We start from the raw sequence: 60,535 nt of genomic DNA on the forward strand, positions 1-60,535 counted from the left end.
ACCGCTTTGATATTATTTGGACTGTACGTATAAACTGTGCTGAACCCTTCTCTCTTCACCTCCGGGGAGAAGCTCGCTGGTCGAGGCTCCCTATTCTGTTAGTGTCAATACCTGAAATAAGAAAGAGGACGGATAAGTTACGAAGCCGGACGGCCTTTTGGTTCCCGGTAAGTTGCCCCTCCTCGACTCGAGTTGTCCGCTCGGGTACACAGTCTAGAACATCTACCCAGGTTATAAACCTAGTATAACGAAACCTCATGCCGGATCCCTAGTAGGAACGCTTATCTGCATCATGTCGCATTTGACATAGGGGACTCAACACAGGGGTTGGGTCCATCTAGAACAGGCAACCTGGAATGAAAAGACCATCCTGCTGCATCCCGTTTGTTTTGCGCATCTATTTGCTTCAGATCTGCATGTTGACCGGTCTCTGAAAATTTTTCAAAAAAAAAAGAAGAGAAAATAGTAGGGTAGGGAGATAATTACTTATTCTTTTGAAAAAAAAACCAATGTCCGAGTAATGTCAAAACCTCGCCGGAATTTTCTTAAAAAAAATATAATACATAAAAAAAATGAACACAAAGCTTGTCTTTTTGACTATTCCTTTTAATCATTTTCAAAATCCAAAATATATATAAATAAAAAAAAATTGTTTCATTTGTAGTACCTCTTAAAAGATTTTCGAAATTTCAAAAAAAAAAAGGGAAGTTTAAAATGTATAAGTATTTCCTTGGTCGCTTCTCAAAAAATAATTAAAAAAACAGTTATTCTTCTTTAAAGGATTTTATTTTCGTTTCCCCTATTTTGATCCGACCGAACTACGCCGGTTTGATTCTCACACGATGTGAGATACGTAGGTAACTCTCATCGGGTCCAACCTCCCGTTTTGAAAAAAAAAATCTTTTAAAAAAATCTAGATAATTTTAATTTTTGAGTCTAATAAAAGTTTTTAATCACCCTAAATAAATGTACAGGATGAGCACGATACAAAACGAACCTTTTTCAATGATAACCAAGATCCCTTTTGAGTTGCGATTATGGTGGAACGACTTAGGCAAGGAGGGGCAAGGCAAAGTGAGGAAATATCTAAAAAATCTCCCGGATTTACTAGACATTCAGCCTCGGGGCGATATTATCAGATCATTGGTCACTTACTGGGATTCGGCGCACAATGTATTTCATTTCTCAGACTTCGAACTCACCCCGACGTTGGAAGAAATAGCGGGATACATTGGGGGTGATGAAGCTCCGTTGAGGTTCAAATACTTGGTTGCACCTAGGGCCGTTACGGTACACCGGTTTCTGGATTTTCTGAAAATACCCCGAACATTTCACCATCCAGATCTTGCCAAAGGTTTCTGCGGTCTCCACCTCATGTATGCTAGATACGGTCACGAGGGCGGGTTCAATAAGCCGGATTACAAACTGTGTAGTAAAGGCAACCGACGGAAGTGGGACGAACACAGGCTGTTAGCTTTTATGACGGCCTTCTTGGGTCTTATAGTGTTCCCAAGGAAGGACGGCAACATCGATCTAAAAATAACTGGGTTCGTCAGTACTTTGCTTACCCAAGATAAAAGTACTCTAGCGCCTATGATTATGGCTGACATTTTCCGGGCTCTCACTGCTTGTCGAGCCAGGGGCGACTTTTTCGAAGGATGTAACCTACTGTTGCAAATATGGATGACCGATCATTTATGCCACCGCTCCCCGCTCTTGGGTTACGGTTCACCCAAAAAAACTTATATTGGAGAATTCTACACTAGAATCAAAGGTTTCAATCTACCTGAGGGCGTCACATCATGGACCTCATTTTTCTGAACTCTCACTGCTAGCCAAATCCAGTGGACGCTCGGATGGTCGCCTATTGGAGGAAATCATATACATGCCGGCAACCAGGCCCCACTTTCTGTTGATGGGACTTAAAAGCATCCAACCCTACGCACCATATCGGGTTTTGAGGCAACTTGGGAGATATCAAGTGGTGCCGAAAGATGAAGATCTGAGTACCCAAGTGATTGAAATCAGTCCAGACGGTCATTTCCCCGAAGAAGAAGTTTGCCAAATCTGGAGTGAGTGCCAACATCTGACAGCAAGCACTTGTGTGATGGATATAGCAAAAGGGGAAGTTGCCCCAGGGTATCACGCTTGGTTCAGAGGCGACATGTCTTGCGAAAGACCAGCTAAGAGACCGCATCTCAAAGATTTTGTGGAATCGTCCCAAGGGCAATGGAACTGGTTAGCAAAGGAAAAGGGCTATCGGGCAGAGATCGATGATTTAAAGCTACAAATTGACAGTCTGAAATTCAATAACAGCATACAAATCGCGGCGGATCGAAGCGAAAAGAATAAATTGGTCCAAGAGAATGAAGAGCTTAAGGCCCAAATCCAAAAATTGAGATTGTCTCTTGATGAACAGCCCAGAAGTCGATCAGACCAGCAGTTGATTAAGGGTTTAAAAAGAGAAGTCGCGGAATGGCGAGATGGTTTAGAAGAATCGGGAAAGATTATGGCAAAGCTCAAGGCACAGTGGGGAATAAGAGTAGAGAAGCATCGCCGATACTTGAACCAATCGAAACGCGACCATGAGAAAACTGTTGCCAAAATGAAGAGAGAGATGGCTATACTTGAGATCAAAGCAGCTAATCAGGCCAAGGATTTCCAAATTGAGAGCAGATACTGGTACGACTCATTAGCCCAAATAAAGTTAGAAGTACGGCGACTGAAGAAACAGCATATACAGGACTCTCAGGTATTCAAGATATGTAGCGATCAGATAAAATGCCTACTCATAGAGAAGAAGCAAACCAGAGATAGGATCAAGGCCATTGCCCATGCCATCACCAGACGATGTCTACGATGTGAGGACATGACCAGTGTTACCGTCCTCTCGGCAGTGATGGGTTATGTCAAACAGACCATGCATGAGCTGGAGCAGCTCGAGAGGGATCTCACACCTAGGACCGCGGCGAGGCCGAATGATGCCCCGCGGGCACCAATCTTCAAAACCATAATGTACTCATAAGTCGAGTCTGTATCTTAGCATCTTCTTCCTGTTTTTCCCATCAGTTTGTTTTAGTCTTGTTGAGTCTAGGTTTATTTTCAAAGTTTGCTCTTTCTTTTGCAAAATGTAGTTTGTAATAGACCATTTCAACAATAAAAGGTGTGTTTCTTTTTACACTCATTTGTATTTTTGAACTACATAATGATCTGATTCACGTGGCATCGTGATACGTAGGCAATCCTCATCGGATCCGGTCGCGGTTAACCAAAGAGAAAAATTGAAAAAAAAGGGGGGGAAAAATAATAAAAGCCTAAAAGAATGCCGGAATGACACATGTTTTCGTCGCAAACATGTAGGAATCCATTTAACTGTATAGGTGCATCATGCCCCAACGTGAGATTGCTTATCTGTTATTTGATTCGAATTAACCGTTCGTTTGTCATTGAGTTTCTTCCAGGTTTTGGAAAAGGTGGTTGGTTTGGTGAAAGTCTGGCCTCGCACCCATATTTCACGAGATCGAAAGGGAGTGTTCAATTACCTATTGTTAAGACAGGAGGCAGTGCTCACACTTACTTCACAAGGTCAAAAGGAAGTGTAGAAATGTCTTCAGAGATTCCATTGCCAACAATCCCTATTTCCGAGGAAAGTTCTATCTCGGCCGTCCCCACGCCCGTATCCGCAACTGCGGAGGAAAATAGAATCTTGCGGCTTCGCATGCTCGAAATGCTTGATGACTGGAATAATGGAAAAGAGCCACCAAGCATCGTCCCTGGATTCCTTGAGTTATTCTCCAGGACAAGCGGGACTTCTAATGTCCCCATAAGTTATCCTGCTACCCCATTCGGATACCCAGCCATTTCAGCCTTCTCTGCTGGATCGCCCTCTGAGTCTCATCCTCGAGTGTCAACGACGGATGTAAACACAAATATCTTTACTGCACCACCTTGCCCGTTCACGGCACAACCTGCTGCATACAAGCCGACTTTTGACTCATCCTCGTTTACATTCCAAGCCCCATCTTTCTCGATGGAACCAACTAGGTTCGCTACCAGCACTAATCCTCCACAACCTCAGTGCGAGCTTGCACCTGGGCAAGATCAGAACCCCAGAATTGCGGAACAAAATGAGATGGCCAAATGAATGAGAAGCCTTGAACAGAGTTTGAAGAATATGCAAGGTTTGAGCGAACAGAAAAGCGTCTCTTACGCCGACCTATGCATGTTCCCTCACGTACACCTACCAGTGGGTTTCAAGACCCCAAAGTTTGAGAAGTACGACGGGCACGGTGACCCCATTGCTCACCTAAAGAAATATTGCAACCAATTAAGGGGAGCCGGCGGAAAAGAGGAATTGCTAATGGCATATTTCGGGGAAAGTCTGGTAGGAATAGCCTCGGAATGGTACATGGACCAGGACATGTCCCGATGGCATGTCTGGGATGATCTCGCTAGAGATTTTGTGAGACAATTCCAGTATAACATCGACATCGCACCAGACCGAAATTCTCTGTCGAACTTGAAAAAGAAACCTTCAGAAAGCTTCAGAGAGTATGCTATTAAGTGGCGCGAGCAGGCGTCGAGGGTGAAGCCTCCCATGGATGAAGTGGAAATGGTCACTACCTTTCTCCAGGCTCAAGAGTCTGACTATTTCCAAAACATGATGTCAGCCATGGGAAAGCCGTTTGCAGAAGCGATTAAGATTGGAGAGATGGTGGAGAATGGTCTGAAAACGGGTAGGATTTTGAGTCAAGCAGCCATAAGGGCAACTTCCCAAGCCGTCCAAAGAGGGTCCGGAGGAATGGCAAGAGGGAAGAAAAAGGAAGAAGCGACCATGGCAGCCTCGGGAACAAGGGAATATCGTAATCTCCGACCCCGTTTTCCGGAAAGAACCCCACAACACTACTACCCCCACTCAAATCTGGCATATGCTCATCAACCCTATATGGTCATGAATGCCCAGCCTTATGTCCATCCACCGCAACAAGCCAACCGAGGCCAAGCTCCACTTCCCAGAAATCAGCCTCCTTACCGCAACCACTATAACCCACAACCTCCGCAGAATAACTTCCGCCCTTAGGAGCCACCTAGAAGGCGGACTTTCACGCCCATCGGTGAACCATACTCTACTTTGTTCTCGAAGCTAGTCCAGTTGGGTTTCCTGCAACCAGTCCCTCAAACAAGGCAAAGCCCGATGTCACCTTCTTACAAAGCTGGAGTCAGATGCGCCTATCATTCAGGGGCCAAGGGGCATGATACAAATGACTGCTGGTCGTTGAAAAGAGTGGTCGAGAATTTAATAGAGCAAGGGAAAATAGTGTTAAGGGATGAGGAGGTCCCAAATGTGACTAACAATCCATTACCTGCTCATAATAACGGGTCGGTGATCGGGATGATTTGCGATGGCAACGAATTTGACCCCGCTTTGAAAGCTATAATCGTCATTGTCGACGCAGGGAAAAAGCTTGAAACAGCCCAGAAACCAGAAAAAGGGGAAAAGGCCAATACTGCAAAGTGCGAGCCCGAAAAGAAGGTGGAAAAGAAAGCGGTACCGGTAAAGGATGGAGTTCTTTACATCCCACGAGGTCGAGCAGAGAAGCCGCAGAGATTCGAGGTCAAAAAGGCAAAACCTATGTACGTACAAAAAGGGACCTATGTGGTCCGGGGGACGATTCAACCACCTCGGCCGAATGAGCCAGTGGTTATCGGACGCGTGCCACAAAAGCCGATGACCAACCCGTCCACAGTGCCGTGGAATTATCAAAGGATGTTGGTAATGTACAAAGGTAAAGAAGTCACGGGAGAACTTCCAGAAAATACTTTCATTGGAAGGAATTCAAACACCCAAGAGCTGAACAACGCCACACGAAGGCGCTTCCCACCAAAGAAGCCGGTAAGCGTTGAAGAAGCGGAAGTGTTCTTCCAACAAATGAAAATGCCGGATTACGAAGTGATAGATTAACTGCGCAAGTGCCCCGAGCAAGTATCCATGCTATCATTGTTGATGAGGTCGGCCGAGCATCAAAAGATCTTACTGAAAACCCTGAATGAAGCATACGTGCCAGTTGAAACCTCGGTTGAACAACTGGAGCGGATGACAGAAAGATTCTTCGCCGTCAACCAAATCTCTTTCAGCAAGAACGATTTACCCCCAGAAGGGACGACACACAACAAGGCCTTGCATCTAACAGTTAAATGCGAGGACTACTATGTCAAGCGGGTAATGTTGGATGGGGGTTCAGGTGTTGACATTTGCCCGCTCTCCACGCTACAAAGAATGGAAATTGGGACCGGAAGAATCCGATCCAATAATGTATGCGTAAGAGCTTTCGACGGCATCAAGAGAGATACCATGGGGGAAATAGACCTGTTGTTGGTCATAGGGCCAGTCGAGTTTGAAGTAACCTTCCAGGTGCTCGACATGGATACATCCTACAATTTTCTCCTCGGCAGACCTTGGATCCATGCGGCAGGAGCTGTGCCTTCCACTCTTCACCAGATGGTGAAGTTTGAGTACGAAGACCGAGAGATCGTGGTCCATGGAGAAGACGAGCATGCTATTTATCGGGACCCATCCATCCCATATCTTGAACCAAGAGAAGGGAGCGAACACACGGTCTATCAAGCTTTCGAGATTGTACTAGCAGAGCAGCATGAAGAGGGAATACCTTGCCCCCAGCCTTTCTTGTCTAACGCCTCGGTTATGGTGGCCAAAGAGATGATCCGGCACGGATTTAGGCCAGGGAAATGGCTTGGACGAACCCTGCAGGGAATAACAGAACCCCATCACCTTGCCAACCACCAAGAAACCTTTTGGACTAGGTTTCAAACCCACTCCAGGAGATGAAGAGTGGGCAAAGAGAAGGAAAAATGAGGATTGGAAGTTACCTCGACCATTGCCGGATTTATATGAAACTTTCATCAGGCCAAGGTACACCGAAGAAGAAGACGATGAGGTCTTCACGGCTGAAGAAATCGAGGAGATATGTGGGGCAATGAGAGAAATGCTTTACGAGACTCACATGGTTCAGCCAGGTGAAGGCACAAGCACTGCTGAGATGTTGTACGTAGGGCCGAACGCCAAACTTCGAAACTGGGAGGCCACGCCATTCCCGACTAGACGGAAGTCCGGGTAGACCTGTCCTGCCACCTTTCCTGTGTCACAAGTTATCTCCAGGACATAACTTGAACGTTTTCTTCCTTTCAATTGTTGTTTTCCTACGTTGTAAACATTGTTGTCTTCCAACTTCCCAAAGAAAATAAAAAAAAATCGTCATTGCTTTCCCATTTTTTCTGTTGTTCTGATTTTTGTTATTTTCCTTTTATCTTTCCTTTCAGTTATAATAATGCGGCTTTAAATATGACATGCTTGCGGACTTCACGCCCAGATCACAACGAGCTATTTAATTGTGAATTAATGAACCCAGAACCAGAATATGATGAAGAAGAAGCTTTTAGGGAAATAAACCGAGAGTTGGAACATTTTGAGAATAAACCTAAGCCAAATCTGAATGACACCGAACCGGTTAATTTAGGAACTCCTGAAGAAATCCGGGAGACCAAAATAACCATTCACACGGACAAGAAAATGTGAGATGCGATAATTCAACTTCTTTTTGAATTTAAAGACGTGTTTGCTTGGTCATACGATGACATGCCGGGACTAGGTGTTGATCTAGTGGTTCATAAATTGCCAATTCATCCTGATTGTCCTCCAGTTCAACAAAAGCAACAAAAGTACAAAACTAAGGTCAGTGACAAGATTAAAGAGGAGATCACCAAACAACTGAAAACGGGAGTAATTCGGGTAGTCCAGTATACAACATGGTTGGCAAATGTGGTTCCAGTACCGAAAAAGGACGGGAAGACTCGGGTATGTGTAGATTACCGAGATTTGAATAGAGCAAGTCCCAAAGATAATTTCCCACTGCCCAACATCCACATCCTCGTTGATAATTGCGCCAAACACGAGATACAGTCTTTCGTAGATTGTTACGCTGGGTATCATCAGGTATTGATGGATGAAGAGGACGCCGAGAAAACTGCCTTCACCACGCCTTAGGGAACCTACTGTTATCGGGTCATGCCATTTGGTCTGAAGAATGCTGGGGCTACTTACATGAGGGCCATGACTGCCATTTTTCATGACATGATGCATCAGGAAATAGAGGTGTACGTGGACGACGTGATAGTCAAGTCCAGGACGCAGGATAATCACATCCAAGACTTGAGGAAGTTCTTCGAGAGACTAAAGAAGTATGACTTGAAGCTGAACCCAGCCAAATGTGCTTTCGGAGTTCCATCGGGCAAGCTTTTGGGCTTTATAGTGAGTAGGAGAGGTATCGAATTAGATCCAACAAAGATAAAATCTATCAGGGATCTACCTCCCTCAAGAACGAAGAAAGACGTTATGAGTCTGTTGGGCAGATTAAACTATATCAGTCGATTTATTGCCCAGTTGACAAGCACGTGTGAGCCCACATTCAAGCTGTTAAGGAAAGATGCGGCGATCAAATGGACAGCTGAGTGTCAAGAAGCCTTTGATAAAGTCAAAGAATACCTTTCGAATCCCCCAGTTTTTGTCCCGCCAGAGCCAGGAAGACCACTGTTCTTGTATCTAACAGTCTTAGAGAACTCTTTCGGTTGCGTCCTCGGGCAACATGACATAACCAGAAAGAAGGAGCAAGCAATCTACTACTTGAGCAAGAAATTCACCGGCTACAAGGCCAAGTATACTCTGTTGGAAAGAACGTGTTGTGCTTTAACGTGGGTGGCTCAAAAACTGAGACATTATCTCCAAACTCACACTACTTTCCTCATAAGCAGGTTGGATCCTTTGAAGTATATATTTCAGAAACCGATGCCTACTGGGAGACTGGCCAAGTGGCAAATCTTGCTTACTGGATTCGACATAGTCTATGTCACTCGCACGACAATGAAAGCCCAGGCGCTAGCAGATCATTTGGCCGAAAATCCGGTCGATGAAGAATACCAGCCATTGAGTACCTACTTTCCAGATGAAGAAGTAAACACCGTAGAAGTGGTCTCGGAGGACGCTCATGTTTGGAAGATGTTCTTTGATGGAGCCGTGAATGCCAAAGGTGTAGGGATCGGGGCAATTTTGATTTCACCTTCGGGTCAGCATTATCCTGCCACAGCTAGACTGCATTTCTTTTGCACAAACAATACAGCTGAGTATGAAGCCTGCATCATGGGCATGCATATGGCGATCGATCAGGATGTCAAAGACTTACTGATTATGGGAGATTCTGACTTGATTATCCGGCAAGCCCAAGGTGAATGGGAAACTTGGGATGTCAAACTTATCCCTTACCGACAGCACGTGGAGGACCTCGGCAAGCGTTTTAAATCAATAAAGTTCAGGTATATCCCGAGGTGTCACAATGAACTGGCGGATGCACTTGCTACTCTGGCTTCAATGCTACCTTACCCGGGTAACGCCCACGTCGATCCTTTGGAAATCCAAATCAGGGAAAGACACGGTTACTGCAATGTAATCGAGGCGGGATCAAATACGCAGCCTTGGTACCATGACATCAAGAGGTTCTTGAAGACGCAAGAATACCCCGAGCATGCTACTGGAGAACAAAAGAGAACCATTAGGCGGCATGCAAGTGGTTTCTTTCTGAGTGGTGAATTGTTGCACAAGAGGACCCCGGACCTCAACCTACTAAGATGTGTCGACGCCGAGGAGGCGAGAAAGATCATGCACGAAGTACACGCAGGTGTGTGCGGACCTCACATGAACGGGTATGTCTTAGCGAAGAAAATCCTTCGAGCAGGTTATTACTGGATGACCATGGAAAAGGACTGTTTTAGCTTCGTTCGGAAGTGTCATCAGTGTCAGGTGCATGGTGATTTGATTCATGCACCTCCCACGGAACTGCATCCCATGTTTGCGCCTTGGCCATTTGTCGCCTGGGGCATGGACGTCATTGGACCAATCGAGCCAAAGGCTTCAAATGGGCACAGATTTATACTGGTTGCCATCGACTACTTCACAAAATGGGTAGAGGCTGTCACTCTCAAGTCGGTCACCAAAAAAGCTGTAGTGGATTTTGTACACTCAAATCTTATCTGTCGTTTCGGTATTCCTGCGACTATCATTACAGATAACGCAACAAACTTGAATAGTCACTTGATGGGAGATGTATGCGAGCAATTCAAAATAACGCATAGGAATTCTACTCCTTATCGGCCAAAGGCCAATGGTGCTGTAGAAGCGGCGAACAAAAACATCAAGAAGATTTTGAGGAAAACGATCCAAAGTTCCCGACAGTGGCACGAGCAGTTACCATTTGCATTGTTGGGATATCGTACTATGGTACGCACGTCAGTAGGGCAACTCCTTATCTTTTGTTTTATGGGACCGAGGCTGTGATACCAGTAGAAGTAGAAATCCCTTCGCTTCGAACCATTGTTGAAGCAGAAATCGAAGACAGCGAGTGGGTCAAGACTCGATTAGAGCAATTGACTTTGATCGATGAAAAGCGAATGGCCGCGGTTTGTCACGGACAGTTGTACCAACGAAGAATGGCCCGTGCTTACAACAAGAAAGTCCGACCCAGGAATTTCGAAGTAGGTCAGCTGGTACTGAGGCGTATTCTGCCACATCACCAGGAAGCAAAAGGGAAATTTTCTCCAAATTGGAAAGGCCCATACATCATTAGGAAAATATTGCCGAGAGGAGCATTGTATCTAGGTGATATCGAAGGAAATGACCCCGAAACAGCAGTAAATGCAGATGCAGTCAAGAGATACTACGTCTGAGTGACGCCTCGGCGATCTTGACACATTTGAAATGCTGAAGGTTTTATTCCCACTATCAACTCTCTCTACAAGCCTTTGAGCCGCTTACAAAAAAAAAGACAAAAACAAAAAAAACAAAAAAAACAAAAAAACAAAACAAACAAACAAAACAAAACATTGATTGAGGCCTGAACTACGTTTGACTTGATTCTAAAAGGATACGTAGGCAGCCTCTCCCTGAGGTTCAGTACACCAACAATAAAATCCCATTTAACCTGAAATTGAAACCGGGGCATGTCAAGCTATTTAGAAGTTAGTATCATCTACCTCTCTTTACCAAGCACAAGCCTTCAGATCAATTACCAAAGATAGCGGGAAGCCAAGAAGCGTCACGAATGGAGGCCGGCACACTCTAAATTGAGAGAGATAAAATGAGAGAGTCTCGTCGGTGAAAACCTTCGGGCACCACGAGGCGACGGGAGTAGAGAAACCAAAATGAGAGAGCTTGTTTAGTAAAAACTCGCAAAGAGTGCTATCAAGCGATGACAGGAAGAGAAATGAGAGAGGTCAGCCAGCGAAAACCCGCAAAGGGCGCTGTTGGCGGAAAGAATGACTCCACCCAAGGAGGTCTCGGCAAAGTTCCACCGTTTTGGAATCACAGATCCGTTTTGGTTCAGGGAAATGCAAGTTCATTGAAGGTCAGGCATCCAGTCCAAAGAGCATGTCATGTCCATTTAAAGCCAGCATTGTCTTCCTCAGATAAGTCTTTCTCGTCCCGAAAGAGACACTCCTTTTCTGAAATTTGCTTTCTCCTTTCTTTGTTTTTCTTCAAATCCCTTTCATGTTTAACCCCAAGTTCCAGATATACTGGAAAGGAAAGGCGGCAGGTTTGGTTCCACGGAATTCCGTTTCATGAAGGAAAACACCTTGTTTCGTTGGTACGTTTGTCCAAACCTGATGAATCATGATGTGTGACTGCGTTCGAGGTAAAGAGAAAGAGAGAAATTTCCCCAGCAAGTCCGCTTCGTACGAATCCCCATAGGGCTTCCCTTTGTACAGATCCGCACAAAGAATCCATTGCGTAGATAGTCCCCAAAGAGTCTGCCCCAGCAAAATCCACATAGATTTTCTCTCTTGTACAGATCCCCACAAGGTCTTCCCTTTGTTAATAATAATAATAATAATAATAATAATAATAATAATAATAATAATAATAATAATAATAAAAGGAAAAAGAAGGATTTCCCCAGCAAGTCCCTTTGTAAAAAAATTCCCCAGCGAGCTTACCCCAACAAATCCTGGAAAGTCTGCTTTGAAACAAATCCCCAGCATGTCCCTGTTGTACAAAAATCCACACAAAGAATCCACTTTGTAAATATTCCCTCACAGAGCTTCCCTTTGTATAAATCCCCACAGAATACCCCCAATAAAATCCCTGTTGAGAATCTCCAAGCGAAACGGGACAGCCTTACGAGGCAAATCATCACAAAATCTGGAAATACAAACCTGAGCAGTCTAAAGGGTTTCGCCATTTGAATCCAATCAATGGCAGAACTTCGCAACAGAAATAAGGACGCAACAAAGCAACTGGAACGATCAAGGTCACCGAACCAACCGCCATTTCCGAACTAACAATTGATCTTTGTCTGAAAAGGTGAAACAGGTATGATCCAGGACAACCGTGCAAGAAGCAGGTGTCACCCAAAGAAGAAGGTACATGGGTACGAGAAATAGCTTGGCAATAAGGAATTCACTCGAAAGGTAAGTTTCCATGAGACTCCCTTTTATCTTCTACTAAAACAAGAAAATTCAAAAAAGAGGTCAGTTAGTATCCTCGAACTTTGTCCCCAGTCAGTTAGCATTAGGGTTTTAAACCCTAAACTGAACTCTTTCCATTCAGTCAGCATTAGGGTTTTAAACCCTAAACTGAACTTTTCCGTTCAGTCAGCATTAGGGTTTTAAACCCTAAACTGAACTCTTTCCATTTAGTCAGCATTAGGGTTTTAAACCCTAAACTAAACTTTTTTCCATTTTGTCAGCATTAAGGTTTTAAACCCTAAACTGAACTTTTTCCATTCAGTCAGCATTAGGGTTTTAAACCCTAAATTGAACTTCCTCAGTCAGTCAGCATTAGGGTTTTAAACCCTAAACTGAACTTTTCCGTTCAGTCAGCATTAGGGTTTTAAAACCCTAAACTGAACTCTTTCCATTTAGTCAGCATTAGGGTTTTAAACCCTAAACTGAACTTTTTCCATTCAGTCAGCATTAGGGTTTTAAACCCTAAACTGAACTTTTTCCATTCAGTCAGCATTAGGGTTTTAAACCCTAAACTGAACTTTTTCCTTTAATCAGCATTAGGGTTTTAAACCCTAAACTGAACTTTTTCCTTTAATCAGCATTAGGGTTTTAAACCCTAAACTGAACTTTTTCCATTTAGTCAGCATTAGGGTTTTAAACCCTAAACTGAACTTTTTCCATTCAGTCAGCATTAGGGTTTTAAACCCTAAACTGAACTTTTCCATTCAGTCAACATTAGGGTTTTAAACCCTAAACTGAACTTTTCCATTCAGTCAGCATTAGGGTTTTAAACCCTAAACTGAACTTTTCCATTCAGTCAGCATTAGGGTTTTAAACCCTAAACTGAACTTTTTCCTTTAATCAACATTAGGGTTTTAAACCCTAAACTAAACCTTTTCCTCTAGTCAGCATTAGGGTTTTAAACCCTAAACTGAACTTTTCCGTTCAGTCAGCATTAGGGTTTTAAACCCTAAACTGAACTCTTTCCATTTAGTCAGCATTAGGGTTTTAAACCCTAAACTAAACTTTTTTCCATTTTGTCAGCATTAGGGTTTTAAACCCTAAACTGAACTTTTCCATTCAGTCAGCATTAGGGTTTTAAACCCTAAACTGAACTCTTTCCTTCAGTCAGCATTAGGGTTTTAAACCCTAAACTGAACTTTTCCTTTCAATCAGCATTAGGGTTTTAAACCCTAAACTGAACTCTTTCCATTTAGTCAGCATTAGGGTTTTAAACCCTAAACTGAACTTTTTCCATTCAGTCAGCATTAGGGTTTTAAACCCTAAACTGAACTTTTTCCATTCAGTCAGCATTAGGGTTTTAAACCCTAAACTGAACTTTTTCCTTTAATCAGCATTAGGGTTTTAAACCCTAAACTGAACTTTTTCCTTTAATCAGCATTAGGGTTTTAAAACCCTAAACTGAACTTTTTCCATTTAGTCAGCATTAGGGTTTTAAACCCTAAACTGAACTTTTTCCATTCAGTCAGCATTAGGGTTTTAAACCCTAAACTGAACTTTTCCATTCAGTCAGCATTAGGGTTTTAAACCCTAAACTGAACTTTTCCATTCAGTCAGCATTAGGGTTTTAAACCCTACACTGAACTTTTCCATTCAGTCAGCATTAGGGTTTTAAACCCTAAACTGAACTTTTTCCTTTAATCAACATTAGGGTTTTAAACCCTAAACTAAACCTTTTCCTCTAGTCAGCATTAGGGTTTTAAACCCTAAACTGAACTTTTCCTTTAGTCAGCATTAGGGTTTTAAACCCTAAACTAAACTTTTTCATTCAGTCAGCATTAGGGTTTTAAACCCTAAACTGAACTTTTTCCTTTAATCAACATTAGGGTTTTAAACCCTAAACTGAACCTTTTCCTCTAGTCTGCATTAGGGTTTTAAACCCTAAACTGAACTTTTCCATTCAGTCAGCATTAGGGTTTTAAACCCTAAACTGAACTTTTCCTTTAGTCAGCATTAGGGTTTTAAACCCTAAACTGAACTTTTCCATTCAGTCAGCATTAGGGTTTTAAACCCTAAACTGAACTTTTTCCTTTAATCAGCATTAGGGTTTTAAACCCTAAACTGAACTTTTTCCTTTAATCAGCATTAGGGTTTTAAACCCTAAACTGAACTTTTCCATTCAGTCAGCATTAGGGTTTTAAACCCTAAACTGAACTTTTTCCATTCAGTCAGCATTATGGTTTTAAACCCTAAACTGAACTTTTCCATTCAGTCAGCATTAGGGTTTTAAACCCTAAACTGAACTTTTCCTTTAGTCAGCATTAGGGTTTTAAACCCTAAACTGAACTTTTCCATTCAGTCAGCATTAGGGTTTTAAACCCTAAACTGAACTTTTCCTTTAGTTAGCATTAGGGTTTTAAACCCTAAACTGAACTTTTCCTTTAGTCAGCATTAGGGTTTTAAACCCTAAACTGAACTTTTCCATTCAGTCAGCATTAGGGTTTTAAACCCTAAACTGAACTTTTCCTTTAGTCTGCATTAGGGTTTTAAACCCTAAACTGAACTTCTCCTTTAATCAGCATTAGGGTTTTAAACCCTAAACTGAACTTTTCCATTCAGTCAACGTTAGGGTTTTAAACCCTAAACTGAACTCTTTTCCTTCAGTCAGCATTAGGGCCCCGACCCTAAGCTGAACTTTTCCCCAGTTAGTCAGAATTAGAGTTTCAACTCTAAACTGAACTTCTCCCCAGCTAGTCGGCATTAGGGCTCCAACCCTAAACTGAACTATTTCCATCCCGCCAGCCTTAGGGCTCCAACCCTAAAGTGAGCACTCATATCTTGTGGCCGTACCGTGGATCCAATCCCGGAATTGGCATTTTGGAAACTGAAATTTTCCAAATTCCTTCATCAATTCTATGAACTTCCTGGCAAATAACTCACGAAATTTTTCCTTGTGAAACTGGGGTAGAAAATTTCGTTCGTTTGTTTTTTCCCTGCAGGTCTAACCTCGAGCCACACGGATCGAAACGACCCGCGAGATGAGTCTCAACTCAGAATTAAAGAAGAAAAAGACAAAAAGAAGATGTCCCGAGATACCGGAGAAAATGGAAGGCGGATCGCTCCAAGATTTGATTAATGTCCCGAACTCTGCCAGTCGCGTCTCACTCAGTATCCCAGAGATTAAACAAGCACCTACAACTCGCAAGCATCAAGATTCGGATCGAAGTCTCCAAGCAAAATCAGCTAAGACCCAAGATCAAGTCGCAAAAGAATCATAGATAGGAATCTTGTAACTAGCAGTTGACATGCATATAAGTATTTAGTTCAGTTTCAATTTTTCTTTGGTCGTAATAAGGCGGTCATTAAAGCAACGGTGACAACAGCAACAGCAGTAACAGCAAGCATTGCAATCCCATGGTAGTCCCAGCTGCCAAGAATTTCCCGAACTACATTGACCTGATTCCTGTTTAGCCCAGGATATGTAGGAAATCTTTGAAGCAAAGATTCGGTCAGATCTTTCAAAACATGCTTCACACGGAGTAGTCCAATAGGCAAAAATCGCTCATATCCGCTCACTTTATCTTTGCACGAAAACTCTTCGTGTTTCCGAACAAAGAGGGGCAGCTGTGAGCACGTGATTTTTGTTTTACGCGACAATCACTCCAAAAGAAACAAAATAATAGCAATTGGTCTTGCTGTACATTTTCTGGATTTTTACGTGGCATTTTTGCTAGTTATTTGTGATCTTGCCCGTGGTTATTTTATTCAAACAAAAATAAAAAAATATATATATGTCGTGTGAACCGTAATCCGTTTATTAAAAGAAAAATAAAATGTGTGCATCTTTCATTGTATTTTGTCATTAAGTGTTTAGTATAATTAAATGTTAATTGTGTGATAATTGTTGTTCAATGTTTTATATAGTATTATTTGGCAAATTAATTTAAGAAATTAAAGAAAAAAAAAGAGAAGGATTTTCGGACCAGGCCAGTCCAAGTTAAAACAAAACAGGCCCAAAACTGAACCAAATCAAGCCCAAAACATGTGCTTGCCCCGGTCCAGACCAGCTTACTTCAAGAGCTTCCAAACGACATCGTTTTGATCTGGTCTGATCTGGGCCGTTGATCTCAGAATGATCAACGGTCAAGATCGTATCCCCCATACCCACGAACAAACCCGACCCGTTCAACCCCCAAACCAACCCAAACCCTGGCATTTGAAACGACACCGTTTCCCCATCAGTTGAAAGATCCTAGCCTTTCATCTCGCCTCATCCAACGGCTGAGATCAATCCACTCATTCCATATATAAACTTTCCTACCATACCCTGCCCCCCTATCCAAGACCCCCGCCTTCGTCCTCATCCCCTTTCCCCACGAAACCCTAGCCGCCCCCTTTCCCTTCACCATTAATCCCGGTGGCCTGGACGCCGGTGACTCCCACCTTAACACCGTAGGACCACCTCACCACCCTGAACATGGATCTGTTAACCGCTTAGCTCGAATCCCATCCCACCTTCTCGAATCTTCATTTGAAGATTCGAGTCAAAACTCGATCTACACCGATCTGCCCTAGATTCATACCGGACAGTCCCCGGACCTCCCTCGTGACCAAACCATGCTTGGTTTGGTCCGAATCTAACCATGGAGACTCAAAACCCAAATCTGTCATCCAAGAACCATAAAAACCCCAGGGCCTGGTCTGTGTCCGTTTAAACCAAGTGATTAGGGTCTAATGGACTTTAATCGAAGTGTTCTCAGTTGAGAACACTTCGATTAAAGTCCGTTCAACCCCAAGAAGGGTATGTTCAAATCCGAGCAAAGGCTTCCTGATTTTTAAGGTTTTTAAGGTAAGTTTGTTTTTCTTATTATTATTCAGTTCATGTGTGTTAAAAGTTTGTTCGCATGGCTAATTGTTTCAGATGATTTGCTTTAAGTTCTGTTGACTGTGTCCTGCCCACCTTGCCCGGGCCTCTGTACATAGTCAAGTTCTTTTTTCATTCACTGATAATGTGTGTGTTTTGTAAACTGCATATTCGGTTCGAATTTGTAATTGGTCATTTAATTAGTTCCCAAGGTCATTTCTGTTTTGACATTGCAATCTGAACCCCTTGTTTGATACTATTGGATTTCTGATCTTTGGCTACGATTGTATGTGTTACAATTAGTATAGTCGAGTCGACATACGTCGTCGATTAGTTTCAGTTGTTAAATGGTAACAATTTTATTCATATTGTTGGCTTGTCTGCTGAAACTTTGTTTGAATGCAACTAGGAACTAAGTATAGCTTGTTTGTGGTGGTTCAAATTGATTCTGAAACATTACAAGGCTTAGTTTATAGTTGCAATTCAGATTTTGGTTTAAAATTGATGGCATGTGCATTCTTGGGCAGTATGTGCACTGTGTTTCTTTAATAATTAGAGCAAATGGGACAGCATGTGCTGTCAGGGCATAGTCAGGCTGCCCATATCCTGTTTTAATTTAGAAATAATAAGCCCATTCAAAGATATATCTGTCAGGAATCTCATGGGGGGGTTTCATATTTTAAACATTGAGTGGAAAAACAGCAAGAAATAATAAGCCCATTCAAAGATATATCTGTCAGGAATCTCATGGGGGGGTTTCATATTTTAAACATTGAGTGGAAAAACAGCAAGAAAGTGAGGGGGTTCTGATGTGTTTTAACAGGCTGTGAATAGATGATGTTAGGAAAAAAGGAAGAAGAACTTCCATTAGAAAGGACTGGATTAGGAAAAGGGGGGAACTCTTGAGCAATTCAGACAGATTTTAGGAACTGATTTTGGAGATCTAGGAACTGGATTTTTAGACTGAAAGATTATAGGTTGGAGGAGAAAAAATAGAGAGGCACATACAGATACACATTGAGAGATACAGACACAGATACAAGAGAGAAAAGATATAGAAAATCAGAAACTGTTTCTTCACATTGTCGTTTGGATTTCATTTGTTCTTCAACTTGTTCAAATCAATTCTGATTCTTCCCAGTTTAAACTGAGTTTACTGGTTGTGGGTTGCATTGGTTTATTCCCTGAAGTTTGGACTATTTTGGACTTCTATTTCTACTACACTGTTTGGTTGCTGTCATTTTGCCATTTTTCATCGGCTATAGTTGTATCTTGCACTGGGACTTGTTCTTGTTTGTTACCTACTGTCACTGCTGCGTTTGTTGCCATTGTTACTCTGCTGACTTCCCTTTTTCTTCAACTGTAAACACTTCCAGGTACACAACTTCTGAAACCATGTGTTGTTAAAAGTTTGAAGTCTTGAAGCAGAAATAAAGAAACGAATGTTGTTTACTTCACGATGCTTATGTTCAAAATGTAGTCATAGTTTAAATGATGAGTTGGCCTGCATTTGTTTAACTTCAAACTGCAATTGCTCTGTATGAATTAACATACATTCTGATTTTGAGATGAACTATTAGATAGCATTTGTTTGCTAGATCAGACGTGTTTTAATGCATATAACCATTGGGTTTTGTTTTAGTTATGACATTATAACATAGAATCATAGCAAGCATCTGTATGTATTTTGTCTAGACCTCTGAACTGTCAAATCTGTTATATTTGGTCCCATTTGATTTCAAGATAAATGTACCCCAAGCTAATTCTCATGTGGTGTTAACAGGGTGACCATGTATGCCAACCCTCTTGTTAGATTACTTGATCCTATATAGGTTCGATATGGGTTTCGATATAGATTCATCGTTTCGAAATAATGCGATGACTTTGAGGAAAACTAATAGGCATTTTCGAGTTCAATTAGTAGTAGTTTTCTTAATAAATAGCTGATTTCATTTATCAAGCCCAAATAAGCTAGTTTTAAAATTCAAACTTGAAGGTCGTTTAAATGTAAATTTAGCATATGTTATTAGTTTGCTTGCAATCTCCCTTATCAAATTAACAAAGCTTATTCACTCTTTGAAGACAAGGCATGAGGTAATTCTCACTTCACAAACAACCAATCAGGTAATCAAATAAAAATTCGGATTCGTCAAACATAGCAAAGATTTGGTATGTAGTTGTTTAACAAGTAAGGTTGGCATTTTTCTTTTTTTTTTTTTTTAGAGACAAATGTAATAGAGATGTAGTCGCTTTAGGATATCCTTGTAAAAGGTAATGAGACAAGCCTCGTCAAATAAATATACACATCGCGGGGCCCTCAACAATTGATCATAATAAACCCATAAGTTTGGGATGGATTATCTAGAAAAGCTCACTCCTTCCCCAAAGATAATAACGCGTTAGGCTCTTTAGGCGCGGCTTAATTAAATTACATTCTTAAACACGGGTGCACATTGATGTGACCCAAATCCAAATCTCAACGGAGTCAAAATGTGTCGACGACCACGGGTGCATTGATTGTGACGTGGTTCGAGATGCATTTTCACGACGTTGCAATTCTATAAAAATAAATGATAATAATAAAAGCGGTTTAAACTTAATAAAAGCACGTAAGTCATAACATGTATTTAAATCAGATATTTAGCCATTATAACAATTTAAGCGACCGTGCTAGAACCACGGGATTCGAGGGTGCCTAACACCTTCCCTCGGGTCAACAGAATTCCTTACTTAGAATTTCTGGTTCGCAGACTTCATTTGGAAAAGTCAAAAATTTCCTCGATTTGGGATTCAAGATAAACCGGTGACTTGGGACACCAAAAACCAAACCTTTCCCAAGTGGCGACTCTGAATTAAATAAATAATCTCATTTCGAATATTGTCACTTAAATTGGAAAAACTCCCTCGCGCATTTAACCCTTCGAGGCGGGCGCGCAAAAAGGAGGTGTGACAAAGGCATGCGGACCGCACTGAAATTGTGCGGCCGCATGAAATCAAGTGCGGCTATCCATTATTATGTCGTCCGCGGGATTGAAGATTCAGAGAGATGGAAAGTAAAGGAGTGTGGACCGCATAACTTCTGTGCGACTGCATAATCCTAAGTGCGACCGCACCTATTTTTATGCGGACATCAAAAGACTCCAAGTTCCAAACCCAAGTTCCCAAGAATGCGTACCGCACGATAATTGTGTGGCCGCAGTAGCTCATTGTGCGGACCGCACCAGAATTATGCGACCGCACAACCTTCGCAGGGGCATTTTTGTCAGATATTTTCAGCTTAGTATAAATAAAACTTTTTATCATTTTTAAGTTAAGTTTAGTTTGCAGAGGTGCACCTGAGCCATTTTCTTTACTTCTTTGAGTAATTTTGTACTAGATTAACTTCTAAACATTAGATTTTCTCTGTCTGCTCAATTATTATGCATTCTATCTTAATTTCTTCTTGTATTTCTTATTTTTCATGAGTAGCTAAATCTTTAACTAGGGTTGTGGCTCAACCCTAATGTAGGTAATTAATGGGTAAATTAATAGTTAGCCTTGTTTATGCTTGAATTCTAGAATTAATGGTTGCAAATATTGATTCATGCCTATTTGACCTAGTCTTTACTTGAGAAAGAGAGACTAAGTTTAGGAAAACTTGGCTAACAAAGAATTGGGGTGAACTCAAGAAATTGATTGCCCCAATTAAATGGTCAAATCTAAAGATAGTAAGACTCGACTTGAGCATATATCACTTGATTTGTGCAATACCCATTTGGGCTTGAGAAAGCTAAATTGGGCAAAATCACTCAAACTACCGAGAGGAATAGTGTGGGCAATTGCATGTGATTGCTATATTATGATCCCGATTAATAAAAGTTTCCCTATAGTTTACAACCCGTTAGGTATCCACCTAGGTAGAAGTCACAACCCTAGATCCTTTATCATTTGAAAAACACGCAAAACTAAAAAATATTATCTTCTAGTTTATTAATTGCAATCAGTAGTTTAAATTAGATATAGAAACAACCAACAAGAATGTGGAAATGCAAATTGAGGCACATTATCCAATTACTCTAAGTGTATACCTAATCCCATTTCTAACTCCCTGAGGTATCGACCCCGACTCGTGTTGGGTTTTATTAGTGCTTCGACCGCCTTACTACCTACAATTGTTGTGTGAGGTTGGGCAACATTAATAAGTTAACTCGTGAAACTGATTTTGTCCTCATCTCATTTTTGTGTATAATAAAATTGGTTAACTTCTTTTTTCGTTGAATTCCGGTCTTTCGCAAGCTTCCAATACTATCCTTGAGGAGGATGTTTTGGCCGATCCCGCGGAGGCTGTGAGGTTACTGAAGGAGGCTTTCGCCCGAACAGGTGCCATCGGATCCACTTCCGGTGCAAGCATTTCCTCTCAGAGTCCCTGACCGGAGAGCAAGAAACCCAAAAGGTGGTGTTCTTCCTCGGCTGAGGGCAAGAATAAAAAGGTGAAGAAAACCGCGCCTGAGCCAGCCCCAGTCACCGTGGTGATTGACGATGATAGGGAAGTCGGTGATAAAGGGGCTTCCCTACAAAGGAGACAACGACCTTCATCAGCTCGAAAAAATGCCCCATCTGAAGAGCAACTACAATAATGTACTAGTCATATTCTCTCGAATAACGCTAGCTCGCAGTTCTTCACCGGTCACTAGGATCACGTCAAAGCTTCGTTATCTCTAATATCGCTTTTAAACCCGCCGTATTGATCTCTCATATACCTTAGGAGTGACATTGTTCAACAACTACCTAAATATGTATCATTTCTCAAGCAACACATAATAAATAAGCACAATCAATCGATGGCCATTCAATCAACTAAAATAAGCACGTAATTGAACAAGTAGATAAATCCAAGGGTTAAATTGTATTAAAACATAACAGGAAATCATCCTCCAAGAGGTTGCACCAAAACTCTAGATAATAAATTAGCTAATCATAATAGTATGTAAAACTACAATACTAAAAGTCATAACCAACAATGAAAAGTAGGAAGAAGAAGGTAAAAACTCATGGTTGAATCTTCCTCCTTGCTTCTAATGTATTCTTGCCTCCTTGGGTGTTGTCTTACCCTAAAGTAGTGTCTCCCCTTCAAAAAATCATTTTATGATGTATTTATATCAATTACGGTTGATATGGGCATCTTTGATCTCTTTTAATTCGAAAAGGACACGTTGAGTCGTGTGTTAGAGTTGATGCAACACGCGACTTCTAGCACGCTCCCAATTATTTTCTTTTTCTTCATTTTTCTTTCAAGTTCCAGATCCAGTGCCAACCTCCATACTGCACTATTTTTTTGTTCATTCCCTAGGCCATTTCGTGCATACTTTCATGCAATGCACCAATTGTGGCACGCTCCCAGGTCGTATATCTTTACTTTTTTTTTTTGCATAAAATCATCTAATTCTTGCCAACTTCCATCCAAATTCATTCCTACACACAATAAACATGTAATGAGTATATTCTATGTTTATAAACTCCTGCAACTCACATAAGAAATAATATGCAAACATACTCAAAATATGCATTTTTCATCATTTATCACCTATCAACATTTCTCATCCTTGAAAGTTGCATCTGATTTTTCTTTCCTTTTTTTTTGGTGCTAAAAAATCATTTATTTTGGTCAAGGAAAGAAGTGAGAATTTGAATATCTCTATTCTTATAGGGCTAAAAGAAGCAACATTTTTCTATTATTTGCAACTTTTAAAATTATGGGTGTACATTATATTGGGTAGGTAAACAAAGTCCCATATTAATAGTTGAAAAGATTGGGAGCTTATGTATAAGGTTTTAGGATCTCTTAATGGTGTGAGGTCTTTTGGGAAAAATCGTCAGGCTTGGCCCAAAGCGGACAATATCACATCGTGCTAAGAGTATCTTTGGGCTGGTTCAGCCTAACAATTAGTATCAGACCCCAAGTCCAGCGGGCCAAGTATGGCGATGGTAGAGTAATAGTGCAAGACTCGGTCTGGAGAAGTGCACTAAAAAAAAAGCTAGTTGCGGGCTTAGGTTACCATAAATACTCTAATAATGTGGTTGCGGGCTTAGTTTACCATAAATGCTCTAATAATGTGAGCGACACAAAGTGAATCTCAGAAATTGACCAATAGAAGAATCGTGTTAGTGAGCCACGTGGAACTAGTTCGAGGGACAAATTATTGAGTGTGCGAACAAAGTCCCACATTAGTAGCTCAAAGGTTTGAGAGCCTACATATAAAGTATAAGGATCTCTTAATGGGAGCAGTCCCAATTTTCTGTTTGTAGAGTGTATATCGGTCGGATTATTAGCTATCCAAAGGACCAAACCTGACTGTTAGGACAAGCTGACGGATCTAGGATTTGAAGTTTATGAATTACTATAACGATATTTAGTTAATATATAATTTTGCTTACATACTTGTTGGAGTAAATTTCATAGGTATTCATGATTCAGCTTTGTTTATTTCTCAAAAGTTATTTTTCTTAATTTTTTGTTACATAAAAGTCATTCAACTTTGTGTTCATTACCCAAAAGTTATTTTTCGTTATTACACAAAAAATATTTTACTATGCTCTAGTTATTACAATATACTTTGACCAGATTCCTTTCACCTGAAAAGTCTATTACGCCCTTGACATTATAAATCCTTCCGTTTATATAATACCTTCTATATTATATATAATATATTTTTACCTAGGTATTTTACTTATAATTAAAATAACTTAATATTATTTTATGTATTTTTATAATATATTTGTATATTTATTTTTCGTTAATGTTAATTTTCAAGATATATAAGTAGCATTATTAATCTTGTGAGTAATATTATTACGAACAAATTTCAAGTTAACGTTCTTAGCATGCATAGTAAAATGTTTTTAATAAAAATTATAAAATTAAAGCTCATAGATTTATCGGTCAAGCCATATTCATTAATATGATAAACAAAATAGCCATATTTACTTCAATATTAGTACTTTTAAATAAATAATATTAATAGATAAAGCTTTAGAGCTTGTTTGGATGGTTGTTACGTATCGTATCGTATCGTATCGTATCGTATTGTATTGTATTATAGTGTATCATTTGATGAATATAATGTTTGGATGGATTGTGTCAATTTATCGTCGTTTCATGATATCACGCACCAGTAATATGATGAATAAACTTGCAATATTATAAAAAAAAATTATAATACGGTATATAAAAAGGTAGGGTAAACGATAAAATAAAATTATTTAATACAAATGAAGGGTGAAATTGAGAGAAAAACCCAAGGAAACGACGCGATCACACCAAATCGGTCGTTACATAAAGTGACACATTTCATCGTTACATAACGACGGATTTAACGATACGATACAATAAAATTTAAGTAACAATCAAAACAAACATTGTATTTAAAGTAACAATACGATACAATAGGTAACAACCATCCAAACAAGCTGTTAAAAAGCCGAATATTGAATTCAAATGTGTTTGAGTTTTCTTTTAAGTTTTACTGACCGTAAAAAAACTCATTTATTAGACAAATATTTTATTATTTTTCAAACAAATATCTTAACTTGATTATAGTTAAGTGATAAATATGAGTATAAAAGTCACGTACTTTACATTTATTAATTTAGTATAAACGCTGACGGGTGAATTTTTGTGAAAAATGGTTGGGGTGGCCATGCAAAATGGCCAATAAAATATAAATGGCAAGTCCAAGAAAATAGTCCATTTCCTGAAATGAAGGCCGACATGAATCATGAATGCCACTAATTAAACGACGATCATGCCTATGTCCAAATTAATTCCACAAACTTCTCTTTCAAAAAATAACAACTTCAAGGAAAAAAGATACCTCCAATTTCCATTCCAAATACAAAAACTAATTGGAAACCTTCGAATACACAAGGAATATAAGTATTGTGTGTGTTGTGTGATTTTTGTGTGTGAAAAATGTCGTGGCAAACGTACGTGGATGAACATTTGATGTGTGAAGTCGAAGGCGGCGGCCACCTTACAGCCGCCGCCATCGTCGGCCACGACGGCTCCGTCTGGGCACAAAGCTCCAACTTCCCTAAGGTACATTTTAGTTTTCCTATTAAAAGAGAAGAAATCTCGTTTATCTCATCACACTCTTTGATAATTTATTTTAGTTATTGTTATACATATATGTCTATATATAAATCTGAATCTTTCTAAAAAAGTTATTAATAGAATTTCTATTACATGGGGTCGGGAAAGGGGAAGGAAAAGGAGACTGTGAGAATCGAATCCACACCTAAAAAAATTCAATTCATGGACTGTTTTCTTCTTTGGTTTTTAATTAATTTAAAGTGGAATTGTCGTCGCCACGTTTAATTATAGCTTAAACTGAGAGGAGAGACAATTTTACTATTTATTTATTTTAGGTTGACATCAAAATAACCTTCAATTGTCACGAGGAAAAAAACCTTCAATTGATGCTTAATTCTATTTTTGAACTATGCATATAAAATATTTCTGGTTGGTAATGATCGATAAGATTCATTTGCTCCAATACAGTATTGTTAAACTTTTTGGTCGTTAAGATGTTAAAATTTTTTAATGAACGGTTAACATGCCTAAAGTGTGGTTAATATTTAATCAATTTTTTAATCTGAATTTTGCAGTCTAAAGCAGAGGAGATGAAAGCCATATTGACTGATTTTGATGAGCCAGGACATCTAGCCCCAACAGGATTATTCCTTGGAGGAACAAAATACATGGTTATCCAAGGAGAGGCTGGTGCTGTTATTCGTGGTAAAAAGGTATTGTATATTACTTTTCAACCTAACCCTTATAATATTCACAAAGGAAATTTAATTTCTGGAAAGCTACAATCTCAAACACAGAATATTGTACTTATACGCCTTTATCGGTGTTTTTAATTTGCATTCATTATCTTTCTATCTAGACTTGCATCTCTTTTGCATATTGGCTTGCTGGGGCACGAGTGCCTTAACTAGTTTTGGGTTTTGATTGGCAAAAGCGGTTTTCGCCTTCTAGCCAGCAGTTGCCGGATTAGCCTCCGTACTTTCCTTACGAGCCTTTATTAAGAAAGAAGAGATATAAAGGTTGGATATCCATCTTTGCAGTGATGACGCTGTTGAATGTTCATTCGATCCATCACCCGCCCGGTCAAACCTATCCTTGGGTTCGCTCCAGCAAGTGATTATGACTATTTCAAGTAACTGCTGCCATTTGGCTGGAGTTAGACAAGTAGAGAAGGATGTTATGCCACCGATGACCTGCCTTTCTATCTAGTATCTTGTTATACTAGGATCATGTCACGACCCGGAATTCCCACCTTCGGGACCGTGATGACGCCTAACATTTTACTTGCTAGGCAAGCCAACGTTAAAGAATTTTCAAACCAACTTCAGTACACTTTTAATAACAGAATTAATTAAGCTAAACAGAAGCTATAACAGAGTTTGCAGAATATTATAAAAACTTCAATATTTACTATCACCCGGATCTGAAGTCGCACTTCTAAGATTTACTACATATAAAAGTCTAAAAGGAATACAACTGTTTGAGTGAAAGAAACAGTAATAACAAAAAAGATAGACGGGGACTTCAAGGTCTGCGAACGCCGACAGATCTACCTTGAGTCTTAGATGAACCAGTCCGAGTTGCGACGGCTCTCGATCAGCTGGGACCAATACCAAAATCTGCACAGAAGTGCAGTGTAGTATCAGTACAACCGACCTCATGTACTGGTAAGTATCGAACCTAATCTCGACAAAGTAGTGAAGAGGCTATGACAAGACACCCACATAATAAACCTATGCAATTTAATAGTATATGTACATAATAACAAAGAACAGAAGCTAGACAAGTAATATAGGGAAGGGGGCATGCTAAGGGGGATACGAGATAAGAGAATCACAACAGAAATGATGTCCAGAATAATCAATATGCTTTGAACCAGTGAAAACGATTAAACACAATAAAGGAAAGTGCACGGCATCACCCTTCGTGCTTTTTACTCTCAACCTCACAGTGAAACAATGAAACTACATGGCATCACCCTTCGTGCTTTTACTCTCAACCTCACAATATAAATCAAGAGATATGGAACAGCATCACCCTTCGTGCATTAAATTTAACAACATGGCACGGCATCACCCTTCGTGCATTAACACTCACAATATGGCACGACATCACCCATCGTACATTAACACTTTTAATATGGCACGGCATCGCCCTTCATGCAATAACACTCTCAATATGGCACGACATCGCCCTTCATTATTTTACTCTCTCATAACATGGCACGACATCACCCTTCGTGTATTAACACTCTCCCTTACCATAACACAATGAACAAAAGACAACAGAGAGATAGAAATAACAAAAAAAACAAGTCTTACTTCAACATTTGGTTCTACAATACCAACCTTGACCTTGAAATCAATACTCAATTATCACCAAAAGATCTGTAAACATGATAAAAATGATCAACTTGATTATACTAGTCTAAACATGGATAACATGATCAAAGGAAAACAATAATTACAAGAAACCAAGTCTCACCCGCATGCTTTACCCGACAATAACGCATAGGTACTCGTCACCTCACCTATATGTTGCACCCAATAGCTAAACAACAATTAGCAAATAAGTCCTAATCCCTCAAGTCAAGGTTAACCACGACACTTACCTCGCTCCAAGGACCAAACTCAAAGCTCATACGCTTTGCCTTTCAAACAAGCATCCAAACCAATAGAATCTAGCAATTTACCAATCAAACGATTCAAATTAAGCCCTAGGAACTACCCACGATTGAAAAGAATTCAATTTAGGTCATTATTGAAAAAATCAACAAAAGTCAACACCCGGGCCCACTTGGTCCAAACCCGAAATTCGGACCAAAACCCGATTACTTATTCCCTAATTTATACCCAAAACCCCCAATTTCCACCATGAAAACTTTAGATTTTAAGTTGAAATATTAGGAAAAGTGGTGAAAGATTGAAAGAAACTAGTTTGGAGTCACTTACCAATGATTTGGGGAAGAAAGGTTCTTAGGAAAATCGCCTATAGGGTTTCTTATTTTGAAAATTTTGAAGAATGAAAAAAGTACCATCTAAGTCAAGTTTTTACCAGTTGCAGATGTCGCAAATGAGACATCAAGTTCGCATTTGCGAACATCGCAATTGCGAGAAATAGGTCGCAATTGCGACTCCCTCAAAAATCTCAGTGATCGCAAATGCGATAAAACAGCCGCAAATGTGAACCCTGCAACCCTCGCAAATGCGGCCTTTCCTTAGCAAATGCGAAGATTCTCAACATAGTACTGACCCGCAAATACGACTCTGCCTTCGCAAAAGCGGGCAGGACCAGTTCGCAAATGCGATCTCTAGCCTTGCAAATGCGAGTATATGATAGCCCAGCTACTCTTCGCATTTGCGATGAGTAGCTCGAAAATGCGAACCCCTCAGAGGTCGCAAATGCGATGCCTGATCTCGCAAATACGAGAGCAGAGGCCTACAACAGAACTGAAACACCAGCAACATTTTCTAAGTCAAATTTCACTCCGTAGCCTATCTGAAACTCACCCGATCCCTTGGGGCTCCAAACCAAGCATGCATATAAGTCCAAACAACTCATACAAACTTACTCGCGCGATAAAATAGCCAAAATAATACCTAAAACTATGAATTGAACACCAAATCAATTGAAAATTTCAAGAAAACTTTGAAACTTCTATTTTCACAACCAGACATTCGAATCACGTCAAACCAACTCCGTTTCTCACCAAATTTTACAGACAAGTCATAAATATGGTATTGGACCTATATCGAGTTTTGGAACTAAAATACGGACCCGATATCCAAAAAGTCAATCCTCGGTCAAACATTTCCATTTCATTAAGCCTTTAACTTTCAAAATTTTGACAAAGTTCGATATATCGGACTAGGGACTTCCGAATTCGATTTCGGCATACGCCAAAGTCCCAAATCATGATACAAACCTACCGAGACCGCCAAAATACAAATCCAGATCCATTTACCAAAAATATTGATCGAAGTTAACCCAAATGATGTTTTAGGTAAAAATTCTTATTTTTATCAACTTTTAACATAAAGCTTTTCAGAGACACGTCCGGATTGTGCACGCAAATAGATGAGGGATAAAATAAGGTTTTTAAAACTTAAAAGAGCATAATTATGTTCTAAATTTTAAGATGATCTTTCGGGTCATCAAAGATCAAATTAGTAAAGTAATGATTCAATGGGGTGAGGCTTCCTCAACCACAACTTCTTGCTTATCTAAAATCCAGCCATGACATATGAAAGTATTGCACTAATAAACTAGTAGCAAATCTAGGATTTAGAGTCAGTGAGTTCTTTATATATGTGTCAATTTTGTCATGCAAAAATATTACACTCGCTCTGACCTGAACTACATATATAGAGGAAACTTCGTATATGTCATCATTGAACTTAGATGTGGAGTTAAGTTTTCAACTTTATGAGTTCTGTATTTTAAAATAACTATTTTATCAAGTGGTATTAACTAAATTTTAAATTGAGTATGTGTATATATTTAATGAATTTCTTAATACAAACACATTGTTTGAGTAAAAGTTATTGGGTTTGATAGAACATGTATCTGGACTTCTGGCCTCTACCCTAAATTGGATTAACCTTTTTTCACACTTTTTGGCAGGGTTCAGGGGGAATAACTATCAAGAAGACAAACCAATCTCTATTGTTTGGTATATATGAGGAGCCAGTTACTCCTGGACAATGCAATTTGGTTGTTGAGAGGCTAGGAGATTATCTCATTGATCAAGGCCTCTAGGTTGATTAGCTTTCCACCTATCGTCTATGTATTGTTTTTCTTTATTACTTTTATCTTCCCCTCAATTATGACATTGATGGTGTTATTAGACATGCAATGTTTAGGATTTAGAATTTGTTCTAAGATAATTTTAGATGGCATGAATGCATGATGCTTCGTGTATCGAGTTATCACTTTTTACTTTGATATGTCTAGCTTGTGTATTATTTTGCAAAAACGATACACTCCTACATAAGATTTTGTGGTAATTTAACTCATTTTAAGGTTAGAATCTAACATATGAAGAAATGTACTTAAAACCATCTTAACGATAAACAGGCCTAATTGAGGTGAAACCCCCTCCCTAATTTTCTCTCCTTTACCTAATTAACTAATCTTTTTTTTGTATATGGCGTGCTACTTGGGTTGTTAACCAATGATTATCTACTTCAAAATCAGAGCTAATCAATGGTCATGATTATATGCTTCGTACTTCGATCATAATGTGATGACCCAAAAGGTCATCTTTTGTTTTAGAATCTGTTTCCATGTTTTGAGGCCTTGAAAACCTTATTTTACAACTCCTCAATTTGTGTGCGCAGTCCGAGAATGTATCTGAAAAGAAATTATGTGAAAAATTTAAGAAAATGATGATTTTTGGCATAAAAGGTAATTTTTGTTGAATTCGGTCAATGTTTTGGGTAAACAGATCTGGATCCATGATTTGACGGTACCGGAGGGTCCATAGTAAAATATGGAACTTGGGCAGATGCCCGGAATCGAATTCCGAGGTCCCTAGCCCGAGAAATAAATTTTTGAAGAAAATTGTTTAACTGAAAATATAATGGTTTTTGAAAATTGAATAAGATTTGATCTTGTTGGTATCGGGCCCGTATTTTGGTTCCGGAGCCCGATACAGGTCCATTGTGATATTTAGACCTTATCTGTAAAATTGGGTGAAAACGGAAGTGATTTGATGTAATTCGGACCTTTGGTTGAGAAAATAGAAATTTTGAACTATCTTGAAAATTTCATATGATGTTTTAAGACTTATGTGCATGTTTGGTTTGGAGCCCCGAGGGCTTGGGTGAGTTTTGGATAGGCTACGAAGAGAATTGCCGGTATATGTTGCAGGCATCTGATCTCGCAATTGTGAGATCATGCTTTGCAAATACGAGCACATCAGGCATGGCAATTGCGAGGGCCTCATCACAATTGCGAATAAGGCCTGGGCCAGCAGAGTTCGCAAATGCGAACATATCTTCGCAATTGCGAAGAGAGTCTGGGAAGGGATGTGATCGCAAATACGATCTTTTCGTCGCATTTGCAGAGGTCCCTGGTCGCAATTGCGATCATTACCTTCGCAATTACGAAAGCAGCAGAGGTGTCGGGAACTTTGCATTTGCGAAGCTCAGGTCACAAATGCGACATTTGCAGCTGATCAAAACATAACTTAGGCGTGATTTTTCATTCATTCTCCTATTTTTCAAAACCTAAACTTCAAGAGGCGATTTTCTTAGGGCAAGTTCTTCCCAAAATCATAGGTAAATGATTCTTAACTTATTTCTTCTGATCTATTTCATCTTTTTACAAGATTTTATCACAAAATCTAGGGATTTTCATGGGAAAATTGGGTGTTTTTGGGTAGAATTTAGGAATTTCGAAATTTGGGGATTTAGACCTCAAATTGAGGTCGGATTCCAAAACCTAATTATATATCCGGGCTCTGAGGTGAATGGGTAATCGGATTTTGATTCGAATTTCGAGTTTGAACCAAGCGGGCCCAAGGTCGGATTTTGACTTTTTGGGAAAAATATTGGAAAACCTATAATAATGCATTGGAATTTATTTCTTTAGCGTTTATTGATGTTATTAAGTTAATTATGACTAGATACGAGTGAATTGGTGGTGGAATCAAGAGGTAAAGCAGTGATTAAGCTTTGAAATATCCATTGGCTTGAGGTAAGTGTTTGGTCTATCTTTGACTTGAGGGATTAGGGATCCCCGACTTATTTGCTATGTAAAATTCTATGTCTATGGCATATAGGTGTGGTGACGAGTACCTATGCGCCACCAAATTATTATTTTAGCATGTTCCCTTCTCTGTCTCCTATTATATTGTTTCCTGTCTTAATTGTTACTTGCTCATAAATGTTTCCATGTCTAATTACTTCATGTTAACTGTTGATTTCTCTATTAAAGTATTAATCGGTTCATAGTTCCATTTTATTTCCTTGTTGGTTTATATTGGTTTATTGGTACTTCATGATACACTTTGGTTAGTCTCGCTATGTAGTTTTAATTGGTGAAGCTTCATAATTGTAGTGATATTCCATTGTGTTAGATTGAGGTATAAGTGTTGTGGAGGATTTGAGTTAGCTCGTGAAACACTTGTCTTTATTTGTGATTGGTTCTAGTATATATATTAAGATTGGGTTGCACGCCGCAACCGGAGGAATAAGGGTGAATTTGATTGTCTGGTGGGATCGGGTTGTACACCGTAACAAGGAGTAATAAGGGTGGACAAGTGGGATTGGGTTGTACGCTGCAACAGGAGGAATAAGGGGGATATATATTGAGGAGTAATAAGGGTGGACTGGTGGGATCGGGTTGCACACCACAACAAGGAGTAATAAGGGTGAATATTTATACCGTTATATATGTTGTTATGCCCCGTCGTAGCCTCATCACTACCTCGTCGAGGTTAGGCTCAGCACTTACCAGTACATGGGGTCGGTTGTACTGATACTGCACTTTGCACTTCTTGTGTAGATTTCGGAGCTAGTAGCTGATCGAGAGATTGGTTGTTGTTACTGCATTCAGGAGACCCAAGGTAGTCTTGCAGGCATCCGCATGCCCTTGCGTCCCCTCCTATCCTTACGTCATTTTTGTTTTATTTACTATCGAGACAGATGTATTCTTTTATTTTAGATCAGTATTTGTAGTATTAAGTAGAAAGTTCGAGAGTTGTGACACCAATTTCTGGGTGGTATTTACTTATGTTTTCGTTAATAGTATAAAAGTAATTAGTTAAATCATGTACTTCCACTTTAATTTCCGCTGATTTAGTTTTGTTAAATGGTAATTATAAAATGATAAAGGAAAAAGGTAAAATATTCTGTAACGTTGGCTTGCCTAGCGAGTACAATATTAGGTGCCATCACAGTCCCGAAGGTGGGAAATTCGGGTCGTGACAAATAGTCACAATCAATGTGGGATCTACATTGAGGATGTCCATATTTGTATTCGTTAATCTTGGTTTTTTAGCTTTTCTTGCCATAACTCCAGGCTGACATGATAAGTATTCTTTTAGTACTTAAGGGTGCGATTTAGTGGTAAATATAAGCAAGATAAAATAATTTGCACCATAGACAAAAAAAATACTATAGGTGATTTTCTTAGTATGCCTATTTTGATGAACAGCGTTACACAATACATATGTACGTCGACGAATAATATAAGTATCTGATGAAATAATTAGACTCCTACACCACATAAATAAAATAATCAGGCTACTTCATACAGTCTCATTTAAGGGTGTCAAACGGGTGGGTTGGATCAATCTAAGGCGGGTCAAAATGGGTTGAGTTAATAATTGAGCTGGTCAAATAACTCGCCCCAAAGTTACTTGGGTTTATATGGGTTTGTCACACCCCGAACTTGAGCCTAGACGTAACACGGCACTCGGTACCTGACTACATGTGACCGAGCGAACCAACTGGCTGGCTAAATCAACATGTGGCATCATAACATACTGAATGCGGAAGATAAACTAACACATGTTGATATACTGAAAGTCTGGATGATATAAATCAAAGTGCGGAAATACTAATACAATTCTGAAACATATTTATAGCCAACATAGCTTAATATGAAAAGCATGCGACTCTGTCTAACTATTACTCTAGTCTATGAAGCCTCTAATAAACCACTGAAAATACTGACAGTCTGAAAATACTGAAGATTGTAAGGCAATGATAATGCCCCGAAAGAACTGGGGATCACCAAGTAGCTGGTACGAGAATCCTAGTGCTTTGAATCGTCAACCTGTAAATCATTACCTGCATCGTGAGATACAGGCCCCGGGGAAAAAGGACGTCAGTACATTTAAATTGCATTGGTATGTAAAGCAACTGAAAGAAAGAATTATAAATGCTGAAACTGAAACTAAGCTGATAATTGAGAATTGAGAATTGATAACTGAAATGATAACTATTGAAACTGAAACTGAAATGATAACTGATAACTGAACTAAACAAAGGAAGTAAGGATATGAATAGTCCCTCTTCTGAATGATGAACAACCTATTTATCTAAATAAGCCACGGCCTTGAGCCCAATATATATGTGCACAAGCTACGACCTCAGGCCCAAGTATACGTATACATAACTACAGCCTCAGGCCCAAAATGCATAAAGCATAAACTACGGCCTCAGGCCCAAACATGCATAAAGCATAAACTATGGCCTTAGTCCCAAACATGCATAAAGCATATAAACTACGGCCTCAGGCCCAAATACAGGTGTTCAACATTCGGGAATTAAAATTAGGAACAGAGAATCATACTGCAATACATGATAGTGAATTATTGAATCACACTGAGTTACATGATATTGGAATACTGGATCACACTGAGTTATATAATACTGGAATACTAAATAGGACTAGACTGAGACATGTATTCTTGAACTGATAATGAACACTGAAACTCCAACTATTTATTGTATATTGAGTAATCTATACTAAGACTCGGGGGAATCAAACGCAAGTCTATATTGAATATGCACTGAGCTCACAACGTTCAGAATGAAAGTCATGAACGAGTTATGAAGCTAAAGAATAGAAGTTCTACAACTATTCAAGGAACTAAGCTAAACTATATTTCTGAGGCAATTAGTTACGTAAAAGAAACGTAGTGTAGGGAGAATCATTAATGTTCCCAAACATAGAGAGTTAGCCTCACATACCTTAACTTTATGTCCTTGAGCATAATACAACATTCGCCAACCCTTTCAATTTTAATCTTTTTGAAGTTCAATCCCCTTGAATTCGAGTTCTAGGGTTCCTTCTGTTAACAATGATGTCCCAATCGAATATCTAATGATATGGAGGGTCTACCCATGTTAATAAGATAATGGGAAATTGAAATTAAATAAGAATCACTATTAGAACTTACCTTGAGTGGTGGAGGAACCCTTAAGGAGTTAGGTTTTTGAGAGTATTCCTTTCTAGGGCAAATTTTATGTTTTGAGGCTGTGGGGGACGAAATAGGGCTAAAAATGACTTCCCAAGTCGGCCACCGCATCCCAGTAGGCCTGACCGTGGTCCCAACCGTGGTAAATAGCTCGAGCATTGCTTCACGACCGCGGTCGCGGTCAAACGCGGCTGAACGCGGTGGTTATGCACTGTTCTGTAAAATGGGCATAACATTTTGCAAAGAGCTCCGTTTGGGCTCCACAATATATCGTTGGAAAGCTATTTCAAATACATACAACTTTCATAGTTTGAGTATTCCCAATTTCCTTACACAGTTTCAGTAAAACCTGCAGGAAGACGGACCTTCTGCAACTTACTCCATTTTGTTGAATCTTATGCACCTCACTCTCCATCTTGATTCTAAAACAACTACTTTCACCCATACTCACCCCGCTAGGACTTCATAGGTCTATAATATCATATTAATATCCATTTAACACATCCATCCCTAGTTCGAATGTACGGGGTATTATATTATCTCCCCCTTGAGATCATTCGTTCTCGAATGATTTTCCTGACTGTAACTTCCGCTAACTCCGAACCTTAAACGGGTCTGGTGGAAACATGAATGTTCATTAACACTTGCATACTAAACATAATGAATTATTACTGAACTATTGAGATACTGAACTGAATGACTTTTGCATTGACTGAATATCGGTCTGCCATGGATACGTGAATATTGAACTAACATGGATATATGAATATTAAACTGGCATGAATATTCGAGTATTGAACTAACATCAATATCAGAGTACTAAGCTAGCATGAATATCTAAGTATTGGATTGACATGAGTAGCTGAGTATTGAACTGACATGAGTAGCTGAGTATTGGACTGACATGAGTATTTAAGTATTGAACTAACATGAGTATCTGAGTACTGAACTGACGTGAGTATCTGAGTACTGAACTGACGTGAGTATCTGAGTACTGGAAACTTAAATGTTATAACATGACACGTGAAATACTGGTTGTACCACCCCTAATTCTGGTGGCAACTCCAACTCATAAGCTAATTGACCGATCCTTCGCAAGAATCTATATGGCCCAACATAGCAGGGACTATGCTTCCCCTTCTTCCCAAATCTCATAATGTTTTTTGATAACTAGGGATTTTAATATATTTTATACTCCTTCTTGCTTATGCTTTGATTAGAAATTTATACAAAATAGTCCCAAAAGGCTCACAAGTTGTGCTTGATTGCAGGTTTGATCAACAAAGTGACAAGATGTCAAAGATCATCTCAAAAGGAGTGAAACTTGCACAAGTACCAAGATAAGACAAAGCTCAGGCAAAGCAAGGCTAGTGCGGCCGCACTGCATTCTGTGAGGTTCAAAGAGCATGACTTTCAAGGCACAAAGGCAATGCGGCCGCATTAGGATTTGTGCGGTCCGCACTGAAGGCAATGCAGCCGCACTAGGAATTGTGCGGTCCGCACTAAAGTCAATGTGGCCGCACTCAATTTAGTGCGGTCCACAGAACACAAGATCAGAGAAGTGCCAGTTTCAAGGATTCAAGTCAATGCGGTCCGCATTCCATTTTATGCGGACCGCACTAGAAGCCTCCGCGACCGCAGTCCATTCTCTGCGGTCCGTAATGCCTGAGTTCAGAGAGTCATATCTTCATATTCAGAGCCCTAGTGTGGCCGCACACCATTTTGTGCGGTCTGCACTAACCCCGTAGGGGCATTTTTGTTCAGAATTTTCAGCTTAGTATAAATAGCATTTTTTCCATTTTTTAGGGTATCAGATATTGTAATTAAGTAGCTACACTCGTGGGGTCGAGATTCTTAGCTATTTTGGGCAATCTTATCTACTTTTCATCATTAAATCTTGTTATTTAGCTTAGCAATTAATTAATATGAGTTGTTCTTCATCTATTTCTTGTTTTCCTTCTTTAATTATGAGTAGCTAGACCCATAAGCTAGGGTTGTGGCTCAACCCTAGTATAGGTAATTGTTGGGTCTTGTATTTTAGAGCTAGATTGACTATGGGTGTTTGATATTTGGGCATATTTCATGGTTAATTTCTGAATTAGTGGTTGCAAACACTAGTTTGTGTTTAGTTGACTTGGGTTCTTCTTAAGAAAGAGAACCTAAGTCTCTGAAATTGGTCCAACAAGGAATTGGGGCGTACTCAAGAGATTGATAGCCCCAATTAAAGGGTTAAACCTCGAGAGAGTAACACCCGACTTGAACCCTAGTTGCTTGTGCAAATTTGCATACCCAATTGGTCTTGAGAAAGGGCAAAATCACTAGAACCACCGAGAGGTGTAGAGTGGGTAATATCGTGCAACGGTTATATCATACTCCCCAACTATGTCAATTGTGCCTTAGATTTAAGTACCCGTCAATTGACCACCTAGGCTAAAGTTACTACCCTAGTGATTTTTAAACCATTTGAACAACCTGTAGCATTAACTCTTAGCTTAATCTAGTTGCATTTATCATTTGTAGTTTGATAATAGTGGAAGTAAAACAAAAACCCAAAAAATGATTAGAAGTGTAATTTGGAACACATACGCAATCCTAAACTAGATAGATACTCGATTCCAAATTCTAGCTCTCTGTGGAAATCGATCCCGACCCTAAATTGGGTAAAAGCTGCTCCGACCCTCTCTCGCTACTCAATAGTAGTGCGGAGTAGGCCATGATCACCTTTTTGGCGCCATTGTCGGGGAGCTAACAGTTTTGGCTATCTATTTAGTTAGTTTTGTGTATTGTTCTTCTTTCCTTCTTTTTTACTTACTTGTTTGTGTCACAACTCAGGTACTTAATGGCAGTGAACAACGCTTTGACCCTCTTGGAAACGTGATTGTGGGGGGGGAGGTAGATGATTTCGGGGAAGATGAGGTGCCTCTTGTACCTCAAGGACAATGTAGAGGGCGCAATGCCAATGCTAATCCGAATGGTGATATTCCAGACCCTCCTCTGCCACCTCTAAGAGTGGCTCCCAGAGTGCTTCCGAACCAGGGCTATGCGAGTGATATTGTCCCACCCCGAATCCGGGCGGGAAATGTTTAGATAACCAATGTGATGTTGACCTTACTTGAGCAACGTAGGGTGGATACATGCTGGGGGAGCAAGCAGACGAATGTATCCGATGATGCTCTTAGGTTGAGACTTTTCTCATTCTCACTTCGGGGGAAGGCATTAGATTGGCTCGAGAGACTTCCCAACCATTCCATCACAACTTGGGATGAGTTGGCGGATAAATTCATTGCTAAATTATTCTCGTCGGGGCATATGGCAGCACTACGTGATGAGATATTGGCTTTCATGCAAGAGCCCACAAAACCTTTGCATGAGATTTGGGAGCCTTATATAACAATGGTGAAAGAATGCCCCAACAATGATATGACCGAGGCTATGATACAACAAACCTTCTACCGGGGCATCAATACAACAAATCAATGCATAGTGAACTAACTTGCTGGGGGCAACTTTATGAAGCTATCATATGATGAGGCATGTGATATACTTGACGAGATGGCTGACACTTCTTCTGCATGGAAAAGTAGAGCCAATGTGCCTCAGGGTGACCCCACGGATATTCATTTGCACAAGGAAATACATGATCGTGGACAGGCTATAGCGGAGTTGACAACTACTATGAACCAATTGGAAAAGGCACAGTTGCAACAAGTTCAAAATCCTCGCCAAGTGAATGTCATGGAGGGTGTTAATATGCTTGTCAAAAAGAGAAGGCAAAGAAGGCAACAAAACGAAAGGAATTCTGAGCAATTTGATGATAAATATGATGGGTTTCAAAATGATGGTTATGATGAACAAAGTGAAGAGGTTCAATGTGTAAACAATTATCAAGGCCAATGGGGCAGCTCTTCCAACCAACAACGGTGGAGACCTAAAGGCAATTGGGGCAATCAACAACAAGGCAATAGCTATTGGGGAAATCAACAACAAAATAATAGTAATTAGGGGAACAACAACCAAAATAACAACTGGGAAAATCAGAACAACAATCAATCCAACCAAGGGAATTGGAATGGTAATAACAACAATTGGGGTGGCAACAATAATCAAGGAGGATGGAACAATGGAAACTAAGGAAACTGGGGGCAAGGCTTTCAAAGGCCCCCAATATACCAACAACCGAACAATTCACCCCCATTTCCATCTTAAGGTTCTAGTTCTTCTGGCAATGATATGGGTAGAATTAAAATGATGTTCAAGTAGATGATGAAGAAGAATGCGGATTCTGATGCACAGTTGGCTTCCCACAATACCTATATCAGAAATTTGGAGGTGCAATTAGGCCTAATCTCTTAGTCTTTAAATACTCGCCCTAAGGGTGCTCTACCAAGTGATACGGTAGTGAACCCGAAGGGTAGGAACAATCATGTTATGGCAGTTACAACAAGAAGTGGGAGAGGCAGTGATGTGAATGCCTCAAAGCAAAAGCAAGTTTTGGGTGATGATGTTGAGTTGCAAGAAGAAGAAGTCCCTTTAGTAGTTGAAGATGTGGTTGATGAAAATGTGAACAATGAAGTGAGGATTGATATTCAAGATATCGAGGTGGAAACTCAAAATGACATGAACCCGTCTAGGGAACACGTAATGGACATGCCAGAGCCGGTTGTGCCTAAAGCCAAGGCACCTTTGCCAAGGCCACCTCCACCTTATCCTCAAAGGCTCGCGAAGCAAAAGAATGATAATCAGTTTAAGAAGTTCATTGACATGATGAAGAGCTTTTCCATTAACGTCCCTTTTGGTGGAGGCTCTTGAACAAATGTCAGGCTATGTGAAATTCATGAAAGACTTGGTCACAAAGAAGTGTTCTATAGATTGTGAAACTATAAAGATGACTCACCAAGTTAGTGCTATAGTGCATTCAATGGCCCCGAAGCCTGAAGATCATGGTGCCTTCACCATTAGAAGTGTGGATTTTGCCAAGGATCTATGTGATTTGGGAGCTAGTATCAATTTGATGCCCTACTCAGTTTTCAAAACTTTGGGTATTGGGCAACCTAGGCCGACTTTCATGAGGTTACAAATGGCGGATAGATCGATGAAGAGACCTTTGGGTATTATTGATGATGTGCTTGTCCAGGTGGACAAATTTATCTTGCCAGCTGATTTTGTGATCTTGGACTGCGAGGTGGACTACGAAGTTCCTATCATACTGGGCAGACCTTTTCTAGCTACGGGGAAGGCATTGGTAGATGTGGAAGTATGGGAACTCACCTTCCGGGTGGGTGATGAAAAGGTGGTCTTTCATGTGTGCAAATCTATGAAGCAACCCAACAGTACCAAGGTGTGCTCATTTGTTGACCTCGTCACAGTAGTGATAATTGATGACACTAGTGCAATGATCAATGTGGAGGACCCATTAGAGGCCGTTTTGTTGAATCTTGATGTCAATGAGGATGCAAGCCGAGTAGAGTGTGTGAATGCTTTACATGGAATGGGATCATATTCTTATGAGCCTAGGAAATTGTCTTTGGATCTCGAGAATAGAAAGGATCCACCAACCAAACCGTCAATCCTCCGGTGTTGGAGTTGAAACCACTTCCTCCACACCTCAGGTATGAGTTCTTGGGCTCAAATTCTACTTTGCCAGTTATTCTTTCTTCTTGCCTTACTAAGATGCAGGTTGATACCACATTGGCGGTGATTTAAAAGCGAAAAAAGGTAATTGGATGGACTTTAGCTAATATTCGGGGAATAATCCCCGCATTCTGTATGCACAAGATTATTCTGGAAGATGATGCAAAGCCCTCCTTAGAGCATCAAAGGAATTTGAACGAGGCAATGCAAGAAGTTGTGAAAAAGGAGGTGATCAAGTGGTAGGATGTCCGGGTTGTGTACCCCATCTCTGATAGCTCTTGGACTTCACCGGTGCAATGTGTACCGAAGAAGGGTAGCATGATCGTAGTGACAAATTCTAAAAATGAGTTGATTCCGACAAGAACAATTACCGGTTGGAGGGTATGCATGGACTACTACAAGTTGAATAAAGTGACCTGCAAGGATCTCTTTCCTTTGCCCTTCCTAGACCAGATGTTAGATCGACTTGCTGGGCGTGCCTTCTATTGCTTCTTGGATAGGTATTATGGGTACAACCAAATCTTGATTGCTCCGGAAGATCAGGAGAAGACCACATTCACTTGTCCATATGGAACTTTTGCTTTCTCTAGGATGCATTTTGGGTTGTGTAATGCACCGACTACATTTCAGCGGGGTATGATGTTCATTTTCACCGATATGGTGGAAGACATTTTGGAGGTATTCATGGACGATTTTAATGTTGTGAAGGATTCATTTTATGAGTGATTGAAGAATCTTGATAGTGTGTTGGCCCGTTGTGAAGAAACCAATCTTGTCCTCAATTGGGAGAAATGCCACTTTATGGTGGAAGAAGGAATCGTTCTTGGGCATAAAATTTCGAAGCATGGCATTGTGGTGGATAAAGCAAAGATCGATGTGATTTCAAGGCTCCCTCACCCTACATCCGTCAAGGGAGTCCGAAGTTTTCTTGGACATGCGGGGTTCTACCGGAGATTTATCAAAGATTTTTCGAAGGTAGTGAATCCCTTGTGCAAGTTGTTGGAAAAAGATGCTAAGTTCGTGTTTGATGACAAGTGTATGCAAGCCTTTGAACTTCTCAAGCATAAGTTGACCACCACTCCCATCATTACCACACCTAATTGGAGCTTGCCATTTGAGCTCATATGTGATGCTAGCGATGTTGCGGTTGGGGCAGTTTTGGGTCAAAGAGTGAACAAAATATTTCATCTGGCGTACTATGCGAGCAAGACAATGAATGATGCTCAAGTGAACTACACTGTGACTGAGAAAGAACTTTTGGCTATTGTGTTTGCTATGGAAAAATTTTGGCCGTATCTTATGGGTTCTAAGGTTATTATTCATACCGACCATGCCGCACTCCAGTACTTGATGATGAAGAAGGACTCCAAATCTAGACTGATGTGATGGGTCTTGTTACTTCAAGAGTTTGATTTGGAGATTGTGGACCGGAAGGGTAGTGAGAACCAAGTGGCGGACCACTTGTCCCGCTTGGGGGAGGAGAGTAGGCCTCGTGATGGCCTAGAGATCAATGATTCATTTCCTGACGAATAACTCCTTTCGGTGTCGATGAATGATATGCCATGGTTTGCCGATGTTGCTAATTTCCTTGTGACCGGTATAATCCCGTGTGAGCTCTCTTCTAACCAAAGGAAGAAGCTCAAGTGGGATAGTTTGGACTTCTATTGGGATGAGTCGTACTTTTTCAAGATTTGCAAGGATGGTATGATCCGAAGGTGTGTCCCGGAGGAGGAGCAATTGAATATTTTGGAGGCTTATCATTCTTCTCCCTATGGTGGCCATCATGGCGGGGCGAGGACAGCTTCTAAAGTTCTTAGTTGTGGGTTTTATTGGCCAACCTTTTTCAAAGATGCGGGTGATTTTGTGAAGAGATGCGACGAATGCCAAAGAGCGGATGGAATTTCACAGAAAGATGAGATGCCTCTCAATACCATCCTTGAGGTTGATATTTTTGATGTACGGGGCATTAATTTCATGGGCCCATCTGTTAGCTCTTGTGGGAACACTTACATTCTTGTGGCGGTTGACTATGTTTCAAAGTGGGTTGAAGTCGTGGCTTTTCCCAACAATGAGGCCTGGAGTGTTGTTGCATTCCTCAAGGAAAGCATTTTTACAAGATTTGGCACTCCGCATGCAATCATCAGTGATGGGGAGTCTCATTTTTGCAATAGAGCTTTCGACACTTTGCTTTCAAAGTATGGTGTCAATCACAAAGTTTCTACCACCTATCATCCTCAAGCAAGTGGTCAAGTTGAAGTCTCCAACAGGGAAATCAAAAACATATTGTCAAAGACGGTCAATGCAAATAGGACCGATTGGTCAAAGAAGTTGGATGACGCTCTATGGGCTTATAAGACTGCTTACAAGATTCTGATTGGTATGTCTCTGTATTGGTTGGTGTTTCGGAAAGCTTGCCATTTACCGGTTGAGTTAGAGCACAAGGCCATGTAGGCTGAGGAAGCTAAATCTTGAGTGGGATATTGCAGCCAATCTTCGTGTGGAGCAGCTCAATGAACTTGATGAATTCAGATTCCATGCCTACTCTAGTTCGTCCTTGTATAAGGACAAGTTGAAGTACCTTCATGATAAATATGCTCGTGGAAAGGAGTTCAAAGTAGGTGATTTGGTTCTCTTGTTCAACTCCCGGTTACGTCTGTTTCCGGGAAAGCTCAAGTCAAAATGAGTGGCCCGTTTGAAGTGGTGTGTGTGACCCCGTTTGGTGCTCTTGATTTAAAGAACAAAAATGGTGAAGTTTTCAGAGTTAATGGGCACCGGGTCAAGCATTATCTTGGAAAAATTGATGACAGCCACGTGGTGGCACTTCTTCATTTTAAATGATGTGATGGTAACCTGCGTCGTGCCGCGACGTTAAATCAGGCGCTTCTTGGGAGACGACCATGTTTTTTTCTTTGATTTTTATTGTAGGGTAGGATTTATTTTTTGGGCTAACTGGTTGTGAGATATTACAGAATTGTGTTGGTGCAGTGCAGGACATAGTGGAAAAAGTGCCAGGTCTCTGAAGTTGTTAGTGCGGACCGCACTAGTGAAGGGTGAATTGATGACCTCTCTGAAGATTGCCACTGTGGCCGCACTACATTTTATGCGGTCCTCAATGGACCACTGCGGCCGCAGTCCATTTTGTGTGGACCGCAGTGGGTTACTTGGTCGAACTTGGCAAAAGCAGTATAGTGCGGACCGCGGTCCATTTTGTGTGGTCTGCACTGGTTGGTGAGACTGGGCCCCAGGCCCTTTTCTATAAATAGGGCCTGAGACCCTCCTGTTCAAACTTTTGGATCTCTTTACTCTCAGACTAATACAAACACTGTTTATCACCTCCCTTTGCTTGTAATTAATTGTTGGAACTGATTGACTTCATTTCATCTCACATCTGATACTATTACTTGCCTTTTAATTGTTCAATTTTGTTAATTTCTTTTAATTTTAGTTCTTCTTGCTTCCCTCTCTATGTTTCCCATAGTTTTTCTTCAATTGATTAGGTTAGGGTTGTAAATTTCTTGATTAGAGTAGGCTCCTGTAGTTAAAAACAATGGGAAATAACTTAGGGGCATTGTTTAGGTATTAATTATGCTTAAATCAAAAATCCATTAAACCCTAACTTAGTGCCACAACTGGGCACTCAGTGCGGACAGCAGTCATTTCTGTGCGGTTCCCAGTGCCCCGATGCGGTCCGCAAAACCATTTTATGCAGACTGCATTGATGAAACTTCTGAAAGCTGAACTCTGGGCAGTGCAGCCGCACTACATTTTGTGTGGACCGCATTGGCCCCAGTGCGGCCGCACTACAATTTGTGTGGTTCGCACTGTCTTGATACAGAGGGTGGGTAGTCTGAATTCCATCCCTCTTCGGACTGCATGGCCATTTTGTGCAGTCTGCATTGGCCCCTGTGCGGCCGCACACCATTTTGTGCGGTCTGCACTGGGTACCTTCGACAACATGTCTGCAACTCTTTTCTTCTGTCTGCAATTCTGTTTCTTGCCTGCTGCTATTGATACTAACAAAGTCATTTGAATTGTGTTTGCAGACAATAGTAAAACAACGAGGCAAAGGATCTAAACAACTGGGCAGAGGAGAATCTTCCCGGGGAGGGAAGCAGAAAATGATAAAACTCACTCCCCAAGCTAGGAAAAACATCAAGAACATGAGGAAAGCGATAAAACCTATTGACAGAGCCATTGACATGTTGGAGAGTGAGTACGAGCTCTCTCGGGAGATCTCTTCAGACTCTGTGCCAGAATACACCCCTGACTGGCCAGAAAGGCATAGACTGAGAAATACACCTCCAGCATCCCCCACTACCCAAGCATCAGTGAACATCTCTTCTGGGTCGTCTGAGGGCTCAGCAGCAGGTAGTGGGGATGAATACTCCACCTCTCCCACAGCTTCATTATCCGGAGAGGGTGCAATAGGAGATGAGGAGGAAGTAGGAGGAGAAGAAGTAGTTGGAGAAGGTGGTGAACCTCAGGTGGGGGGTATTGCTAGGACTAGGAACCTGGAGGTTTGGCAAGACCGATTCGTTAGTGAATTAGCATACCATAAATTTTGGGAATGGTGGCCGGTAAGGAAGTTAATCCCGGAGCGGAGTTTTATTGATAGAGACTTGCTACCTCACAACCCCAACATGAGGAGGCAGTTTAGGATACGAGTGAGCTGGGAATATTTTCTAGATGAGTGTGGGGATGCCAACGAACACTTGGTCAAGGAATTTTACAGCAACGTAGCCCACATAAAAAAGGGTTCCAAAGTGACCAAGGTTCGAAATCTGAAGGTGTTGTTCGACGGGAAGACAATAAATGACTATCTTGGGTTTAATGAGGAAGATGAGACCATGTACATGGCAAAGATGGAAATGGGCGAGGAGGTTCGTCCCTGGCTAGCACAGTACCTGGCAATCCCAGGTACCACCCCCAACTAGTTGACTGTTGGAGTCAAGATCTTGAGACGGAGTTTGAACTTTGAGGCACGGGGGTGGGTAACCCTTGTATGTAGAAGGTTGGACCCCACGACACATGACAACTCCCTCCCTCTCCACCGGGTTATGTTAGTGTCTTCTATCATGGCGGGGTACCCAATCAATGTGGGGAATGTGATGTCATGAATTATTACTATTGTGGGTGCCGAGCATGACACAAACTACCCATTCCCCAGTTTTCTCACTATGTACTTCTGGGACTTGAAAGTGGAGAAGAGGCCCTTCGACATCAAAGTCAAAGCGAAGGCCCCTTTCTCCTAGTACAACATGCAGGGGGATGATAATCCCAAGAGCAAGAACTTTAAAAGTATAGTTACTATTCCAACTGGCCTGTCTGAAGAGCCAGTTGTGGTAGTGCCTCCAGCTGAGCCTGCCTCTACTTCAACTGTTGCCCCTCCTGGTCTATCCACCTCAGCGGACCCGGATATTCCATCTTCCCGGGCCCATCCTATTACTGCCCACCGACTGAGCCAGGCACTTCTGAGTATCAACAACTAGATGCAGACTGCCTCATCCAAGTTGTCCATCCTGACGACCACGGTAGAGGCTCAGTCGGCACCTCCAGCCCCACAGGTTTCCCAGTCGATAGAGGATGCGTTGAAAGAGATTTTGACAACCAGAAGAAAATCCTCGACACTCAGAAGGACAAACTATGGTAGTTGATTCACATAGAAAAGCTCTCAAGGAGCTTGCTCGGGAGCACAAAAGGCTGAGGAAGACCCAGGCCTCCAAGGAGTCCGTGAAGGCGTTGAGAGCTGATGTTGACAGACTGAAGGCAGATCAGCTGCCTTTAGACTTACTGCTCTAGGACCCAGTACCTACAGCTCATTCCCAGCCAGAGCAGTCACAGAGGCCTCCCAAGAGGAAGAGGATGATTCCTAGAGCGGATGATGCAGTCATCCAGTTGGCCGACACACCGGAGGCTTCCTCCAGTTAGCCTCAGGATGCACTTCAAGAGCTTGTCCAGTTCTAGGCCCAGGTCCCAGCAGCACAGCAGCAGACCACCGGGAACTAGTTTGAGGTTCCCGAGCATAGTGGGGACCCTGGGACCACTCAGGAGCCTATGCAGACAGACAGGCCATAAGGAGTCCCTATATCCTTTTTCCTATCTCTTTTTGATGCTTTATTTGGTTTAGTTGGCATTGGGGACAATGCCAGCTTTAATTTGAGGGGGTAGGCCCTACTTTTTATTCATTTGGATGATTGTATATAAATATGATACTTTTTTATGCTTTCTTGATTTTTCACCTTTGAGTTGTATATAATTTTAACATTTCGTACATTTATAGCACTTTTATTTTACTTTGGGTCTGTATATAAAGTTATGTTACATTGCACATATTCATCCCATCTATTGTATATTCAAATCCCCTCTTGTATATATTCATTCTACTTTCCGCAAATTTTTCGTTCTTAGCTTCTTATTTGTGATTCGTAGCTTCTTGTTTCTCAAGTTTGCAATAAGCATTTGATTTTTTTAATGTCACGGTTCTTTCCAAAGGTGGAGTGTTGTGTGAACCGAGTGGCTCTTCCTAATGATGGATGGCGTGACAACCTTCTTAAGGCTTTGAGTCCATTTTTTTTTCGTTTTTAGTAGTTAGTAGTTAAAGGTGCCTCAAGCAAAGCTTCACTTGGGCCTAGCACATTTGCCTTTGATCTTATGGTCAAAAACAAATTGTTGTGTTTATAATAGTGAAAGTAGTGACATTGAGACTCTTGTGTTGACCGATAATCATCAAGTGGTTTTTTGGGACCATTGTGTGCTCAAATCTTATCTAAGGTCATTGTGGGCCCCCGACTCTGTGTCTTTGGCAATCCCATAGCTTGTGTGGTGAGTAATCGTATTGCAAGTCCATGTCCCGATCCATTGGTCTAGAACTTGCCCTAAATGTTTGTTGAGGCGAAATCCTAAGTGAATTTTGACTTGAGACATGATTATAGGCTCTCCTTGGTCCAAATGATATCTTGAACACTTCCATAACCTACCAATGATAAGATCTCTAGTCAACCCTTTTGAGTCTTAAACCTTCTTCCTTCAAGAACCATGATACAAGCCTATACACGTTCTAAAAGATACCCCCTCCTCTTGGCACCCGATCTTTCCTTTAGCACTTGGCAAAAGTATAAGTTTGGTGGGAGAGACGAGAATTGCAACAAAGTCGTAAAAAGGCACAAAAATGAAGAAAAGGAAAGGCAATGAAAAATAAAATAAAAAGACAAAAAGAATGTTCAATGTGAAAAGAATAAAAAGGGATTCAAAAAAAGCAAAGAATGAAAGGTGTGGAAAGTTGAAAAAGGAGAAAAGGTGTGAAATGCATAAGAAAGAGTGGCAGTGTGTCTCTCTAACCTCTTAGAAAGAAGTGAAATGACTCAAAGAGTCAAGTGAATGTGTGCCAAATGAATCAAAAGAAGTGATTAAGGGAAGATAGAACTTACTTAGACCAAAACATTTCCTACACCGAACCAAAAACCTTCACAATGTCTCCACAAAAGCCTTATATGATCTTGAGTTGAATGAAGCTTACATTAGTGGATACTCACATAAGGGGCAAGCATATGGTATCTAGAGCTGGACTTGTGGCTTTTTTTGAGAGAGATGAGTGAACTTAAATTAACCTCGTTTTGAGTGCCACTATTCTAAAGGTGAGGTTTGCTTAGGGAGAGTTGAGGATGTGTGAGTTTGGGCTCCACAATGACCAAAGTAATAGAAAGAGTCCTTTGATGTGTTGAGCCAACTCTTGATGCTCTTGTGTCGCACTTAATCCATGGTGTTTCAAAGAGTAAAAGTTGTTAATGATTCATTTGTATTAAGGGCAATTGTTAGTCCCAGTTGATGCTAGATGAGGTTACTTTAGGTCCGCTGAAAACTTCTTGGATTTTCCCCTAAGGGGTGGGTCTTATTTTGTTTGCTTGAGGACAAGCAAAAGCTTAAGTTTGGGGGAGTTGATAACTAGGGATTTTAACGTATTTCATACTCCTTATTGCTTATGATTTGATTAGAAATTCATACAAAATAGTCCCAAAAGGCTCACAAGTTGTGTTTGATTGCAGGTTTGATCAACAAAGTGACAAGATGTCAAAGATCAGCTCAAAAGAAGTGAAACTTGCACAAGTACCAAGACAAGACAAAGCTCAAGCAAAGCAAGGCCAGTGCGGATGCACTGCATTCTGTGTGATCCGCACTGTGAGGTTCGGAAAGCATGACTTTCAAGGCACAAAGGTAATGCGGCCGCACTAGGATTTGTGCGGTCCGCACTGAAGGCAATACGGCCGCACTAGGATTTGTGCGGTCCGCACTGAAGGCAATGCGGACGCACTCAATTTAGTGTGGTCCGTAGAACCTAAGATCAGAGAAGTGCCAGTTTCAAGGATTCAAATCAATGCGGTCCGCATTCCATTTTGTGCGGACCGCACTAGAAGCCTCCGCGGCCGCAGTCCATTCTCTGCGGTCTGCAGTGCCTGAGTTCAGAGAGTCATATCTTAAGATTCATAGCCCTAGTGTGGTCGCACACCATTTTGTGTGGTTCGTACTAACCCCGCAGGGGCATTTTTGTCCAGAATATTCAACTTAGTATAAATAGCTTCTTTTCCATTTTTTAGGGTATCAAATATTGTAATTGAGTAGTTGCACTCGTGGGTCGAGATTCTTAGCTATTTTGGGCAATTTTATCTACTTTTTGTCATTGAATTTTGTTATTTAGCTTAGCAATTAATTAATATGAGTTGTTCTTCATCAATTTCTTGTTTTCCTTTTTTAATTATGAGTAGCTAGACCCATAAGCTATAGTTGTGGCTCAACCCTAGTGTGGGTAATTGATGGGTCTTGTATTTTAGATCTAGATTGACTATGGGTGTTTGATATTTGGGCCTACTTCATGGTTAATTTCTGAATTAGTAGTTGCAAATACTAGTTTGTGTTTAGTTGACTTGGGTTCTTCTTGAGAAAGAGAATCTAATTCTCCGAAATTGGTCCAACAAGGAATTGGGGCGTACTCAAGAGATTGATAGCCCTAATTAAAGGGTTAAACCTCGAGAGAGTAATACCCGACTTGAACCCTAGTTGCTTGTGCAAATTTGCATACCCAATTGGTCTTGAGAAAGTCAATTCAGGCAAAATCACTCGAACCACCGAGAGGTGTAGAGTGGGTAATATCGTGCAATGGTTATATCATACTCCCCAACTATGTCAATTGTGCCTTAGATTCAAGTACCCATCAATTGACCACCTAGGCGAAAGTCACTACCCTAGTGCCTTTTAAACCATTTGAACAACCCGTAGCATTAACTCTTAGCTTAATCTAGTTGCATTTATCATTTGTAGTTTGATAATAGTGGAAGTAAAATGAAAACCCCAAAAATAATTAGAAGTGTAATTTGGAACACATACGCAATCCTAAACTAGATAGATACTCCATTCTAAATTCTAGCTCTCTGTGGAAATTGATCCCGACCCTAAATCGGGTAAAAGCTGCTCCGACCCTCTCTCGCTACTCAATAGTAGTGCAGAGTAGGTCATGATCAATTTTCATAAGCGAGACTTTTCGAAACACCCAATCATCAACTTTAAACGCTAGGTCTTTATGCCGCACGCTTGAAAAGACTTTTGGCGGCTCTGAGTTTTCTTCAAACGCTCTTGAATCGACTTCACTTTCTCTATAGTCTGATAGACCAAATTGGGTCCTAACAACTCCACTTCACCAACTTTGAACCGACCAATTGGTGATCTACACCTTCTCCCATGCAAAGTCTCATGCGGTGCCATCTTGATACTAGAATGGTAGGTGTTATTATTAGAAAACTCAATGAGAGGTATGTGATCATCACAATTTCCTAAAAAAAATCAAGGATATCCTCAACTGTTTGAATAATGCGCTCTGCCTGGCCATCTTTCTGAGGATGAAAAACTTGTGCCTAATCCTTTCTGAAAGGACTTCTAAAAGTTCATTTTAAACTGAGCACCATAGTCTGAAATGACGGAAAACGGAGTCCCATGAAATCAGACGATTTTGTGAATGTATAACTTGGTATAATCTTCTGCTGAATTTGTAGTCTTTACTGGCAAGAAATGTGCTGACTTGGTAAGTCAATTTACAATCACCCAATCAAATGATGCTTTCAATATGAGCATGATAATCTTGTTATAAATTCCATATTTACCATATCCACTCAAAAGTATGTGTAAACTATGGTAAAAGACTGGGCTTTCTGTTGCTCAACTTTCATTTGCTGATACTTCGGACACTTGGCCACAAGGTCTGTGACGTTCTCTCTCTCTACCTGGAATTATGGGCTTCTAACATCTTCCTCCCTTACTAAGTCCATCTATGGTTGCAACACACAATCTATCGTGGTACCTCAAAGTGCCATCATCTCCCCCTTATTCAAAAGCCACCGTCTTATACTTGTGAATATCCTCTTTCAACTGCAACATGTAGGGATCATCACATTGTTTCTCCTTCTCTTTCGCTACTAAGGGGGAACAAGTCCTGTTCTAGACAACAACTCCGTCATCTTCAAAGTCTGAAGTCGAACTCCTATCTTGGCTGGTGAACTTGTTTTACCAGAGTTTTCTTATCTACCTCAATCATAAGTTATACTTACCACACTTTATCTTCTTAAGCACTCCCTGAAAACACTTATAGAATTGTTGTGAGCTAAGTTTTTGACCAGTACTCCAAAGACTAGAGTCTCGTGCAATGGCACTACCCTCGTGACACATAAATAGGCATGATTTTATAGCTTTTCTGTGATAACTTTATCATCAATAACTAAAGTCGGTGATCATTCTACTCACTTTGTATTTCTTACACATGCTAGACATAATCCCTGTGGTAATTATACAATTTTTCCTCATTATCGAACTGATTTTCTTTTTCATATCCCATGCTAACTATTCGGGTTTCAAATCTCTAACTGGACTTACTGAAAATTTTCACATCACCCCTTAGACCAAAGGTCTTATACTTGCGGATCCTTCCATTTTTTTGTTGGGATCCTAACAACTTTCTTTATCTTCTGCAACTCTTTGCACTTTACGTCAATGACCACTCATCTTCCGACTTACTTCTGAGCAACCTTCCTTACTAAGAAAAACTAATTTACTTACATAAATGAAAAGATAATGTATTCACAACTATCATACACAAATTTAATGATTTAACTCCTCACACTGTCAATCTTGGGGAAACTCCTTTTCGATAACTCTTAAAGGCTATTCTTCTGTAGTTTGCTCTCTTATTGCTAGCTGATTGTTTTTCCCACTATCACTGTACTTCGGATTTAACTTAAACTCTTTAGGTTCTAATACAGCCTCAGTGTTTGAACGGTTACCCACTCACTAGTGTTAACCTAGCTATGTAAATCAAATCGTACCTCTACTAGATCTGCTAAAATTGCTAATTCACTGTATTAACTCAAAACTTACTTACTATTCTTTTTTCAACCACCTGCTAGAATCACGTTTTCTTGTTCTACTTTGGATAACTAAAGTGAAGCATAAGGTTATTCCTAACTTCGTCACCATCCAACCTTACTCTACGGTCGCATACTTACCGTTTTTTTTTGGACCATGTACATGGATCACACTTAGGGAAAGTTCATCTGCCTTAAACAAAATTGGAATATCTAACCCCAAAATTTCTATAAAATACAAAATCCTATCATACTATAAACATCTGGAGTAAACACTTAGTCACATAATCTAAGGGAGAACTACCATATCTTTTATCTTACATCAATAGTTGCTTCTTATAGTAGCTTGCTAACGTGGTACTTCTAGTTCTGATTTGAATAAATATGAACAACTTAAAGTCGTTTCCTAAAATTCACTATTGGCTGCTCTTGGTTCTCATTGAATACATCTTATCTTCTAGTCATTTGCATGAGTTGTACGAAATCAGATCTTTGGTAATAACAACCGTTCCTGACCCCTAGGTATTTTACCCTTAGGCTCTTTTCTGTCCAAAACTATAGTGACCAATGTTAGAGTCTGACATCTGAACTATCATCATCCAACTTGTGGCTCCATTTCCAAGAATTAAATGAAGTTGTTCTAGGAGGCAAAACACATACGAATATATTACCATGCACAAACTTATCCTTCAAAATATACCATCATATGATAAATCACTTCCTGTGCCATCCGGTGAGTTTTGGTTTTAATACAGACCTAAAATATGCCAAGGTTTCGCTATAATTACTGTTACTTACATTTTCTTTGAGAACCCATATGCATCGTTGTATACTCACAAGTCACCAGAAATTTTAATGTACTGAAAATTGGATATTTGGTAAACAAATAACTAAATACTGGCGTACTGAATAACCATAAACTTGCTAACTAAAAGACTGTATAACTGGTAACTGAGGTAAACTGATAACCATAAGACATGATAACTGCTTTTGTACTTTCTGATTAGGTTATGCTCTAATATGTACTACTATCCATTGCATCCTACTTTTAACATCCTCTTAAGTCTCATATTTACCAACCTGTACTTTATAATTATACCCCAATGGGTAATTATCCTCTCTAGGATCTTAGGTTTCTCCTGCACGTCGCTTAGGCATCCAATACATTTGGAATTTGATAGGAAGATAAGGTTACCTATTGCTCTAAGCTTCATGGAACAATCTAGAGTAGAAAAAAAATGAGACAATCCTGGATGTCTTGGTAGTTAACCATTTATATGAGTGGCCGGCACACACATATAAAAGAAACTCCAGTGGACACGGCTTCATAAACTCCCTAGGACTCTTAAACCTATTGCTCTGATACCAAGCATTGTCACGCCCCGAACTTAGGCCTGGACATAACACAGCACTCGGTGCCTGACTACATGTGACCGAGCGAACCAACTGGCTGGCTAAATCAACATGTGGCATTATAACATACTGAATGCGGAAGATAAACACACACATGTTGATATACTGAAAGTCTAGATGATATAAATCAAAATGCGGAAATACTAATACAATTCTGAAACATATTTGCAGCCAACATAGCTTAATATGAAAAGCATGCGACTCTGTCTAACTATTTCTCTAGTCTATGAAGCCTCTAATAAACCACTGAAAATACTGACAGTCTAAAAATACTGAAGACTGTAAGGTAATGAAAATGCCCCGAAAGAACTGGGGATCACCAAGTAGCTGGTACGAGAATCCTAGTGCTTTGAATCGTCAACCTGTAAATCATTACATGCATCGTGAGATACAGGTCCCGGGGAAAAGGGACGTCAGTACATTTGAATTGCACTGGTATGTAAAGCAACTGAAAGAAAGAATTATAAATGCTGAAACTGAAACTAAGCTGATAATTGAGAATTGATAATTGATAACTGAAATGATAACTATTGAAACAACTGAAATGATAACTATTGAAACTGAAACTGAAATGATAACTGATAACTGATAACTGAAGTGATAACTGAACTGAACAAAGGAAGTAAGGATATGAATACTCCCTCTTCTGAATGATGAACAACCTGTTTATCTGAATAAGCTACGGCCTTGGGCCCAATATATTGTGCACAAGCTACGGCCTCAGGCCCAAGTATATGTATACATAACTATGGTCTCAGGCCCAAACATGCATAAAGCATATAAACTACGGCCTTAGGCCCAAACATGTATAAAGCATATAAACTACGGCCTCAGGCCCAAATACAGGTGTTCAACATTTAGGAATTTAAAATTAGGAACTGAAAATCATACTGCAATACCTGATAGTGAAATACTGAATCACACTGAGTTACATGATATTGGAATATTGGATCACACTGAGTTACATAATACTGGAATACTGAATAGGACTAGACTGAGACATGTATTCTTGAATTGATTATGAATACTGAAATTCCAACAGTTTATGGTATATTGAGTAATCTATACTAAGACTCGGGGGAATCAAACCCAAGTCTATATTGAATACGCACTGAGCTCACAACGTTCAGAATAAAAGTCATGAACGAGTTATGAAGCTAAAGAATAGAAGTTTTACAACTATTCAAGGAACTAAGCTAAACTATATTTCCGAGGCAATTAGTAACGTCTTAAAAGAAACGTAGTGTAGCGAGAATCATTAACGTTCCCAAACATAGAGAGTTAGCCTCACATACCTTAACTTCCTGTCCTTGAGCATAGTACAACATTCGCCAACCCTTTCAACTTTAATCTTTTTGAAGTTCAATCCCCTTGAATTCGAGTTTTAGGGTTCTTTCTCTCAAAAATGATGTCCCAATCGAATATCTAATGATATGGAGGGTTTACCCATGTTAATAAGATGTTGAAAACTTGAAATTGACTAAGAATCACCATTAGAACTTACCTTGGGTGATGGAGGGACCTTTAAGGAGTTAGGTTTTTTAGAGCTTTTCTTTCTAGGGCAAGTTTTTATGTTTTGGGGCTGTAGGGGATGAAATAGGGCTAAAAAATGACTTCCCAAGTCGGCCACCGCATCCCAGTAGGCCTGACCGTGGTAAATAGCTGGAGCACCCTCACAACCGCGGTCGCGGCCGAACATGGTGGTTACGCACTGTTCTGTAAAATGGGCATAACGTTTTGTACAGAGCTCCGTTTGGGCTCCACAATATATCGTTGCAAAGCTATTTCAAGATCTACAACTTTCATGCTTTGAGTATTCCCAATTTCCTTACACAGTTACAGTAAAACCTGTAGGAAGACGGACCTTCTGCAACTTACTCGATTTTGTTGAATCTTATGCACCTCACTCTCCATCTTGATTTTAAAACAACTACTTTCATCCATACTCATCCCGCTAGGACTTCATAGGTCTATAATATCATATTAATACTCATTTAACACATCCACACCTAGTTTGAATGTATGGGGTATTACAGGGTTGAATCAAGATGGGATAAAATTCGGGTCATAGCCCGACCCCCCTAACTCTTATTAAGCTTTAATTAATGTGTTGTTTTCTTATAAATAGTATAATTACTAAAGAAGACGTTTTTTTTCTTTTGCTATAGTCATATATAACATATCAAAAAAGAAAATTATTTCTAAGATATTTTGACAAAGTTATTCATGGATCAATTTGGGCTAAAAAATAGCCAACTTTAAAGTAGAATGGCGTGGGATAGCCACTATTTAAGGTGGTATTTATTTTTTATCCACCAATCCTAATATTGAGCAAAATAGCCACTGCTCTATTAAAATTAATATGAAAAGATATTTTTACCCTTTCTTCCAATGCTTTTCTTCCCAAACCCTCGCTTCTCTCTCAAGTTCGATACCCACTCGTTTTTCGTTTTCTTTCCAGGAGATATCTTAGTTTCAATTTCGTTTTCTTTCCACGAGACATTTTTACCCTTTTTCATTATGCTTTGCTTTCTATCAGAATGTCATTTTATTGACATTTAAAGAAAAAGGCAAAGGTGCAAGGTCACAACAGAATGTGTTAGACCATTTGAACGATAATTCACCCATTTGAGTTTTCACTTTTTGGACTCTAATTACAGATAGATCTCTACGTGTTAACCAAAGATCTTGGAATTATTGGCACGGAACTAAGATTTCAAAAGTTAAGGACACTTGGTTTTAGACCAACAAGCTCAAAAGTTAAGGACAATAGGTCCTGAACTTACAGTTACAAGTTCAAAAGTTAAGGACAATAGGTCCTGAACTTAGACTAAGAAACCCAAAATTTAAGGACAATCGGTCCTGAACTTAGACTAACAAGCTCAAAAGTTAAGAACAATAGGTCTTGAAGTCTTGAACTTAGACTAACAAGCTCAAAAGTTAAGGACAATAGATCCTGAAGTTTTGTAGACTAACAAGCTCAAAAGTAAAGGACATATAGTCCTGAAGTCCTGAACTTAGAGTTACAAGTTCAAAAAATAAGGACTGTAATCCTGAAGTTAAGTTCAAAAGTTAAGGACATGTAGTCCTGAAGTCCTGAACTTAGAGTTCCAAGTTCAAAAGTTAAGGACATGTAGTCCTGAAGTCCTGAACTTAGAGTTACAAGTTCAAAAGTTAAGGACATGTAGTCCTGAAATCCTAAAGTTTAAGTTCAAAAGTTAAGGACATGAGCAGAAGGGTATTTTCGTCCGGGCAGCTAAAGTTTATTAAAGTAGTGGCTAAAGACTAAAGACATTTTAAACAGTGGCTTAAAAGTAAATACATGTGTTATTAGTGGCTAACTGTGCACTGGGTTGAGATGGATTGGATCAAGATGAGTTAAGTTCAATAAATTAGCAGGTCAATAACCACCCCAACCTTGGGCGGGTTGGACGGATCATTTGGGATTGGGCCAAATTTGACAGCCCTTGTCTCATCAACATAGGAGGTGGGGATGGGACTCGGCCCTATTATCAAGGGTGAATCTATACTACTAAGTATGAGTTCACGTGAATCCACTAACTTTTATTCAAATTTTATATTTGTATAAAGAAATTCGCTAAATATGCAGGAATATTTAGCATGCAACTCAATTCATTAATTCGATTATTATTATATATTAATTTGAGATTAATATAGAAATTTATAAACTTCAAATCCTAAATCTATATCTGCCTATTATTTGACAGACAACATAGAGACGCATGTGTGCATGACAGACACAAGGAGAATATAGGTACAGACTCACGAGGATGTTTTTTTGGTGATTTAATGGTGCAGGACGATATGTTTGGAATTTTTTTCCTAGGACAAATTTCTCAATTATTTTGTGAATTTTGGAGGCTTGAAACTAGGTATTTTAGATATTTTAATCAACCATATAACCCATTTTTCTATCTAATCATTTGGCTAAAAAGAAAAATGAAAAAGTAAATAAAACAACATTATATAGAGAGAGAGAGACTACTTAATATAATATTTTCCTTCGTAAATGTTTTTCACATGTTTTAGCTGAATTTTTCTCTTCATTTAAACAATGAGATGCTCTAGTGGACCAAAACAAAAAGATAATTGAAAGGAAACTTGGAGTATCGTGAAATTCCATGAATGACAGATATATGCCAGCTTTCCATTAAAAAAATATTTTATTGTTAATGAGAAATTGTCATAGCCACAAATATATTTTTTGGTAATTAACTTTATTATTAATCACCAATGATACATTAAATCATAGCTAGGGCGTACGCAGAAATTTTTGTAAGCGGTGTCAAAATTTATAAAAGAATTATATTTGCAAAAGAAAACGTACTAGTTGAGGTTTGAACCTTTGATCTCTTAGAAAAAAATCAAGCACATTAACAACACACCAAGACACAATTTATGTCAAGTAATGCTATTTTTTCTTAGTTATCTACTCCGTACAATATTAATACATATATTTAGTAAAATTTTCCGACGAAGCGACACCGCTTCGATAAGCATAAATCCGCCCCTGCTAAACTAAGATATAATTAGCTATTCAGTAAACACAACTAACTAAACTAAAGAGAAAATCAGCCTACCAAGCTACTTCCCACCTAAAACAAAAGCTTTTGTAAAGCCGTTCTAATTTAAAGTGATGCTCTAACATTTACAAATGTGACGGGTTTTCAATGTCTTTGCCTTATGTTTTGATGATCTAACAAACCAGATAGGGAACCTGACACACTTGGTATACATTACAAATGAACGAATTCCGGCCTGGAATCCAGTTAATGTAAACTGCTGCAAGTGTAGAAAATGAAGAAACAAGTCAAGGACCTGATCCCTTGTATTTCCCTGACAGCAGTACAAAAATCAACTGTGCACAGCTGGAAAGTGACTGCCACAGAAACAGTGCACACAGTGCAGCAGTTTTGCAGCCACTTGCTTTTGACCTACCGAATGCTTACATCATTCAAGTGATGTCATCAAGGGTGTATTAACAAGAGCATTATAACAATACCTCACTTGAACACTTAACTTTACTTCAAGCATTCAAGCCATCTAAAACAGTGAACTCAATTCTCAAGAGCTTGAAGAACAAAGTTAATGCTACTACGGACCAGTTTCTAAATCTAGTATTTTGTTGTCCTTAGTTGAGTTGTAACTTTGTGATTGTTCTTATTATAATTCCTAAATTGCTTAACTAGAAGCGTTGCTTAGGAACCTCCGTGTAAAACCATAAATTTTCTGACTTTGTGTTGTGACTAGAGTTAGTCATAAGTTAAAGTCTTTGTAACTAGTGAGTGACAAAGTGGTTTGTGGTAAAAGTATCGCAAGTTAGTTGAGTTGAAGTCTTTGTAATAGAGTCATTACAAAGTGGCTTGTAATAGAGTGTTTACAAGTTAGTGAAGTTAAAAGCCTACAAGTGTAGGTCGTGGTTTTTGTCCCCTTGTGTGAGATTTTTCCACGTAAAAATCTCGGTGTCTCATTTACGCACTGTTTCATTAGTATTCTTAGTAAAAACTCATAGAGGACCAGATACTCTACAATTTGGTGGACTCACATAACACTAACAAAATGTAAGCTATTTCCCTCAATATACACTTCCAATTTCTAGTTTTCTGTTCAAATTAATAGTCTATGATTTCTCTCTATTCATATGGAGTGGATACATTTAGTATATACCATCTTGAATATCTGAGCACCTTGTGCTTTCCGTTTTGAATTACTGAAAGCCCACTTCTGATGTTGCTCACATCACTGGTTGTCGCACAAAAGTTATGGCATGTTTAAAATTATAAATTTCAAAAGTCTTATAGATACATGAATGTTATGACATGTTTAATTTATAATTAGTTTCAGAAATCTTTCTTTCTTTCACTCTGTGTTTAAACTTACGTCTAGAGGTCTTCCTTTTTTTATAAACTTTGTGCTGAATCAAACTCCATCACAAAAATTTGAATGGGAGAGTATATGCTAGCCTAGTATTGTGAGGCAAATCACACTAAACTTATTTTAACTGCCAGCAAGAAAATATACCAGTTGATCGTGTCCCTCTTTGTGCAGCCCGGTGCACAAAGCATCCCGCATTTATACAGGGTCAGGGTAAGGGTCGTACCCCAAGGGGTATTGATGTACACAACCTATTATAAGCACCTCGCATTTACACAGGGTCCGAGTAAGTGCTGCACCCCAAAGGGTGTGATGTACATAGCCTATTATAATGCAAGTATTAGTGACTGTTTCCATTGCTCGAACTAGTGACCTATAGGTCACACGGAGACATTATTGCTCATCGTGTGTCTCTCTCTATATTTGTTATTTCCTTAAAAAATAATTCGATGTGGTATTGTTTGATAACGTATCAATACAACAACAATAATTGACAGGGATACCAGGAAGTTGTTTGCCTACCCAAATCTGAAATAAAAAAAGACAAAATAATCCTTGGACCCCAGCCCAATGGACCTGTCAATACTCAAGTTTGGGCTGGAGCGTGGGGCTTTTGTTTTGGGAGGGGTTGGGGGGGGGGGGGAGTTGGGGTCCTACACCCACATAATGCTGCAAAATGATAGGTAATCTTCCAAAGACAACTGGATGGGTCCAAAGGGACAAAGTATTGGAAAAAAAGAGAGAAAAGGGTGATACGAGAAAAATAGAAAAGAAATGAAAAAGTGCATTCAAATTCCTGCAAA

The 60,535-nt window shown here is 39.9% G+C and overlaps 1 protein-coding gene across 1 annotated transcript; it reads left to right on the forward strand.

The window, feature by feature from the left end:
- The first annotated feature begins 25,212 nt into the window (after positions 1–25,212).
- LOC104210072 (profilin-3-like) lies at positions 25,213–30,496 on the forward strand. Its single transcript, XM_009758876.2, has 3 exons — positions 25,213–25,466; positions 26,036–26,173; positions 30,084–30,496. The coding sequence occupies exons 1-3, from the start codon at positions 25,341–25,343 to the stop codon at positions 30,216–30,218; spliced, it is 399 nt and encodes a 132-aa protein (XP_009757178.1). The 5' UTR covers positions 25,213–25,340; the 3' UTR covers positions 30,219–30,496.
- The last annotated feature ends 30,039 nt before the right edge of the window (positions 30,497–60,535 follow it).

Source organism: Nicotiana sylvestris, chromosome 6, assembly GCF_000393655.2.
Source record: "Nicotiana sylvestris chromosome 6, ASM39365v2, whole genome shotgun sequence".
Lineage (NCBI taxonomy): Eukaryota > Viridiplantae > Streptophyta > Magnoliopsida > Solanales > Solanaceae > Nicotiana > Nicotiana sylvestris.

Excerpts from the sequence above, each read along its gene's own strand:
- LOC104210072 (XM_009758876.2), top strand. The coding sequence starts at position 25,341 with ATGTCGTGGCAAACGTACGTGGATGAACATTTGATGTGTGAAGTCGAA. Across the intron at positions 25,467-26,035 it reads AAAGCTCCAACTTCCCTAAG|TCTAAAGCAGAGGAGATGAA; the intron begins GTACATTTTAGT and ends TGAATTTTGCAG. Across the intron at positions 26,174-30,083 it reads CTGTTATTCGTGGTAAAAAG|GGTTCAGGGGGAATAACTAT; the intron begins GTATTGTATATT and ends ACTTTTTGGCAG.